The sequence below is a fragment of the Triticum aestivum genome, chromosome 5A (assembly GCF_018294505.1).
Source record: "Triticum aestivum cultivar Chinese Spring chromosome 5A, IWGSC CS RefSeq v2.1, whole genome shotgun sequence".
In the NCBI taxonomy this organism is placed as follows: domain Eukaryota; kingdom Viridiplantae; phylum Streptophyta; class Magnoliopsida; order Poales; family Poaceae; genus Triticum; species Triticum aestivum.
In genome coordinates, this window is record NC_057806.1 from 127,167,538 (window position 1) to 127,239,626 (window position 72,089).

Here is a 72,089-nt window from a genome sequence, read left to right on the forward strand (position 1 = left end):
ATCATGTAGTTCGTATGCTAAAGCTTTTCTAATGTCAAGTATCATTTCCTTAGACCATGAGATTGTGCAACTCCCGGATACCGTAGGAATGCTTTGGGTGTACTAAACGTCACAACATAACTGGGTGGCTATAAAGGTTCACTACAGGTATCTCCGAAAGTGTCTGTTGGGTTGGCACGAATCGAGACTGGGATTTGTCACTCCGTGTAAACGGAGAGGTATCTCTAGGCCCACTCGGTAGGACATCATCATAATATGCAAAATGTGATCAAGGAGTTGATCACGGGATGATGTGTTACAGAATGAGTAAAGAGACTTGCCGGTAACAAGATTGAACAAGGTATCGGGATACCGACGATCGAATATCGGGCAAGTATCGTACCAATGGACAAAGGGAATTGTATACGGGATTGATTGAATCCTTGACATTGTGGTTCATCCGATGAGATCATCGTGGAGCATGTGGGAGCCAATATGGGTATCCAGATCCCGCTGTTGGTTATTGACCGGAGAGTTGTCTCGGCCATGTCTACATGACTCCCGAACCCGTAGGGTCTACACACTTAAGGTTCGATGACTCTAGGGTTATAGGGAAAGTATGTACGTGGTCACCGAATGTTGTTCGGAGTCCCGAATGAGATCCCGGACGTCACGAGGAGTTCCGGAGTGGTCCGGAGGTAAAGATTTATATATGGGAAGTCATCATACGGTCACCGGAATAATTCAGGGGGTTACCGGTATTATACCGGGACCACTGGAGGGGTTCCAGGGGTCCACCGGGAGGGTCCACCTGCCCCGGAGGGCCCTATGGGTTGTGTGTGGAGAGGGACCAGCCCCTTAGTGGGCTGGGCGCCTCCCTCCCTAGGGCCCATGCGCCTAGGGTTTGGGGGAACCCTAAAGGGGGGCGCCCCCCTTGCCTTGGGGGGCAAGGCAACCCCCCTGGCTGCCGCCCCCTCCTCAGATTGGATCCGAGGGGGCCGGCCTCCCTCTTCCTTGCCCCTATATATATGTGGGGGGTGGGAGGGCAGCCGCACCAAAGTTCTGGCGCAGCCCTTCCCTTCTCCCAAGTCCTCCTCTTCTCCCGCGGTGCTTGGCGAAGCCCTGCAGGATTTCCACGCTCCTCCTTCACCACCATGCCGTCGTGCTACTGCTGGATGGAGTCTTCCCCAACCTCTCCTTCTCCCCTTGCTAGATCAAGGTGTAGGAGACGTCACCGGGCTGCACGTGTGTTGAACGCCGAGGCGCCGTGGTTCGGCGCTTAGATCGGAATCAACCGCGATCTGAATCGCTACGAGTACGACTCCTTCATCCGCGTTCTTGCAACGCTTTCGCTTAGCGATCTACAAGGGTATGTAGATGCACTCTCCTTCCCCTCGTTGCTAGATTACTCCATAGATTGATCTTGGTGATGCGTAGAAAATTTTAAATTTCTGCTAAGATCCCCAACACGCCGGCCATGGAGGGCCCCGCCGCCGCGCCCCCGCCCGCCGCGCCCGCCTCACCCGCCCCGCCCCCGCCCACCCGACCGTGGCCGACGTGGTGGCGGCAACCCACGTCGGGGCCAAGCGGCGACGGGCGGGCCTCGCACCTCCTCCTGCCGCCTCCCCGGCTCCCGCCCCGACCACCGTCACCGCCCCGGCGCCCGCCCTCGCCGCCTCCCCGGCTCCCGCCCCGACCACCAAGAAGAGCCGGCCGAAGGCGGCCTCTCATGGGCCGCGAGGGGCGGCCTCCAAGGTCACCGGCTCGTCCCCGGACATGAACAAGCCGCGGAAGAAGCCCGCGGTGCGGAAGAAGCCCGCGGCCCCGCCCGCCGCCGTCGCCAAACCTCCTCCCGCCCCGCACGAGGTGTTCGAGGAAATGGCAACCCCATCCTCGTTCATGGACCTCCTCCAAAACGCGGAGATGGACCTCGGAGCTCCGCCTCTAGACCCCTTTAGGGTTGGTGACGACTTGGAGGAAAAGGAGGAAGATGAGGAGGATGAAGGGGATGACGAGGAGGAGGTGGCCGAGATAGGGGAGGAGGCATTCACCGCCGCTTCCCGCCCACACGCGCGGTCGACAAACTACACCGAGGCGGAAGATATCCTCTTGGTTCGTGCTTGGGCAGCTGTGGGAATGGATGCAACCACCGGCACCGATCAAACCGATAAACGGTATTGGCAAAGGATCGAGGACACCTATTGTAGGATCAAGCCGAAGAATAGTGGGTTCATCTCTCGCACTTACCGGTCGCTTCAAGGCCGGTGGGAGTTGATCAAGCCTGCTTGTGCTCGTTGGAGTGCAGCCATGTACCAAGTGAGGGATGCACCACCTAGTGGAACCGTGGAGAGTGACTATGTGAGTGCACTATGCTATTGGTGGGTTCTTATGTGATTTATGTGTGGTTGATAGGAGACAATTGCCGGCATGAGGTACAAGGAGATGGCCGCTTCCAAGGGCAAGCCATTCCCATTTAAGCATGCTTGGACAATTCTTCAAACCTTTGACAAGTGAAAGTTGAGGGATCAAGAGACCGCACCCAAGAAGTCGGCAATGCTTAGGATGGATGATAGTGAAGACAAGGAGGAGAGGAACTTGGGCAAGCCCGAGGGAACCAAGAAGGGCAAGCTAAGGGTGAAGATGGAAGAAGAGGTGTCAAGCCTAAGGGAGAAGATGGACCACATGATGAAGGTAAGAGAGGAATTGACAATGAAGACATTGGAGACGAAGCTTCTTATCACCGAGAAGAAGAAAGAGGTCAAGCTTGCACAAGTTGAAGCAAAGCGTGAAGAAGCAAAGCGCAAGGCCGAGTTGGAGGAGAGGATGATCAAGTTCAAAAAGGCAAAGGTATGAAAAGAACTCATGGTGGAAGAGAAAGAGCACATGATGATGTCCAAGAAGGACATGGATCAAGACCAATTGCAATGGTGGAAGGACTACAAGGACGACATCGCGGAGAGGAAGAGGATGTTCCGTGTTGCGTCCTCTACTTTTTGAGGTGACACTCCGATGAGTAGTTGTGGTGATGGCGGTGTGCACGACTCCACCGGTGCCCATGGAGATGCTTGATGGAGTCCGCATGTGGTCTAGGAGATGGCGCCGAGGTGCAACTTTTTGATGATGATGCCGATGAGAGAAGGAAGATGATAATTTTATGATGTAAACTATTAAACCATGCATCAATGATTGTCATTTGATAATTTGTTTGGAAGTTGATTGTGTTTTTGTTGTCATAAATTGTGAAATGTCAAATGATAGATTTAAAGGTTGGGGTCGAGGCAAAGACTGGAACCTTCAAATCCAATCCTTAAATCAGTTTAAGGGTTGGGTTTGAGGATTCTAATATTTGCTTCTGTTTTTCAACTTTTAAAAGTGTCAAAAAGTGACACTTCTTAACCCTTAAAACTGCTTTAAGAATTTGAGGTTTGTGGGTTAAAGTTCGCCCACCGCGATGGCCTCTCCGCCCCGTTAAGCCACTTCGCACCCGTTTGAGCGCCTGCCGCCTTGTCGTCTCCACCAAACTCAACTAGCCCACCACTCCCCCTCCCGTCCGCATCTCGCCACTCCCCCGCCTCGTCCCTGTCTCCGGCGACCTCTCCGGCGGCGGAACGCTCGCCGCATGGAGCAGTAGGCCCAGCGCCGAAGCTATCTCCTTGCCCCTGCGCCGTCTGCGGCCATGGCCAACTATCTGGCGCAGTTCCAGACCATCAAGTCCTCCTCGGACCGCATCGTCATCGCCGGTATGCCACCTCCTCTCTTCACCCTACTCCTAACCCCTCGGATCCCATACCTACCATGAACCGCGCTCTCCCGTGCGCTGCCGCGACTCGCAGCATAGCGCGATCTGCGCAGCCGGCCCGCGTGATCTCGGGGCCACGCGGGAGGGTTGCGCCCGATCGGGCGGCAATTGGAGATGAAATGGTGATATTTCTAGATAATATAGCTGAAATGGTGGTTACGGGCTTGCTGTGACATCTTGTTGAGTGATATTCATGGTGGTGTGAGGGCTGGAGGGTTGTGTTTTGTTTCCTGCTGGTCGCATCTCAATTAGTGACAAGTAAGGTTCGCTGTGCTTAAGCTAATGGGGAATGAGTGTTGTCTCCAATTTCCAATGTGGCCAAACAATCTGCATGAAAACCACATAATGCACCAGCATATTGGCACAAACCTGGTTCATATGTAATTTATCTCAAACTGTTCGCACCTGTGTAGTGTTGGACAAGCAGATGCCCATTGGTATAGTCCGGAGGCATACAATGAAAGTTGACTAACACAACTAAGGGTGCGTTTGTTTACAAAGTATTTTTGCAGTTTTCAGGAAATACTGTGGTTTCTGAAAAAAACTTTGGTATTACATACTTTGAGGTGTTTGGATGAAACAAAAACAGAAGTTTCATAAACTGCAGTATGCCAAAAACTGTGGTTTTTTGCAGTATCTAAAAAAGTGGTCTAGACTCCTTTTTTCTAAACAGAAGTGAGAGAAGTTATTGAAGAGAGCGCACTTGACGTCCCTGTCTACGTTGAGATAAGATCAGATGCATGCGATCACTCTTTCCGTTATCTTGTTAGCGAATCTTATTCTATCTCCTAATTAATAGGCGAGTCGGTTAAGATTACCTTCTGTTAATTGGTGTCCCAAGCACTTCTTCTGGTGATTGCAAGTTGCAACGCTGCCGGGCGGCATATACATTTGAGATGGTACCGGTGGATGGGAATACAGCACTAATTATTTGTAGTTATCTTGCACACTTTTATCGACTCGTTGGTTGCCGATTACTTCGGAGCGAGTACCACATGTCTCAAGCAAAGATTGATCATGGAGTAGATTGATTCATCGGTACGCAGTAGGTTGGCTAGCTTGCCGATTGATTACAAGCTGTGCACATACACGCACGAAGAGTTTTGCCCCTGCTGGGTTGCACTCGTACAGTAGGTGACGTGCACATAGAAGTGATAAGTCAATCTGCTACAGAGATGCGGATGTGCTGACCTTCTGCATGGCGGCTGTTAGCAGACGCTAATTAGTCTGGTCATGTAGCTCCTTTAGTTAGCTGAGTTAGTTTCATCTGTCATCCTGTCTTATAATCCGGTCAAAACTGTAGTATAAGAACACCACCCAAACACCTGGTAGTTTTAGTAAAACTGAGAAAAACCATGGTTTAAAGAAACTGTAGTATTCTTTGCCCACACATCGAAATACTGTGGTTTTCAATTACCACGGTTTTCTAAAAACTTTGTTGCCAAACTAGCCTAGCTTCTCGCCGCACATGCTGACAAAATGCGAGATCAAATTTGTGTATTTGTTGTATAAATTCCTTCTCATACAGCAAATGATCTTTTGTGACAGTTGAGGATGTGAGTGACTTGTGGCTCAACGTCAAAGATAGTTTTGAGCAACGCTTGCCAGTCAAGAAAGCCTGTCTCAATAACAAGGCGAGGAACCCTGTTCTTGTGGAAAACCTACCAGCTGAGTTTATACAGACAACTGATTCAAGGCTGCGTAGTCGATTTCCGCAAGAACAATACTTGTTTTGGTTTCGCGAACCATATGCTACTGTTGTTCTTGTTACTTGCGAGGTACTTCTCTCCACATTTTTAAATATCATGCTGCATGCTGCTCTTCCTGATTCTAGCTTTAGATAACATCACTTGTCAAATGGACCATGACTTTTTGCCATTCTTCATATATATGAAATGTACAGGATCTTGATGAGTTCAAGACCATTCTTAAGCCTCGCCTCAAATTAATTGTGCAAAATGATGAGAGAGAATGGTTCATTGTATTTGTGTCGAAGGCCCATCCTAGCAATGATCAAGCAACTAAGATGGCAAAGAAAGTATACGCTAGGCTTGAGGCCGATTTCAACACTAAAAAGAGAGAAAGGTATTTCTTTTGCCACGTCTCCATAGTGGAGTTGGCAACACTCGTATCTGTGTGCTGAATATTTGTATGTATTTGTTGTTTGACTGCAACATGCGTCACCTGTCATCTTGCATTGAATTTTTTATGAGGATGCCTCCATTTATGAATTCTCAAGGAACTCCTTTTGGGGTTCTCGGTTCAGATGTTACTGCAAATAATACTTAATTACATGCAAATTTAAAATGCCCACCTATGATATAGGTGCTGCAAATTTGATCTTCATGGACCTGATGATGAATTCTGGGACGATTTTGACTCGAAAATGGTGGACTGCATAAGAAACACATTGGATAAAAGGGTTCAGTTCTATGAAGAAGAAAACCGCAGGTTAAGTGAGCAGCGATTCACACCAATATGGAACTTCTGCAACTTTTTTATTCTGAAGGTTAGCAATGGAACCATTTCTAGTGCTTATCAATTGTTGTTACTTATTTCATTCTCAGTGGCACTGTGTTCCTTTACGTTTGTGTGGCTTTCTTGAGCTTACACTCTTATTTGTTCAGGAAAGCTTGGCATTTATGTTTGAGGTGACTAACCTTCATGAAGATTCACTCCGTGAATATGATGAGCTTGAACTATGCTATTCAGAATCAGGTTTTTCTTCAACTTTGATCTGGGGCAGTTATGTTGCATTGAGTTTTGAGCTTCATCTCTAATTAAACTTGCATCATCAAAGGATTTTCTTTCTAATATATCAGGGTTCAGGGTAAGGTGATCAAGACTCAAAAGTCATGCGTTTTTTCATGAACTCAGAGTAACTCCATACATCTATTCATAAGGTGTATGCGATTGCTTTGTAGTTTGTAGGGGTAGGACAACGTTAGCCAAGGCTAATGGTTGTGGTTAGCCACTGCTGGTGGCAATACAGAAAAAAATAGCGCAAGGGAGTTATAGGGGTACCGAAGAGAATTTGGGGAAGATGGATTTTTATCATTGCTTGAGAATAAAATGTGCAATGCTAACTGACCTATATAGCATTGCAGAAGTTCGAGAACTAGGCAGACATCCTGGCAAGAAAAGTTAGGCCAGAGTCCAGGGGAGAGATTAGGAGCGAATCCAGTTTAGAAGAGTCCAAACAGTCCTTCCCAAACACGAGTTGTATTTTTCGAGTTGTAGTCTGTCATGGTAGTGGTAAAGCTGCTGCCTTGTGACCATGAGGTCATGGGTTCAATTCCTGGAAACAGCCTCTTACAGATATGTAGGGAAAGGCTGCGTACTATAGACCCAAAGTGGTCGGACCCTTCCCTGGACCCTGCGCAAGCGGGAGCTACATGCACCAGGTTGCCCTTAGTCTGTCATGGTAGAATCTGCCTGCAGTGCAGCAGTGCTCTCCCTTTTGCAGGTCTGATTCCGGTTGTGTCCAGCCAGTTGGTTCTTATGCGCCAGTGTCATCTTGTTGCTTTCTCCGATAATGTTGACCCCAATATGAATCTGGAACAGTCCTCATTTCCATACGCTAACAATAACTTGTGCTGACAGAAGTGCGACACAGGTTCCTCATTTATGGTACATGTAGTATGGACCGTAGATTAGAAGTAGTTTGCCTTGAGGTTTCTGAATTTGTATTACTATATAGAGACATTGAACTGAGCTTCTTATAGATGACCAGTGATGATCAGTTAGTTAGACATTGCTTATTAGGACACCGAGGAATAACGAGCCAATGTATGGATGAGCATATGACCAGTGGCTCCATGAGCCAATGCATGAAGCCTAAACAGCCCCTCTTAACTCCTCCTAGGTATGCGTAAATTATCTAATATGCAAAGTAAAATGAAACAGAGTAGCATGAAGACCAAATATGATTATAAATGATTGACATTATTTCCAACCATAAACTTATAGATCTGTTTGTGGAAGCTTGCTTGTTCTTTCTGGAGGTGACTGTGAGTAACTATTTATTTGTCGACTCTTTGGCACGCTTTTCTTTGCTTCAAATACTATAATGGTGATGTCATCAACTAATTCCTTGTCTTCTATGTTAAGAAAAGAAAGAGTGCTACGTTTTGACATAAAGCTTACCCATGCCGCCAGACTTTTTTGGAATATTAAGTTTCCTGTATATGTATTTTATAAGATAGTTTGCTCATTAGTGTCCATATCATTATGTTTGCATGGATGCAGTAAATCTCCCAGGGAAACCTCGAGAATTTGGAGGACTGGAAACTGGTGATGATCAGGCTGCGCTGCTAAATCCAGGGTTCAAAGCGTTGACCCAGATTGTTCAGGATGACGTGTTCAGGGAATTTGAGTTTAGGCAATACATATTTGCTTGCCAGGCTAAGGTATGTGCATAATGGATTATTCGTTTGTTGAAATAGTTTGTGCAATATTGTACAACTGCTTAGTATTTTATGTAAGTATGGAAGTACCTCGATTTATTGCTTTATTTTGTAGCAACTAGAGTTACACAATGTTTACGATTAGGAGAGGAGCATGAAACAATAATAATTACTTGTAATTTAGCACAAGCAGTCAAGCATGAAAGGACTGACACTTATTTAATTAATTAGGAGAGGGGCATGCTCTTGTTGTGCTCAAATGGATCCTGTCATATAGAACTACAACCCCTGGCGTTTTAATTTATGCTAAATTTGTTTCTCATACAATTCATTATTAATGGTTCTACGACAACTTACAATTAAATAGTATATTTATCATTTATTTGATTTCACCTTTTCAGTTACTATTTAAACTGTCTCGACCAGTTGAGGTTGCTGCAAGAGGATATGCTTTTGTTGTCAGCTTTTCCAAGACGCTAGCCTTGCATGAGGTATGTAACCATGGCTTCACTATTTTTCTCCTCGCCAAGAATTAAATATGTTCTAGGAAGACTATCACCCTTTGCAAAATACTACTTTTTTAGTAATCCTGAATGTGTTTTCCCTTTTCCTTCAGAATGCACTACCCTTTTGTTTCCGCGAAGTATGGGTGATAACTGCTTGTTTGGGTTTAATTAAATCCACAAGTACACAATATGATGGTGGAGTTGTTGCTATTGATTCAGAGAAGGAGTTCTATCGTCTTCAGGGTGACCTTTATTCTCTCTGTCGTGCTAAGGCAAGTTTTAATAATCATCTGTCTGCAGTTTGTAATGGTTTGAAGTTCAAATGGACACCAGAGAATGCAGTTCTTGTTTGGTGTTTTGTTGGTTTATTAGCTTCTTGCTGCAATCAGATTAAATGTGCCATCAACTCCTTTTTGCTTATCTTTTGGACTATATTTGCCTAATTCGCTGAAAAACATGCAAAACTCTTTGCTTACATATTACTCTTGATGGATATGGCAGTTTATGAGGCTTGCTTATTTGATTGGTTATGGGGTTGGAATAGAAAAAAGTCCAGTCAACAGGTATAAGATCAATGTCACTATTTTATATTCTGAATTCACCCTTCCATCCAGTTTTGCGTTCGAACTAACATGTTTAACGTACCTGCAGTGCCTCATTAAGCATGCTATCTTGGCCAAAGCCAGCTACCTGGCCTTCGATTCCACCTGATTCATCAGCAGAAGTAATGGCAAAGGAGAAGGCAAGCATTTTTCAGCTTTGTATCATGCCTTCTTATTAGGTTTCATCTGCATTTTTTTGGTTCTTTTGCATCAAAAGTCTATTTCGCTCTTATGTGGTCTAATTGGGCCATACCCATGCGAAGTGACAACATCAACATGTTAGAAATCAGTCACTAAATCTAGTCGCCCCTTCCTCTAATATTGTATGCTCAAAAGGCAAATCTTTCTGTACGAAATGGCATGAAATGAAGCATGGGATATGGAAATAGAAAATGCTATTCCATGCATCCATGTTAGGGATCAATACCATTTTCAGTTTTTTGTTCCTGTGAACATGCAATTTTTCATACACGGAAACTTCAGGTTCATCACTAGTATAATTATGCATTTGGGTGTAGAATAATAGTAAAAGAAACTGGAGATGCCAAATCCTGGAGTCGGAATATGGGAATTCTTTTAAGGCTCTCCCTCAGTCTTGGACAAAGGAAAATGCTTCTAGTGTTTAGCTGCTTATATTGCATATTTCATGCAAACTCTGGCTTAAAGTTGTGAAATATTCTCCTTATGCAGACAATTCTTCAAGCAAAAGCAAGAGAAAAGCTCTTTGACATTCAGAGGAAACCACTGCCATTGGAACCTTCTTCTCTTCTACGTGAAGCTAATAGGCGTAGAGCTTTTCTTTCAGTTGGAAATTTGTCTGAATTATATGATCCAGTTGATGGGTACGGGCAGCCATTTCTCCCATTTATGATGCATTTATATCTGGAGTGGGGAATTCAGCATAAACTGTTGGGTTGTCTTATTCATATATGTGTATATTTTTGTCTGGACAGTTCAGGTTTAGGTCCACATTCAAAACTTTCTCCCAACAAATCTTCTTCCAACTTGATGACAAGAACTATGTCTGGGCCAGCAACCTCTGAGACTTCTCTACCAGTTGATCGGCCCATGAGGTTGTCAGAAATTCATGTTGCTGCTGAGCATGCATTGAAACAGACGATATCTGATCCTGATTTTATGACGTCACTTTCATCACCAGAAGAATTTGAGGTGTTATATTTATTCAGCCACAGCTCGTCATGATAGATTCTTTTCTTACTATCCTGTTATATATATTTTGGAATACTTCAATTGTACTTTGCCATTCTGCTCATTTCCCCCCTTAATCTATTTTAAAATTAGTTTGTTGAACTAATTAATTTTGGAGACACTAATTGAATATCATGTTATTTATATAAATTTTCCCCAAAACTGCAACAGTGTTTGTTTCTGTGTTAACAGAGTAGATATATGGAGCTTACTAAAGGCGCAGCTGACAATTATCACCGCTCTTGGTGGAAAAGACATGGAGTTGTGCTTGATGGAGAGATTGCAGCTATATTTTTTAAGCATGGGAATTATGACCTGGCTGCAAAATCCTATGAGAAAGTGTGTGCTCTCTATTCTACAGAAGGCTGGGAAGAACTGTTGGCAGATGTTCTTCCTGATCTTGCAGAATGCCAGAAGATTCTTAATGACGAAGCTGGTTATCTGGCTTCCTGTGTGAAGTTACTTTCTCTTGAGAGTAGCTTGTTTTCATCTAAAGAGCGGCAGGCTTTCCAGTCAGAGGTTGTTCGGCTTGCTCACAGTGAAATGAGGCATCATGTACCCCTTGATGTTTCATCATTAATTACATTCGCTGGAAATCCTGCTCCGCCACTAGAATTATGTGATGGTGATCCTGGTACACTATCTGTAGCAGTCTGGAGTGGCTTCCCAGATGACATAACACTTGAGTCTCTCAGTTTAAGATTGTCAGCTTTCTCTAGTGCAGATGAAGGTCTTAAGGTACAGTTAATTTGCTGTTACATTATCAATTACTTTCTGTTTTTTCCTTGTGGGATGTAGACTTCTTGTTTAGTCTGATACACTAGTATGTTTCCAATTCAAATCCAGTTTCATCATTGTAGGACAACTTTCAGAAGTAATTGCACATATGTATTTTGCAGTCACCTAATCAATGAATGATGCCATGTCGTGCAGGCAATAAGGAGTACAGATGCACGTATTCTTGTACCAGGTAGAAATATTATCACCTTCGACATTCCTCCTCAAAAGCCAGGTTCCTATGTGTTGGGCGCTCTCACTGGACAGATTGGCAAGCTGTCATTCAGATCACATGGATTTTCTCAAGATGGTCCAGTGGACACTGATGAATTCATGAGCTTTGAGAAGCCAACAAGACCTGTTTTGAAGGTAATGCATTAAAGTTAGCTGGAGTATTATGACAAATCAGCCCTGGTGAATCATGTCAACTTGCCATAAGTCAGCCAGCATTATTTTCAAAATTATAAATAGGCACACTTAAAATAACAGGATAAACCTTTCTTATATTTAGTGTGTGCGCGTTCTATCGGGTCTGTCTCACTTTTTGTGTGTGTGCGTTCACTCTAGGTGAGAAAACCGAGGGCTTTGGTTGATATTACTCCTGCTGTATCATCTGCGTTGCTTATGAATGAACTCCAGTGGATCGGGTTGATTGTCAAGCCTATAGACTATTCTTTGAAAGGTGGCATACTGCATATAGATGCCGGTGCTGAACTAAAAATTGAGGAGTCTCAGATGATTGAGATAGAAAGGTACAGAAGCGATGGGGAGCATTCTGGTCCTATTGATGCTTCCAAGGCATTATCAAGGCCCACTGATACTGGAAGGGTTGAGAAGGTTCCTATAGAAAATGGGAAGATAAAGGTTGAGAAGGTTCCTATCGAAAATGGGAAGATAAAACTGCCAGATTGGGCTAGTGACGTGACAACGCTTGTTTGGTTCCCTGTTCGTGCTATCGACGATACAATTCCAAAGGGAACATCCCCAGGTTCGTATGAAACAGATAACATCAGGTATAGTAGTGTGTTTCAGGCAGTCAGTTGACATTTTTGTTGTCTTTATTTGTTCAGCATCCCCTCAGAAACATAGCATAGTAGATGGGATGAGAATGATTGCTCTCAAGCTTGAATTTGGAGCTTTCCATAATCAAATATTTGAAAGGTACCCTCAAGTATCTGTGCTCTCACTTCGTTATTTAGATATGCCAAGTAAAGAAATACCATTGTGATTGCTTTCCAGGACCATTGCCGTACATTTCACTAATCCATTCCATGTGAGCACACGTGTTGTTGACAAGTGCAATGATGGAACTCTACTTCTGCAGGTACAGTTCTCATGTTTGCACAATTGTTAGCTGATACATTGTCAAAAAAAGCACATAAAATATGCTCCTTCATCTTGTATTAGGTGTCAGCAACAATGCTGGCAGCTCTAATAACATATTTGAACAAATGCATGTATCAATTGGTATTAATTTCTCTTGGATTATTGGATCCCAATTTATGTTTTATTTCGTGTCCAGGTAATATTGCATTCTGAAGTGAAGGCTACTCTGCATGTAAAGGATGTATCATTGGACCTACAAGCTGGATTTGAGCACCTAGGCAAGGGAGATGGACGTCCTTCTTCGAGTTTGTTCCCTCTGGTTATTGCTCCTTCTTCCAAAGCTGGAATCTTGTTTGTGATACGTTTAAGTGGCACAAAAGGTATGTCTTCTCTAGGAAGTCCACTTCTCATCTTAAGCTGACTTGCAATGGATGATTGCTCACGTCCTGTTACTCCTTGCTACGACTATGAGTCGTATACTTCATTATGGCAAAGCTAACCACGAAAACTATAGTTTGGTGGCCACAATGAACATCTAAAAATGTCCAACGTAAACTCCATTTTCCAACTTAAACTTGAATCACCCATTTGAACTTTCACATTTTCAGACCTAGATGAGCTGGAACAGGCTGACAGCATGTTGCATATTAAATACGGGATATCCGGTGACCGAGCAACCGGAGCACACTCTCCAGTTCCTGTTAAACCTGATGATTCTGAAGAGCTTCTATTCAAGATTTCACTCAAACTGAAGCGCCCTGTTCTAGATCCATGCCTGGCAGTTGGATTCCTTCCGTTTTCTACCGATTGCCTGAGGGTTGGTCAATTAGTTAACATGAAATGGCGGGTTGAAAGGCTGAAGGACCTGGAGGAAGCATCTCTGTCTGACGTAAGTCTGCAGAACATTCCTTTCTTGCGTCCCAGTAGGCATCACTTTTATGTATGCAGATGCCACTGGAAACTTTCTTCCTAACGCTTGAATTCTATTTCGCAGGATGAAATACTTTATCAGGTGGACGCTAATCCACAGAACTGGATGGTTGCTGGGAGGAAAAGCGGTCACATTTCATTCTCAGAAGCACAAGGTCAGGATCTAGACACATCTGCGGTTCAGTCCATCTTTATTTAGCACCAATTCACAATTATCGTGTGCACCAATATAACAGTAGGCATCCATTTCACCCACAGGATCAAGGATCGAGATCGCCGTGACATGTGTCCCGCTGGTGTCAGGGTACGTACACCCGCCACAGCTAGGCCTGCCCGACGTAGGCGATGCGAATATCAGCTGCAATCCAGCAGGCCCCCACCTGGTGTGCGTGCTTCCTCCCACTCTCAGCACCTCCTACTGCATACCGGCTTGATTCATGAGCCATCTCCGTGCCATTACGTTAGCTACTTATAGAGGCCACCATTTGAGATTCAAGATGTTCTGTTTTTGCCTGGAGGCTATTCTTTTCTTTCTACAGGTTTACGTGCACGGTGTATATTAATTGACTGGGTGCGAATCCGAATTCTCGTGATGAGCTGGGGGTTTAACACTCAACATTTGCATTGCCCTGAGTAATGAGTTGGGAGTAAGGCATTTGCGTTTGCGCTGTCTCCCTTTGAGAATGCTAGCGTTACTGCTGCTTGCTTTGTTCTTAGTCACTGCTACTCACTAGACGGTTTGTTTTCGAGGAAAGTCGAATGAAGCAAGTGCAAGGAGCTCTCGTTTCAGCAAGCAGAAGAAGCTCCTTCGTTAAGCTTTTGATGTAAGTTTTGTGGCTGACAATTTGTTTCAGCAATCAGAAAAAGTTTGCTCGCCAATCCCAAAGTAGGCGCTTCCTCCAGTTCTTTTTTTCTATATTGCGCTTCCTCTTGTTCTTGCAACAACAATCGTTTTTTTAAACAGAGGCAAAAGATTTGCCTCATATATTAAATAAGAGAGAGAGTTTGTTACAACACACACCCAAGTTACGGCATGACAATTATTCTCGCAATAAAAATGACCCTAGTTTCTTTGCCCCCGCTTTGATCCAAAGGTTTGCCTCGTCTTCAATGATGCTGAGCAAGATTTGCGGAAGTGTGCTCTTTTGCCTGAACACTCTTGCTTGTGCTCATTCCAGATTGACACTAGTAATCGATGCATTTGCTTTTCTGTCGGTGATGCCCATGGTGCATGTGCACCAGGCATGAACGGAGTCAAACAACAACAACCGTTGAGTAAGACATGCAATTTGTTTTGCGCGAAACAACAACAATCTATTAAATTTCAGCAGTACAAGAACCCGTGTGAAAAATGGACATTACAGAAAGGTCTCCAGCTCAACGGCACCACCTGCACAACACCCCCAGGAGCTTCGCAACAACGAGCCTCGCTGCAGAGTCAAGAGACAAAACTTCACTGCACCAGTGCCTTCCCCGGCTTCTGCACCACCCAGCAGGACGATTTCCACGCCGTAAACTTCACTGCACCCGTGCTTCGGACCTGCGTGGTAACATTTTAAAACCTTGTCATTCTCCTTAACGACCACGTTTCCCTGGTTCCAAGCATGACCATTGAGGCTTGAGCTTTCTTCATTGACCTTTGCGCTCGGGCTTAGCCCAAATGATCGTCTGAATGTTGAGGCCTAGCGCCTGCAAGACCAATGTCAAAAATTATCAAGGCGCAATTAGCACCTACTGCCAAGCATGGCCATCTTAAGACATCTCCCAAACCACCCACAACTGTTCATCAGGTCCACGAAGCGGTTTGGGCATTTGTTTTCGCATAACCCAGACACAAAATGGACGCGTTGTGACAAGGTGTTCAACAACGAAAAATGGCAAAGGCCAGCCACGCATAACAAGGTCACCATCAACAAAAAATTGGAGATGTCATTTCAATATTTCATCCATTTTTAAATTATGTTTGCATGAAATTCATTTATTGTGTTCAATTTGCTTATTTCGAAATGTAACATGGCCAGCTTCCTTGCACATTTCCCTAAGGCTGATGAAGTAAAGGCTTTCTTGGATCACAGGATTTGCAAAACAAAGGAATAGGAAAAATGAAGGATTTGATTGCATGACACAGCCAATTCTATGAGCATGCTTGGATACGTTTTAGTCCCATGACTAAAAGTAGTGGGATTAAAACTTGCTAGTCTCACCCATACTTGGATCCAAGTACTAAAGAGACTAAAATCTAATTATTGAGCATTTATTATCCTTCAAACCCTCCAATCCAGAACTAAGGAGAGGAATTAAATGAGGAGAGAGAGAGCTAATACATATTTTAGTAGGTTTCCCATGACTAAAAGATTTTAGCCTCAAGACTAGTCCTAGCCTCTCTTTAGTCAGGGGTGCTTGGAACTTTAGCCTCTAAAAGAGACTATTTTTAGTCAAACTAAAAATAGTCCCTTGTATCCAAGCACCCTCTAGAATTTTTTTCAGAGGTCGGTCCTCATGCGATAAATTCCCGTAGAATCAGCACCTTGGCGACAAATATTATACTCCAATTATTTTCACACTGTGAGTAGTAGTCAAGATTTTAGAACATTTTGTTAGTAAAATTAATTGTTCAGTGATAAATTATTTACAGAACCATAAGAGGGGCATATTTTGCCTGGGTTTAATGTTGATTGCTCAGAGGTGATATCGCTCTACATACAGAGTAAACTGCTAACAAGCCATTAACATTTATGAAGCAAATTTGATAAAAACTCAATTCATACAGCCCTTCCTCAGTTCAGGTCTCCAAATCACTTCATCACCGGACAAAACTAACTTTGATTGCTCACACAAAGTAAAGTAACCACAGAATGAACCGAATTACAGATCAAGCAGCAATTTGATAACGCTGATTCGCATGAACTGTCAAGCAAGCTTTATTCCACCATGAGTTGGATCCAGATGAGACAGCTGGGAGACAGAGGTTGTTGGCCGTGGCCTAAAATCGAGAAGGGAGGGATGACAGGCGCAGAGGGAGATGTGAGCGGCAGCGGACAGGACAGAAATCACAGAATTTAGAGAGCCTATATTCTAGATTTCTATCACATCCAGCACCGCCACCCACCCCTCCATCTGCACCGCCACCCCTCTCCCTCCTCGATTTCATTTCACCCACCAGCCAACCACCGCCCACCTCCAAGCTGTATGCAGGGGCATCTCCTCGACACAAGCGGCTGGATGCAGAGCAATTGGGGTATTGCAGGCGAGCAGGCGACGAGGAGGTCGGCAAAGGAAGGGAAAACAGGAGCGCACATATAAGAAACAAAAACAGGATCGGGCGACGCGGATGTTAAAAATGTGCCAGAAGACAATTGCTCAAACAGCTGTTTAATGTTGGCTGGAGTTACGGTTACTCTACAGGGTACCAAAATGTTAACAAGCCATTCATTCAGAGAAGCAAATTTTATAAAAACTCAAATCTTTCAGCGTTTCAGTTTCGATCTCCAAATCGCTTCCACACCTGCTATGACAGCGCATCAGAAAAACGGAAGTATTTAGTTTGATCATCACCTGACAAAACTGACATGATTGCTCGAACAACCAGCCAACCACCTCCCACCTCCGAGCCGCATGCAGGGGCAACACCTCTAATCCAGCTGCTGGATGCAGAGAAGACAACAGGTCGCATGGGCGACAAGGAGATCGGGGAAGAAAGGGAAAACGGAAGATGGAGGCACACGAATCTCACGAAACAAAAACATGCAAATTTGTGTTGAGATGTGCCAGAAGACAGGTAACACGACACGGTTTGATTTTGCGTCGTGCTGTTTAATGCTGGCCGGTGTTTCCGTCCGTCTATGCTTCCCTCTACGGGATGACCAAACTGATATCAACAGGCCATCCTTCCAGGTGTGAAGCAACAAACACAAAACAGTTTTTCAAACGCAAAATGCAAGCGGAAAAAAATTGAAATGCACCGATATAATAAGCTTTTCCTCAGTTCAGGTCTCCAAATTGCTTCCACACCGCGCCATGAAATAGCGCATCAGAAGAACGAAAGTATTTAGTTTCATCATCATCGGACAGCTTTAGGCATTAGATCTAGCACAAGATAAAACAAAAACAGAATCTCGAAAAGAGATGGTCCCTCAGAAACATTTGCATAGATGTATCAACAGATTGGTATTTTTCAGACAAGGCTGAAACTTAAATTTTGTCCAGTCATCGGGAGGGCGAAAAGTAGTCCAAAACTTCTCAAGCAAATAGCAAAAACGAGAACCCCAGACGAGCAACAATGTCGGGTTGCTTCTTGGCTCAGATCCCTCTGGGTGATAATATGGATCTCATCACCGTATGAATCAGGCCACTACTTTAACATCACAGGTCATCACCGGGATCCGCGAACAACCAACCCCGATCCATGGGAAGGAAAAGAAAACAAAATACGTACAGAAAAATCAAACGGCAACCAGATGCAGTCTCCTCAGTTCAGGTCTCCAGTTCTTCCACATTGTGAATTTCAGAAGAACGAAAGTATTATTTAGGTCATCATCGGAGAACGAGCAGGGCGAGAGAAAATAAAAGCAAATCGAAGCGAAGCTCGTGCCGAATCGAGAAGGAGAGGCGGAGATGCATAGGAGGGAAAGATGGGGGGAAGAGAGATAGTGGGTCTGGCGGCTGGGTTTGCTGGGTGGTTAGGAAGGAGGATTTCTTTTGTATTTATAGGCTCCCGGTTAGGGTTGGGCAGGTTGCCTGCGCCTCCTACGTAATCTGCACCGTCCGATCTCGATCTCGGCGGGGCCGGTGTTTCCCGTTGCAAAACCTGGGCACACCGTCTCGTCCTCCACCGTGCCTCTGAGCTGCCGTCAGATGCTAATGGGACATTTCCATCCCCTATTTTTCGCTGGGCCTCATCTTTACCCTTAGGCCTTTTTTGGTTCATAATATAGGATTATTGTAGGAATAGGAATTTTATAGGAAATAAGATGACGTGTATCTCAAATCCTATGAGTAGGAATAGAAAACAAGATGTCATTTGGTTGACACCAAAGGAATTTTTCCATTAAGTCTAGGCTCTTTTTTATTTTCCTATGAAATGTGGAGGATAGGAATCAATCCTATGTAGGAATAGGAATCCATTCCTATAAACCAAAGGGCTCTAAAGGAAAAAATCCCATAAGAATCCTATCCTCTAGAATTCCTATGAAATTCCTCTAAACCAAAGGAGGCCTTATTTCATTTGGTGCCTTTATAAAAATATCTCTCCGTGCCGTTTTCCTCCGGTCAAAGATGTTTGACCATCAGATGGACGTTTTCTCGACATAGTTGCCCTCCTGTGCATGTGCCACTAACATGTGGGACCTAACTTTTCAGTAAAAAAAGAAAATAACTCTCTCACTCACAAGTGGACCCTAACTAAAAAACTCTCTCACACACAATCTCTCTCTTTCTCTCTCTGACTACTGGGTCCACCGGGATTAAACTTAACCCTAAATAGACTCTATTATAGATGGCAAATTAAACAAGGGGGTCCCACGTCTCATGGAGTAAGGATTTAGTTAATTGGTTAATTATAACCCTAAAGTAAACACGCCACGTCGACTCACTGGCGGGAACCAAAATCGACGGCGGAGGTGCATCGTTTGCTCGCTGCAGGGCACAAAATTGCACGTATGCTGGTGGTGGTTTTGGTAGCAGCGGTCACCCGCAGAAGGGTCGGCGACAAGGTTTGGCGGCGACCATGGCATGGGTTTGACAGACACGATGCTACATGGTGAACCAAGGCGAGCTAAGGGCGGGTTTGCTTCCTGGCGATGTTAGGAGCACACCGACCTGCTCAGATGCGACAAGTTCGAGCTCTAGCAATGGTGGCGATGAGTCATGGCAACGACGACTATCTAAGCTTGCGGGGACTGTTCCTACGGCTCAAAATTGAGCATGGGGAGATTGGAAATGAGCATAAGCTCATGCTGATGCGTCAGAACAGGTTAGCGAGCCCGGAGAGGGCTTGACGGCTACAAATCAAACGAGGCGACAACCATCAGTTACGAGGAAAATGAGCACGGATGGCAGCAATTTCGGGCAGCTCGGCTTGAATCCGCGGGCAGGGAGGGCTAAAGCATCACGAACCGGTGCACGCCTCCATCATTTTACGTTTTAGAGTGTTGGTCATGTATTAATTGTAGTTAATTAGTTCCGCTAAAAATGGTTAATCTCTTTTCTTAGTTGAAAACAAAATAGTTAATCAGTTTAGGCATGTGATACATCTAATGGTTGGGTTGGGGAGTTGGTTTTGGTAATTTTGTGGCCCATGTCAGTCCATCCGCGGCGTCGGAAGGAGGCACAACAACCGTGTCATGCTTAGAGGCACGGTAGAGGAGTCGATTCCCTCGTCTTTGGCCATGCCGAATAGATGATGATCTCGGAAAATTTAGCAAAACGGATTGGAGAGGTCCATGAAGTTCTGATTAAGTTGCCAAGTGGATATGTTGGGGAGTTCATCTGAGTAAGAGTGAAGCTTTGTAAGGGCATATTTATCCCTAAGTGTTTTGGTGATTGATGACAACGCATTTGCGGACTAATCGTGTGCCTTGAGTATTCCAGACACTTCATTGCTAGGCACAAGACGGTTGGGTGCCCCTCGAAGACTGATGAAGACGGCGTCTTTTATACGTTTCTTTTTGGTGGATTTGAGTCGTAGAAAAGTCGTACTATTAAGAGGGGTCCGTATTGGAAAGGTTTGGGTGGAATCATCATGTACACGTCTCCTTCTTGTCCCCTCCTTTTTCCTTGGAGCTTTCTCCGTTTTCTTGCCTCCCTTGTCTGGCTGCTGTGGTTGGTCGCGGTAGTACTGCTCCAGGAAAGCGGTAGTACCGCGCGGTGGCGCGGTAGTACCGCAGATGCCCGCGGTAGTACCGCTCCCCTGGAGCCGCACTACCACTGCCCACCAGGCTAGTGCCGCCCCTTCGCGGTAGTAGGGGCGGATATAATTTTTTACATCCGCACCTACCGCGGTAGTACCGTTTTCGCCACGCGGTAGTACCGCGCTATGCAGTCAGGCAGTAGTACCGCCCCTCGGTGGTACTACTGTGACGGGTTTTTGCTACTTCCGTTTCTTTGCAGAAGTAGGCACGAAAGTTTTCCTTTCCCCTGGCTGGGGCTTTTTGCCTTGCGGTAATACCGCATGGGGGGCGCGGTAGTACCGTGCTTGCGGAAGTACCGCCCCTAGTTCCTGCGCGTCTGTTTATCTTTACTATCGCTGGGGTTGCAGCAGTACCGTGGGTCGGTACGGTAGTACCGCACAGTCGTGCGGTAGTACCGCTTGGTTGCAAGCAATAGTACCGCGCGGCCTTGTGGTAGTACTGCTGGCCAGGCGCGGTAGTACCTCCATTAGTGCTCCAAGCTCCATTTTCGCCTGATCTCACTCCCTAGCCGACCAAACTTGTTGATTTGCTCGGGAGTGGTTGAGAAGCCCTCGATCTACACTTCCACCAAGAGATATTTGATTCCCCCACTAATCCCTTGCGGATCTTGTTACTCTTGGGTGTTTGAGCATCCTAGACGGTTGAGGTCACCGCGAAGCCATAGTCGATTGTGGTGAAGCTTCGTGGTGTCGTTGGGAGCCTCCAATTGAGTTGTGGAGATTGCCCCAATCTAGTTTGTAAAGGTTCGGTCACCGCCTCCAAGGGCACCAATAGTGGAATCACGGCATCTCGCATTGTGTGAGGGCGTGAGGAGAATACGGTGGCCCTAGTGGCTTCTTGGGGAGCATTGTGCCTCCACACCGCTCCAACAGAGACATACTTCCTCTCAAAGGGAAGGAACTTCGGCAACACGTCCTCGTCTCCGCTCTTGGTTATCTCATGCCTTTACTTGTGCAAGCTTATTTGTTTCATATATCTTGCTTGCTTGTGTTCCTATCCTTGTTGCATCATATAGGTTGCTCACCTAGTTGCATATCTAGACAACCTACCTTGATGCAAAGTTTAAATTGTTAAAGAAAAGCTAAAAATTGTTAGTTGCCTATTCACCCCCTCTAGTCAACCATACCGATCCTTTCAATTGGTATCAGAGCCTCGTCTCTTTATTAAGGACTTTACCGTCCGAAGAGTATGGTTGATACCGTAGACGGTGTGGAGGAACACTCCGGTGCGAATCTGACCTCGTCTACGAGTGATGGGGGAACCTCGGTCTCTCATGAGGAGTTCAATGTGGCCTTGGAGACATTGAAAACCTCCATGACAACCGAGGTCGAAAGCATGTTTACTAAATTCCTTGAGGGGCTTAAACTATCCACCGCACCGTTGAAAGTGGGTGATCCCACCGACAAGGTGACTGATGCTATCTCCGATAAGGGGGAAGCTAGTAGTGAAAAGGCTCCTTCTTCTAGTGGTAAAAATGGCATCGGCATCTTTGCTCATGTGGAACCACCGCTTGTTTATGGTGGACCGGTTCCTTCCACTCATTTGAATCATGCCGGTCCTCCCCCTAAGATTGTGAAAAATGAGGACTTTGATTCTTGGGTTTACTGCTTTAAACATCATTTAAATCATGTGAACACTAACCTTTGGAGAATCATTGAAGAAGGTTTCTATCCGCATGATCCAAGCAACTTCACTCCTTGAGAAGCCGCGAATAATCAATTCAATGAGAATGCCCTCTTCATCATTCAAGATGCAATTCCACCCGAAGACCTACCCCATCTTCGTCCCTTCGCCTTGGCCAAAGATGCATGGCATTGTGTTGTCTCTCTCTACCGGGGAAGCGCAAGCATTCAACGCTCCAACTATGAAGTGGTGCAAGATGAGGCCGATGAGTTTGCAATGAAAGAAGATGAAGAACATCGTGAGCTTTATCAGAGAGTAACCAAACTCGCGGTCTCACTACGAGATCACGGGAGCAAGGACACGGATGACAATTGGATCAAGCGCAAATTCCTAAAGGCAATGATGCCCTACCACAAGGCCATGTCCTCCGTCATTCGTCAAAGACCGGACTTCCACACTTTGACCTCAAGCGAAGTGTTGGTTGAGTTTGTGGCCATGAACATTTTGGACAAGACCGCCGACAATGCGGTGCTTCATTCTCAAAGGGCAAAGAAGCCTAACCTTGCATTGAAGGCCAAGCTCACCGTTGAAGAAGAACAAGAGGAAGAAGAGGAGAGCAACCCCGAAGATACGAAGTATGCGTATCATGAACACATGGCACTTGCTTCAAGGCAATTTTGGAGCAAGAAAAACTCGAGGCCAAACTTTAGCAAAAACAACTCAAGTGGCACGAAGAGCAAGCAACGTGTAAGGACTTGTTACAATTGTGGCAACATGAGTCATTTTGTTGCGGAGTGCCCATATGAGAAGAGGGAAGACAATGGTGGCAAGCTCATCCGAAAGGACAAGGCCAAGTCGTTCCCCAACAAGAGCAACTTCACCAAGAAGACTCCTCCCAAGGCATTGGTGGTACAAGAAGAGTACAATGAGGATGATGACGATGATGAAGATGACGAGTCGGTTGCCATGGCCTCCGTTGCCATTGCGACGACTCCACGGGTGTCTCTCTTCGACTCACCCAATGAGAGCGTCACCGCCAAGTGCCTCATGGCTAAAGCCACCAACAAGGTAACCCCCAACATCAAAACTACCATCATTAATCATCCTTCTCCGACGGATAGCATTAATGAACTTGAGGAAGCTAATGGGGAGGCAAATGAGTTTGAGGCCTTTATGGGCAAACTCAAGGGAAAATCCAAGAAGCACTTTGTTGCTCTCTTGGAACAACTTGGTGAAGCCAATGACATGATCGAGGCTCACGAAGACACCATCACTAAGATGGAAGGGCATAGTCGTGACTATGCCGATGAGATTTCGGATCTTTCCAATGCTCTTGAGGAAGAGCGTGGTCTTCATTTGGCTCTTAAGGAGTCACACAACGTTGATCATGCTAAGTTAAAGAAAGATTATGATCATGTCCTCATTGTTTCTCATGGGCTAAACTCCGAGAAGGCCGAACTTGAGGTTGATCTTGCTAAACTCAAAGAGGAGTTTGATCTACTTGACAAGGCTCACAAGGTCTTGAAGGGTGCTCATGCTAGCCTCAAAGAGTCTCATGATCAACTTCAAGTAAAGCTAACCAAGGAAAAAGCCACTTTTCCTCATATGATGTTAATTGATAATGCAAATGCTACTAACCCGTGTTGTGAGCATGTGCATCTCATTGAGGAGAACGCTAAGCTAAAGGGGCAACTTGAGAGAGGTCTTGCGACTTGCATACAAGGCAAGAAGAACCTCAACGATCTTTTGATCAACCAAAAGGGAGTTGTAGCCAAGGAAGGGGTTGGGTACGTGCCCGACTCCAAGAACAAGAAGAAGAATGACAAGACCAAACGACCTCCTCCTCTCATGCAAATCTTTGTGAAGGAGGGAGAAAGTGCCTCCGAGGAGAAGAAGAAGAACAACGCGAAGGGTGGCGTTGTCAAAAGGGACAATGTCACTCCTCGCATCAAAGCCGGCGACTTTAATCCTTCTTATGTGTTATGCCGTGCTAGTGATGGGCATGTCTATGCCAAATTCGTTGCTTCTCTTCATGAATATATTGAATAGTCTATTTGGGTTCCAAAGACCCTTGTTACTAACATCAAAGGACCCATTACAAAATGGGTACCTAAAACCAAGCATTAATCTCGTGTAGGTGTTTGCTTCCGGTGGGGGATCATGGTTGCTCGATAGCGGAGCTACGAATCATATGACCGGAAGCAAGGACTTGGTGGTGGACGTGCACAAGATTCCATCTATGCCCACCAATGTCGAGTGGGGTGACGCCTCATCCTCCAAGGTATTGGGACTTGGCAAGGTGGTCATCTCTCATGATCTCACAATCGAGAAGGTCATGCTTGTTGAGTCCCTTGCATACAATTTACTTTCCGTTCGTCAACTTGCAATCATGGGCTTTGCCACTTTCTTTGATATCGATACCGTGGCCCTCTTGTGGAGTAAGACTCTTAAAGTAGCCTTTATTGGGCATGTCAAGAACGGTCTATATGTGATTAACTTTTTGGAGCGACCAACTAAGACCGCGACATGCCTAATGGCTAAAGTTGATGTGGGATGGCTTTGGCATCGCCGTTTAGCCCATGTCAATATGAGATCTTTGCAAAGTCTCCTCAAGGGGGACCATGTCCGTGGACTAACGAATGTTAGTTTTGCTAAAGATCGTGCTTGCAGTGCTTGTATCGAAGGAAAGCTACATGAGAAGGCTCACCCTCCCACGACTATCATTTACTCAAAGAGGCCTTTGGAGATCCTTCACATGGATCTCTTTGGGCCTCCATCCTTCGATAGTCTTGGGGGTAGGAAGTATTGCTTGGTGATTGTGGATGACTACTCAAGATACACTTGGGTGTATTTCTTCAAGAGGAAGAGCGAGACCCAACAAACCGTCATTGACTTTGCAAATGAAGCACAACGTCAACACAATGCAAAGATCTGGACAATAAGAAGTGACAACGACACCGAGTTCAAGAACTACACCTTGGATGAGTTTCTTAGTGATGAGGGGATCAAGCATCAATACTCCGCACCTTACAAACCTCAACAAAACGGTGTTGCGGAGAGGAAGAACCGGACGTTGATGGATGCGGCAAGGACCATGATGGCGCAATTCAAGTCTCCGTACAACTTTTGGGCCGAAGCCATCAACACCGCGTGTCATGCATCCAATCGGCTCTACCTCCGCAAGGGCTTGAACAAGACTCCATATGAGATACTCACCGGCAACAAGCCCAACCTCAAGTACTTCCGGGTGTTCGGTTGTAAGTGTTTCATTCTCAAGAAAGGTGTTCGGTTGTCTAAATTTGAGGCTAGAGCTTATGAGGGCATATTTGTTGGTTATGCTACAAACTCTCATGCTTACCGTGTCCTTAATAAATCCACGAGACTTATTGAGGAGACGTGTAACGTGGAGTTTGATGAGAATAACGGCTCCCAAGTGGAGCAAAGTGGCACTTGTGATGTAGGTGATGAAATTCCTCCCCAAGCCATAAGAAGAATGGGTGTTGGCTTTATCCTACCCATTGATGAACCCCTTGTGGCCGAAGGAGAAGGACAAAGCTCCACTCAAGCGGAGCCATCACCAACCCAAGACCCACACGCTTCCGAAGAATAACATGAAGGCCCTCATCCTCAAGAACATGACCAAGGGCAAGATCACGCTCAAGACGGTGTTGACACATCAAGTGATGCCCAAGGTCAAGTTCTCTCCTCCGAGCAAGTTCAAGAACAAGAACAAGCTCAAGACGACGCTCAAGATGATCAAGTGACCACTCCTCGTCTCTCCCCCGAGGAGGAATTAGAGCGTCATGCCACCAAGGTTGCTTCCAAGCTCTCCACCAAGGATCATCTCATGACGAATGTGCTTGGAAGCTTAAGAAATGGGGTAAGCACTCGTAGAAAATTAGCAAACTATTGTGAGCATCATGTGTTTGTCTCTTGTGTGGAACCCCACAAGGTCTATGAGGCGCTAGAAGATCTGGATTGGCTCAATGCCATGCATGAAGAACTCAACAACTTTGAGCGCAACAAAGTGTGGAGATTGGTGCCAAGACCGACGGGGAACCACAATGTCATTGGAACCAAGTGGATATTTAAGAACAAGCAAGATGCCCATGGGATTATCATCCGCAACAAGGCTCGTTTGGTAGCACGAGGCTACTCCCAAGTCGAGGGTATCGACTGCGGTGAAACGTTTGCTCCCGTTGCTCGTCTTGAATCTATTAGCATGTTGATTGCTTATGCTTCTCATCATAACTTTAAGTTACAACAAATGGATGTGAAGAGTGCTTTTCTTAATGGTCCCATTAATGAATTGGTTTATGTCAAGAAACCCCCCGGGTTCGAGGATCCCTACTTTCCCGATCATGTGTATCAACTCGATAAGGCACTCTATGACCTTAAACAAGCCCCACGTGCGTGGTATGACCACCTTACCGAGTTGTTACAAGACCATGGTTTTGAAGTTGGGCTAATTGACCCCACTCTTTTTACTAAGAAGGTCAAAGGGGAGTTGTTTGTGTGCCAATTATATATTGATGATATTATCTTTGGTTCCCCTAAAAAAGCTTTCAATGAGGAATTTGCCGCTCTCATGACCTCAAAGTTCGAGATGTCTTCCATGGGAGAGTTGAAGTTCTTTCTAGGGTTCGAAGTGAAGCAAAGAAGAGAAGGAACCTTCATCAATCAAGCCAAATATACTCAAGACATGCTCAAAAGATTCAAGCTAAGTGATGTCAAGCCGGCTTCCACTCCCATGCCCACCAAGTGCCAACTTGACATAGATCCCAATGGTAAAGCGGTGGATCAAAAGGTATATCGCTCCATGATAGGTTCCTTGCTTTACCTTTGTGCATCTAGACCGGATAATATTGTTGATTGTGGGAATTTGTGCACGGTTTCAAGCCGCACCTAAGGAAAGTCACTATGTGGAGGTCAAATGAATCTTTGGATATTTGGCTCATACCCCAAACTTTGGCCTATGGTACCCAAGAGGAGCAAACTTTAAGCTTGTAGGGTATTCGGATTCCGATTGGGCGGGAGACAAAGTGGATAGGAAGTCCACTTCCAGAGGGTGCCAATTCCTTGGTTGCTCTTTGGTAAGTTGGTCTTCCAAAAAGCAAAGTTGTGTGTCTCTCTCGTCCACCGAAGCGGAGTATGTGGCGGCCGGTAGTTGTTGTGCACAACTCTTATGGATGAGGCAAACTTTAAAGGATTATAGTGTCATTTGTGACAAAGTGCCTCTTTGGTGTGACAATGAAAGTGCCATCAAGATCTCTCTCAACCCGGTGCAACACTTCAAGACGAAGCATATTGAGATCCGATATCACTTCATCCGGGATCACATTAGGCGAGGAGAGATCGAGCTCAACTATGTCAACACTCATGATAACCTTGCAAATATCTTCATGAAGCCCTTGGATGAAGCAAGATTTTGCGAGTTAAGGCATGAGCTAAATATCATTGATTCGAGCAATGTTGCTTGAACCCTTGCACACCCCACCATACTCAACGTGTTGTCCTGTTTAGATGTAGGCATGGACATAGGGGGAGTGATGTTCTCTCAATGAACTCTCCCTCCCCCCATTATGCATAAATCGATCAAGTCTTTCACATTAGCCATGTTTGATGGTACTTGTGCTTCAAAGACGAGTTTTGGTCATGGACCCAAGGATAATTCTTCGTGGTGCCATACCAATTGACTCAAATATAGGTGGCTACAACCACCGCCCTCTCTTTGGAGAGGTGGTGTCTTGTGGTTGTTTCGTTTGTCGTGTGCCTTTCTGGCTTTGTGTATTGCATGGTCTTGTGGTGTCGTGTTGGCTCGGAGTGTTTGTGCAAAGACCCAGTTTTTCGTGTGCTCGAAACGTGCATCTTCTTGAGCCCATGGTACTACCGCGGCTGGCCGCGGTACTACCGTTTTGGGAGGCACGGTACTACCGCGCCACAGCACGGTACTACCGCTCAGGTGCGGTACTTCGGAAGTACCGCGCCGGGCGGTACTACCGCGTTGGGACACGGTACTACCGCGCCGTCGAGGGAGCGTGGGGGTTATGACTCGGGCAGGGGAGTTCCAACTCCCCATACCCATTCATTTGTCTCTCTCCCCACGTCTCTCTCTCTCTCTCTCTCTCTCTCTCTCTCTCGCTCAAGAACGGTGCCGGAGGCCCTCGCCGGATCTCCTTCTCCGGCCACTCTCCTCGGATTCCGACCGGTGGGATCGTTCCCCACCACTTCCTCTTGCCATGGACCAATGTTTTCCCCAAATCCCTCTTTTTCTTGGTTGTTCTCTTGCTTCTAGGTTTTTGGGCAGAAACTTGTTGTTCTTGAGATTTTAGGCCAAATCTATGCAAGAATAGGATGTAGGAGAGTCGTGATGCGTAGGAATCATACTTGATATGCTGTCTTGTGGTAGCTTTGTCCAACCGTAGTACCGCCGCGGTTTTGCGGACTTTTCTAAGATTTGAACTTGTTCAGATTTGACACGGTGCGGTACTACCGTGTCTGATGTGCGGTACTACCGCCTGTCAGGTGCGGTACTACCGTGCTAGCTTGTGCGGTACTACCGCTCAGCAGACGTGGTACTACCGCGCTAGCTGAGGCGCTAAGGTCGTACTACCGCTCCTAGACCCGGTATTACCATGACCTTGCACGGTACTACCGCGTCTAAGAGTAGTACTACTATCTTAGCTTCGCAGCACTTGGCAGTACTACCGTAGGGATCAAATCTCTCTCTAGGCATTTATCATGTGTGCTTTCTGCTTGTTTCTCTTGCTTTGTTGTGGTCTTTGCATTAATCCCTCTTGGTTGTTGTGGGTGTTTTGCGTTTTTGTGTCTCAGGTGGTGGCTCTCGCCGTTCCAATCCCAGTCGTGACACTTGCTCCAAGCGTCTGCGCAACCCCCAAGATGAAGCCCCCGAGGGCTCCAATGCCCCCAAGCGCAATGTTAAGACCACTGCCAGCAAGCAAAAGGAACCTGCTAAGGGCATGGACGAGATTTCTGTCTCTGAGTATGTCGAACGCCGGAGGATCAATCCCTATGTGACTCCTCGGGCTGTGCTCAGAGGCACCGAGATGTTCTGGAACAAGCAACAGGTTCTCATCTATCTGGATGTGATCAAGAGCAAGCAGAATACCTTCGTGGATGTCAAGTGGATAGACATGCATCACATGCGGAAGGACAAGTTTCATGACTATTTTGGAGAGGCTCTGGACTTGGTGGAGCAGTTTGCTATTGAGCCGGTGATCTCCTTTCACCTTGACTATGACCCTGAGCTCATCTGTCAGTTCTTTGCCTCAGTGTACTTTCATCCCGGAGAGGAGCGGAGGATGACCTGGATGACCAACGGCCGTCAGCTATCCGCTACATGGAAAGAGTTCATGGATCTACTGCACATTCCTGATGACGGGCTTCACACCCCCGTTGGTGTTCGCCCCCATGCCAACTCTGAGTCCGCCAACAAGAACCTGCTTCAGCCTTTCCTTGTTGAGAAGGTGCTCCCCAATGGCAAGTCAACTTGGGTGTTAAACTCCTTTCTGGATATCATGCATCGCATCTTCCGCAACACTCCGTTCCCACGCATTGGCGACAAGGACAAGGTCCATGCATATCTAGTGGACATGTTGCTCCTGTGTGCAGAGGCACGTTCTTCTCAGACTCAGCCACTTGATGTCTCACACATCATGTGGTGTGAGCTTCGGTTTGCAGTGTTCACTCGCAAGGTACCTATCTATGGACCGTACCTGTTTCGGCTGCTCTCCACCACTTGGGAGAAGATGTACCCTGGTGATGAGTTCCTTACTCCAGACTGGATTCGCCATGAGTCCATCAGCCTCCGCGTCAAGCCCAACTAGGCCAACACCACTACCCGTGCTGAGGCCTCTTCTGCTAGGAGGGCTGCTGGTGAGGAGGAGGCTGCTGCTGAGAATGTTGCTGAGGACCGTGCTGCTAGGTCCACCACTCCTTCCTCTGAGCCGTCATGGGCCAAGAAGCTAAAGGACAAGATGAAGACCCTCTTCTGCATGCAGGCAAAGGGACAGTACATGGCTCACGTGGCAGACAAGGAGAGTCGCCGCCGTGACAAGAAGGTTATGAGGCTCTTTGGAGAGGATGTGTCTGGCGGGTCTGAGGACGTCATCACACCTGAGGCTGCCTGGATGCCAAAGCAGGGATACAAGTGGACCAGTTCAGAGGATGACTTCGAGGAGCCTATCCCCGCCGCTGAGTCTGACGAGGAGCACGAGGAGCAGTGGGACGACTTCTCTGCCTGAGCCACCCCGTGTGTGTAGGTGTCCTCTCTGCCTTTTTGGCGTCTCGATGCCAAAGGGGGAGAGAGTGTAGGGATTTGCGTTGTGTCGTGCTTGGTGCGTTTATTTGCTTTGTCTTTTGGACCTCGTTTGTGCTTGTTTGCTCTTGTTTGGTTTGTGCTTTCGAGACCTTTCCTCATATGGTGCAAGACATATGCACTTTATCTATCGTAGTTAACTTAGGTTTGTGCTATCTTGTCTAATGATAGATATGCCTTGTCTCTATAATATAGGGGGAGCTTTGTTCCTAATATTCGTGTGCCGTGCAGTCCAAAGCACTCATCCAGGTGGCACACATCTAGGGGGAGCCCGTCTATATTCTAGAGAGGAGGGGTTTGCATTTACTTAATATTATTTTCCTTGTGCAAATCCCGTATTGTCATCAATCCACCAAAAAGGGGGAGATTGTAAGGGCATATTTATCCCTAAGTGTTTTGATGATTGATGACAATGCATTTGCAGACTAATCGTGTGCCTTGAGTATTCCAGACACTTCATTGCTAGGCACAAGATGGTTGGGTGCCCCTCGAAGACTGATGAAGACGACGCCTTTTCTATGTTTCTTTTTGGTGGATTTGAGTCGTAGGAAAGCCGTACTATTAAGAGGGGGTCCGCGTTGGAAAGGTTTGGGTGGAATCATCACGTACACGTCTCCTTCTTGTCCCCTTCTTTTTCCTTGGAGCTTCCTCCGTTTTCTTGCCTCCCTTGTCTGGCTGCTGTGGTTGGTCGTGGTAGTACAACTCTAGGAAAGTGGTAGTACCATAGGCATCCGCAGTAGTACCGCGCGGTGGCGCGGTAGTACCGCAGATGCCCGCGGTAGTACCGCTCCCCTGGAGACGCACTACCGCTGCCCACCAGGCTAGTGCCGCCCCTTCGCGGTAGTAGGGGCGGATGTAATTTTTTACATTCGCACCTACCGCGGCAGTACCGTTTTCGCCGCGCGGTAGTACCGCGCTATGCAGTCAGGCAGTAGTACCGCCCCTCGGCGGTACTATTGTGACGGGTTTTTGCTACTTCCGTTTCTTTGTGGAAGTAGGCACGGAAGTTTCCTTTCCCCTGGCTGGGGTTTTTTGCCTTGCGGTAGTACCGCATGGGGGGCGCGGTAGTACCGCTCTTGCGGAAGTACCGCCCCTAGTTCCTGCGCGTCTGTTTATCTTTACTATCGTTGGGGTTGCAGCAGTACCATGGGTCGGTACGGTAGTACCGCATAGCCGTGCGGTAGTACCGCTTGGTTGCAAGCAGTAGTACTGCGCGGCCTTGCGGTAGTACCGCTGGCCAGGTGCGGTAGTACCGCTGGCCGCGGGCTGCTTGGTGGGTAACGGTTGGATCTTTGTCACACACTATATAAGGGGTCCCCTTCTTCCCTGTTGACTTACCTCTTCCACCCCAAGCTCCATTATTGCTCTAAGCTCCATTTTCGCCCGATCTCACTCCCTAGCCGACCAAACTTGTTGATTTGCTCGGGAGTGGTTGAGAAGGCCTCGATCTACACTTCCACCAAGAGATATTTGATTCCCCCCACTAATCCCTTGTGGATCTTGTTACTCTTGGGTGTTTGAGCATCCTAGACAGTTGAGGTCACCGTGAAGCCATAGTCCATTGTGGTGAAGCTTTGTGGTGTCGTTGGGAGCCTCCAATTGAGTTGTGGAGATTGCCCCAACCTAGTTTGTAAAGGTTCGGTCACCACCTCCAAGGGCACCAATAGTGGAATCACGGCATCTCGCATTGTGTGAGGGCGTGAGGAGAATACGGTGGCCCTAGTGGCTTCTTGGGGAGCATTGTGCCTCCACACCGCTCCAACGGAGACGTACTTCCTCTCAAAGGGAAGGAACTTCGGCAACACATCCTCGTCTCCACCATCTCCACTCTTGGTTATCTCGTGCCTTTACTTGTGCAAGCTTATTTGTTTCATATATCTTGCTTGCTTGTGTTCCTACCCTTGTTGCATCATATAGGTTGCTCACCTAGTTGCATATCTAGACAACCTACCTTGATGCAAAGTTTAAATTGTTAAAGAAAAGCTAAAAATTGTTAGTTGCCTATTCACCCTCCTCTAGTCAACCATATCGATCCTTTCAAGCTTGACGTGAAAAAACTTCTTACTCGGTGGGTTAGTTTCACAAAAGGTGGAGAAACTGAATTCTACTAGTGAAATACCAGAAATTGCCGATTTTCTATCGAGTGTTTGGGAAGATGGGGCATTGGCATGAAGAGTGTGGTACTAGCAAGTATGAAGAGTCGCAATTGGAATGGGGACCTTTTATTTTACTAAGAGAGGAGGTCGAGGAAGGGGTCACCCTATGGGCGGGTCGTGGGTCTTATCAATGGAATGACCCTGCACCTAGACGTGGTCATTGTCAGGGAAGGACCGATGGTAATCAAGCAAATAAGGGTGATGAATGGTGCAACAATATGAGCCAGAATCTGAGAGAACGTGATGACATGGACCATGATGCGCTGGGAAAAAATGACACGATTCTGAGTGTTGATGGACTTAGGAAACAACAATCGCAAGTTGACCCAGAGTCCTTGCCCCCACCTCCGAAGAGCTTCCACACATTCATACGTTTCGTGATTGCAAAAGATGCATGGGGGCATATCAACTCCATGTACAAAGGGAAGCTCGAGCATTCAACGCTCCAAGTTTGAAGTCATTCTTGATGAAGCAGATGAGTTTGTCATGAATGAAGAAGAAGGTCCCCGTGATTTATATTGGAGGTTGACGACTCTTGCGGTTTCTCTTTGAAACCATGGGAGCAAGGACATAGATGACAATTGTGTCAAGTGCAAGTTTCTTAAGGCGATTATGGCTTACAATAAAAGCATGTCTTCTGTGATCCGCCAAAGACCAGACTTTCACTCCTTATCCTCCAATGATGTGTTGCATGAATTAATTGATATGAACATCTTGAACAAGACCGCCGACAACGCTCTTGCTCGCGTTCGATTGAAGAAACCCAACCTTGCTTTGAAGGCCAGGGTGATCCAAGAAGAGGAAGAAGATGAAGAGGAGGAGGATTACCCTGAGGACACAAAATATGCTTACCATGAGCACATGGCTCTTGCATCAAGGTAATCTTGGGGAAACAAGAGGGACTTCAAGTCCAACAACTCAAGTGGCTACAAGCCAAAAGGTCAATGAGTGAGGACTTGTCGCAATTGTGAGAACTTGAGTTACTTCCTCGTGGAGTGTCCTTATGATAAGAAGGAAGACAATTTGGGCAATCTTATTCGCGACGACAATACCAAGTATTACCCAAGCAAGAACAACAACTTCGCGAAGGAGAATCCCTACAAGGTGTTGGTGGCACAATAAGAGTGCTACTCTGATGATGATGATGATGATGATGATGATGATGACCCAATGGTGAAGCGGTTGCTTGGCCTCCGTAGACATTGCCATTACTTCCACTCCATTAATGTCTCTCTTCGACTCCCCCAACAAGAACCATCACCACCCACAAGTGCCTCATGGACAAGGCATCAAATGCAAGCCCTCCCACCAAGCTTATCATTACTACTAACCCATCCTTGATGGATTGTGTTGAAGATGGTGTGGAGGTGCCCGAAGAGGAAGAAAATGAGTTTGACAAGTTTATGGCTAGACTCAAAGGTAAAACCAAGAAGCATTATGTTGCTCTCATGGGAACAACGAGTTGCACCTTGTTGATCTCTTTGGCAACAACTAGGTGAAGCCCATGTTGTTGTGATGCATTACAGGTAGGCGAGGACTTCTGAGACTGTTCCTGGCTTCACTAGGAAAGTTCTGGGGGCGATTCGGTTCCCGTGGTATGGCTTCGTGGGAGATGCGTTGTTTGTCTTGAGCTCTCATTGTACCTTTTGTTGTGCTTCATCTCTATAGACTATAGGTATTGTGATGCCCTTTGCTTGCTTCCGTTGCGGTGAGTTTTGGACCGCTATTTTTCAAGGTGTCTGCATTTCTTTGGTCATTTTTGTGTGCTTTATTTCATGAAGTGGGTGTTGCTAATCCTTGTTTCTTTGACAGGTTCCGATGTCGTTGTTGTTTGGTTTTTAAAAATTTGTTCATGTTTTAATATTTTTATTAACAACTAAAAAAAGGATTCAATTTCTTTTCAGTTTCAAGAAAATGTTCATAGTGTATAGAAATTTTGTTGAGTTTGCATATGAAAAATGTGTAGCGTATATTAAAAACATGTTCATTGTGTATTTAAAAAATGTTCAACGTATACTAAAAAAAGTTTAGTGTTCTTTTTAAAATTCACCTTTTTCCAAAATTGATCACATCAAAAAATGTCATGAACTTTTGAATTTGTTTGTTTTTGTTGCTAGTTTTTATAGTCCTGCGCTGCCATTTAGTCACCAGCACCATCAGCTTGAGTATCTTTCCACACGTGCTCGAAACCATGTACGATCCTCCCTCACTTGCAGGATTTTTTTTCAAATTTCCACATGTGCCTAGATCTTTCCCAACCACATGATGCTTGCCAACTAGAGAATAACAGAGGTTGAATGAGGATGTATACTATTTACTCTTTGCATAAAAGTAAATACAAAAAAGTAAAAGATATGCCCTTCGCAGAGGGAAGCAGAGGTTGTCATGCACTTTTTATTTGGATGCCCAAGCTCTTAGTGCAAAGGAACATCACGTTATATTGCCCCTTATGATAGCAACCTTTCTTATGCAGTCCGTCAATTTTATTACTTTGCCATCACAAGTTTGTACAACGCTCAATTTTCCCTTACAATAAAAGATCAAACATATTTAGGAGCAATTTTTATTGCTTTTATGCACCGATGGCAACTTACTTGAACGATCTTATTCAATCCATAGGTAGGTATGGTGGACACTCATGGCAAGAAACTGGGTTTAAGGGTTTTGGATGCACAAGTAGTATCTCTACTTAGTACAAATTTTTGGCTAGCAAAAGATCCTAGGCAAACACCACATGTTGGAGGATCCATGACAATATAACTTCTATGCAAATATACCCAAACATAACTCATTAAGTTGTTTTCCTTGTCCAACTTCAACTAATTTGCTCAAGTTTGAAAATAATTAATGGGTGCCACAATCATAGAAGATGTCCAAGATAATATATCTGTATGTGAAAGTTCTCTTCCTTATACTAATCATTCATGAATTACTTGTATGACCAATTGTCACGCCCTCGATGCGGCTATATCTCCCACGTGTCGAAGCACGACTTAGAGGCATAACCGCTTTGAAAGCAATGTCGCAAGTGAGGTAATCTTCACACAACCCATGTAATACATAAGGGAAAGAGATACATAGTTGGCTTACAATCGCCACTTCGCACAAATTACAAGAATAAAGCATTACATCATCCAGATACAACCAAGGTCCGACTACGGAACCAAAATAAAAGAAGACTACCCCAAATGCTACACAGATCCCCAATCGACCCCAACTGGGCTCCACTACTGATCAACTAGAACGAAACAACACAACAGACAAGATCTTCATCGAGCTCCTCCTTGAGCTTGGTTGCGTCAACCTGCTTGGTTCAACGGCACCTGCAAGCTGGTTTTGGAAGTATCTGTGAGTCACGGGGACTCAGCAATCTCACACCCTCGCGATCAAGACTATTTAAGCTTATAGGTAGGGTAAAAGGTATGAGGTGGAGCTGCGGCAAACGACTAGCATATATGGTGGCTAACATACGCAAATGAGAGCGAGGAGAGAGAGCAAAAGCACGGTCGAACAACTATGATTAAGAAGTGATCCTAGAACAACCTACGTCAAGCATTACTCCAACGCCGTGTTCACTTCCCGGACTCCGCCGGAAAAGGACGATCACAGTTACACACGCGGTTGATGTATTTTAATTATGATAAACTTCAGGTTTTCTACAACCGGACATTAACAAATTCCCATCTGCCCATAACCACGGGCATGACTTTCGAAAGTTCAAATCCCTGCAGGGGTGTCCCAACTTAGCCCATCACAAGATCTCACGGTCAACGAAGGATGTTCTCCCAAGACAATCCGATCAGACTCGGCATCCCGGTTACAAGACATCCTCGACATGGTAAAACAAGTCCAGCAACACCGCCCGAATGTGCCGACAAATCCCGATAGGAGCTGCACATATCTCGTTCTCAGGGCACACTCAGATTGTCCAAACTTCCGGTAGGCCAACCCAGAGTTGCCCCTGGTGGCCACCGGCGGCTGACAGGTTGGACCAACACTCGGAGGAGCACTGGCCTGGGGGTTTAAATAAAGATGACCCTTGAGTCTGCAGAACCCAAGGGAAAGAAAAGGCTAGGTGGTGAATGGTAAAATCAATGTTGGGCATTGCTGGAAGAGTTTTATTCAAGGCGAACTGTCAAGGGGTTCCCATTATAACCCAACCGTGTAAGGAACGCAAAATCCGGGAACATAACACCGATATGACGGAAACTAGGGCGGCAAGAATGGAACAAAACACTAGGCATAAGGCCGAGCCTTCCACCCTTTGCCAAGTATATAGATGCATTAATTAAATAAGAGATATTGTGATATCCCAACAAAATATCCATGTTCCAACAAGGAACAAAACTCCAATCTTCACCTGCAACTAGCAACACTATAAGAGGGGCTGAGCAAAGCGGTAACATAGCCAAACAACGGTTTGCTAGGATAAGGTGGGTTAGAGGCTTGGCTTAACAATATGGGAGGCATGAAAGCAAGTGGTAGGTATCGCAGCATAGGCATAGCAAAAGAGTGAGCAACTAGCAAGCAAAGATAGAAGTGATTTCGAGGGTATGGTCATCTTGCCTGAAATCCCGCAAGGAAGAAAAACGAGTCCATGAAGAAGACAAACGGACGTAGTCGAGCGGGTCCTCACAAATGCGACGTAATCGGAACCAACCCGAAGAAGCAACACCGGAAAGAAGCACACAACATAGTAAACAACCAACACATGAACATGGCATGATATGCGGGATGCGGTATGCAATGCATATGCATGATTTGGAAAGGAATGATTTAACCTGGCCTCAACTTGGAAATCCAAGAGTGCCACTGGAAAGAGGAGTTGATTTCGGTTGAAATCGATATAAAGATCACCGGAATCGGATGCACGGTTTGGAAATGGCAAGCAAAACAAATATGGCACCGGTCTGCGATAATCAGCAAGTAACCATCTAAATGCATCATGATAAATATGCTACAACACTCAGACATGGAAACAAAATACATGGCAGGGATCTACTCATGAATCTTGACAAAAGATGAACACTGAGCTACGACTAATTCACTCATTAACAGGTTCAAACAAGCATGGCAAAAGTGCAAATGATAACAGGTTTCAGACTTAGTGAAATTAACAGGATGTCAGGAATTTATCATCAGGAAGCAATCTTTAGAGCATGAAAACTACATGCTACAGGAACATAACATGGCAAAGCAAGGCATGGCATGAAGCTACTCAAAACATATAACAAAAGTCCCTTAGTGACCATGAGCCAAAAGGGATCAGAAAATACAATTGCAAGCATGTGAACATAGCAAAAACATAAACAGATTCAGACTTAGTGAAAAACTGGAACATGCAAAACAGATAACAAGTAGGCATGTTTACGAGCTCAATGAACTCACTACAGAGCATGGCGTGACAAACTAAGCATACATCCATCAAGAAGACATGTCATAGAAGCTAGACATGGCAAGAACAACATCATAGCATGCACGGATCAATAGCAACATCCTCGGCAAAATCGCTAAACATGTCAACAATCTGCCAGGATCATTTTATAGCAAAAGCAGAGCTTGATTGGCTCAAGCTAGGGTGCTCCATAAATGCAAACAAAGACATGGATGGATAGAGCACTACAATATTAACAAAACATCCTTACTGATCATCCTCAAAAGAGGCACAGATCACTAGGAAACAACATGAACATATGGCATAACAACAAAATCAGGACAAGGACTTAGTGAAATTCTAAGTCCCTGAAATCAGCATCAACGATTACGCTACTTTGCATGCTTGTGCTAGTCACCACAAAGATCACAAAAATACATGGCATACACCCCTATAAAGATGGCATGGCATTCAACAAAACACATGTAGAGCTCAGGATCATAGCATGCACACATAAATCATGGCAAAATGACAAAAGGCCATTTGCTAAAATAGATCTAACATAATCATCACATAGCCCTCTTCCAACAGCATTTCGGGCATCAAGATGAGCTCAAATGAAAATGATGCAATGAGTTTAAATGATGTACTCGTCCAGACGAACATTTTGATATGCTACACGCGCGAATCGGAGCAACGGTTGCAGAGTTATGATGCTATGAAGAATGCCAAAAATTACGGAGAATAGGGCAAAAAGTCAACCCTAATCCAAATCTGGATCTGGATCTGAGGTGGCGCGCTTCCCGAGGATCGACGGAGTTGGGCCGCACGGTGGCCGGAGCTGCGGGATCCGGCCGGGGTCGAAGGAGAGGATGACGACGCGGCGGGCTCGGGCGCCGGCGAGGCCCTGCGATGGCCGGAGCGAGGAGAGGTGGCGGGGTGCGCCGACGAGGTCCGGTGGGTGAGGCGGCGCGGCGGCCGGTGGCGTGCAGGCGCGGTTGCGGGGCGGCGGAGCGCGGCCTCCGCCGGGGAGCGGGGTGGCGCATGGCGGCGAAGGGCGGCGCAAGCGAGAGGAGCGCGCGGGCGGCTCGGGCCCGGAGCGGCTCGGGCGAGGGCCGGAGATGGGCCGGCGGGCCAGACGCGACGAAGTGGGGCGCGTCGCCAGACAGGTGGCGGCCCCTGAGTGGAAGCAGGCGGCCGTGATACTGAGGTGTCTTGCTCCCATTGGTCGGGTGAGGTGGCCGGGCGAGCGGACACGTCCGGCGGCGGGACGGACATGTCCGGCGGCGTGCGGGGAGATTCTTAGGGTTTTAACTGCGTGAGATTTTTGGAGGGGATCACATATATATAGGTAGAGGGAGTTAGGAGAGTCCAAATGAGGTGCGGTTTTCGGCCACGCGGTCGTGATCGAACGATCGAGATGATAGAGGGGGTTTAGGTGGGTTTTGGGCCACTTTGGAGGGGTGTTGGGCTGCAACACACACGAGGCCTTTTTGGTCCCTCGGTTAACCGTTGGAGTATCAAACGAAGTTCAAATGGCACGAAACTTGACAAGCGGTCTACCGGTAGTAAACCAAGGCCGCATGACAAGTCTCGGTCCAATCCGAAAATGTTTAACACCCGCACACGAAAAGAGGTAGAAAGGGACACCTGGTGACATAGGAGCGCCGGATTGCAAAACGGACAACGGGGAAAAAGCTCGGATGCATGAGACAAACATGTATGCAAATGAAATGCACATGATGACATGATATGCAAAGCATGACATGCAAGCAATGACAAGGCAACAACAGCGAATAACTGGAGGACACCTGGCACATCGGTCTCGGGGAGTTACACCAATATTGTGATTGTCAAGCTTCAAAAGATTTCACTTTCTAAACCCAATGTGAAGCTACTACTAGGCATGATATGAACATATAATTTAAAATTCATGATATTCAATTCATTCAACAATGTACTCATAGGATATAAGTGAAGCACGAGAGGAAATGACAAGCTACTCCAAAAAAATATAAGTGAAGATCAAGCGAGTAGTTATGTAAATGGGTAGCTATTTGAGGACTCTCTCTTATTTAAAAGTTTCAGATCTAAGTATTTTATTAAAACATCAAGCAAAAAAATGAAATCCTAATAATGGAACACATCATGTGAAGAAGCAAAAACTTAGGCTCAACCGAGGCTAACCGATAATTGTTGATGAAGAAAAGTGAGATGCCTACCGGGGCATCCCCGAGCTTTGATGTTTGAGACTTCTTGGAATATTAATTTGGGATGCCTTGGGCATCCCAAGCTTGAGCTCTTGTGTCTTTTTCATTATTATCATAACACGGTTTCCCTAATTCTTAAAAACTTCATCCACACAAAACTCAACAAGAACTCGTAAGATACGTTAGTATAAATCAATGCAACACCTTATCATTACCTACTGTAGCAAATCACTAAAATTATAATTTACATTGCATACTAAATGCCTCTTCATATTTAATAGTCCTATCATTATATAGAATCATTAAACAAGCAAACATATGCAAACAATGCAACCATAACAACAATTTGTCAAAACAACACATCTGTAAAGAATGCAAGAACATTCATACTTCTGTAACTCCAAAAATTCTAAAAATTTACCACACTTTAGAAAATTTATCATAGCTTATTGTGCAAAAAGTTTTAAAATTTTATGACATTCTTACTTTTCTAGAGAACTTTTGCAACAGCGATAAACTTTCTATTTTCAAACAGCAACATGTAGACTTGCAAAATAAGCGTAGTAAAGGCTATCATTGCCACTTTTATCGAAATAGAAGATGCAAAATGTCGTGGATATGGGACACATGTATCCTCATGGAGGTAGCCCGCGGCCCATAATGGGAGGTGGACCAGCAAGCCGACTTAAATAGTTTGAATAAGACCTGGATTGCTATCCGTCTTGTAATAGAAAAGAGACTAGTCCTAATCCTACTAGGACTCTACATGTAAGCCAGCCCCTTCAACTTATATAAGGAGGGGCAAGGATCCCCAAGGTGAGACAAGTTTGACAAGTTAGGGTTAGACAGACAAGTCTTTAACTCTCGAGATAGAGCACCCTTGTAATCATGTTCATCATCATCAATATCAAAGAAGCGGGATGTAGGCTTTTACCTCCACCGCGAGGGGCCGAACCCAGGTAAAAACATCGCGTCTCTTATCCTACTCAACCCCTCTCAAGCTACCACATAGATGTGTTGGCCTCATGACTAAGTCCTTTCAACGAGGACATCTGTCGTGACAAATCCACGACAGTTGGCACCCACCGTGGGGCTTGGTGCACGGTGGTGATGAGTTATTGGAGGGATCTTTTCTCAGGGATCGAGAAGTTTGTAATTTTTCCGGATGAAGAAAGATCGGTATGGAAGGATCTGCATCAGCTTTAAGTTTTTCAGTCCAAAATTGCAGTTTGTGAAATTTGAGTTTCAGAGAAATTAGGGTTGGGCGTGAACGTGAGCCGTCATATCCACAAATATCGATATATGTTTTAACGGTCGCCCTGCAAACTAAGGCAAAGGTCTGCTTTGACGAAGTCGCCAATATTCGTATATCCACTGGATGAACAAAACAACATACAAGAGCGACTCTAGAGAAAATTGGATTTGATCATTGTTTTAGATACACGGGAACACCCGAGGTATTGAAAGGAGCTTATTTTTTGGTATGCAATGCCTCAACAAACCGGATTATCCACGGGTTCAGGTTTCTTCGTCTACCAGTTGGGGAACGTAGCAGAATTTTAAAATTTTCTACACATCACCAAGATCAATCTATGGAGTCATCTAGCAATGAGGGAGAGGGGAGTGCATCTACATACCCTTGTAGATCACGAGCGGAAGCGTTCAAGAGAACGGGGTTGATGGAGTCGTACTCGTCGTGATCCAAATCACCGATGACCGAGCGCCGAACGGACGGCACCTCCGCGTTCAACATACGTACGGTTAGGGAAGACATCTCCTCCTTCTTGATCCAGCAAGGGGAAGGAGAGGTTGATGGAGATCCAGCAGCACGACGGTGTGGTGGTGGAAGCAGCAGTGATCTCGGCAGGGCTTCGCCAAGCTCCAGCGAGAGAGAGAGAGAGGTGTTACGTGGGGAGAGGGAGGCGCCAGAGACTTGGTGCGGCTGCCATCCCTCCCCCCCCACTATATATAGGCCCCCTAGGGGGCGCCAGCCCTAGGAGATCCAATCTCCAAGGGGGGCGGCGGCCAAAGGGGGGACTTGCCCCCCAAGTCAAGTGGGGCGCCCCCCACCCCTAGGGTTTCCAACCCTAGGCGCAGGGGGAGGCCCATGGGGGGCGCACCAGCCCACTAGGGGCTGGTTCCCCTCCCACTTCAGCTCATGGGGCCCTCCGGGATAGGTGGCCCCACCCGGTGGACCCCCGGGACCCTTCCAGTGGTCCTGGTACAATACCGATTACCCCCATAACTTTCCCGATGGCCGAAACTGAACTTCCTATATATAATTCTTCACCTCCGGATCATTCCGGAACTCCTCGTGATGTGCGGGATCTCATCCGGGACTTCGAACAACTTTCGGGTTACCGCATACTAATATCTCTACAACCCTAGCGTCACCGAACCTTAAGTGTGTAGACCCTACGGGTTCGGGAGACACGCAAACATGACCGAGACGACTCTCCGGTCAATAACCAACAGCGGGATCTGGATACCCATGTTGGCTCCCACATGTTCCACGATGATCTCATCGGATGAACCATGATGTCGAGGATTCAATCAATCCCGTATTCAATTCCCTTTGTCAATCGGTACATTACTTGCCCGAGATTCGATCGTCGGTATCCCAATACCTCGTTCAATCTCGTTACCGGCAAGTCACTTCACTCGTACCGTAATGCATGATCCCGTGACCAAACACTTGTCACATTGAGCTCATTATGACGATGCATTACCGAGTGGGCCCAAAGATACCTCTCCGTCATACGGAGTGACAAATCTCAGTCTCGATCCGTGTCAACCCAACAGATACTTTCGGGGATACCTGTAGTATACCTTTATAGTCACCCAGTTACGTTGTGACATTTGGTACACCAAAGCACTCCTACGGCATCCGGGAGTTACACGATCTCATGGTCTAAGGAAATGATACTTGACATTGGAAAAGCTCTAGCAAACGAACTACACGATCTTGTGCTATGCTTAGGATTGGGTCTTGTCCATTACATCATTCTCCTAATGATGTGATCCCGTTATCAATGACATCCAATGTCCATAGTCAGGAAACCGTGACTATCTATTGATCAACGACCTAGTTAACTAGAGGCTCACTAGGGACATGTTATGGTCTATGTATTCACACATGTATTATGATTTCCGGATAACACAATTATAGCATGAACAATAGACAATTATCATGAACAAGGAAATATAATAATAATCATTTTATTATTGCCTCTAGAGCATATTCCCAACAGTCTCCCACTTGCACTAGAGTCAATAATCTAGTTACATTGTGATGAATCGAACACCCATAGAGTTCTGGTGTTGATCATGTTTTGCTTGCGGAAGAGGTTTAGTCAACGGATCTGTGACATTCAGATCCGTATGTACTTTTCAAATATCTAAGTCTCCATCTTAAACATTTTCACGAATGGAGTTGAAGCGACGCTTGATGTGCCTGGTCTTCTTGTGAAATCTGGGCTCCTTGGCAAGGGCAATAGCTCCAGTGTTGTCACAGAAGAGAGTGATCGGCCCCGACACATTGGGTATGACTCCTAGGTCGGTGATGAACTCCTTCATCCAGATTGCTTCATGCGCTGCCTCCGAGGCTGCCATGTACTCCGCTTCACATGTAGATCCCGCCACGACGCTTTGCTTGCAACTGCACCAGCTTACTGCCCCACCATTCAAAATATACACGTATCCGGTTTGTGACTTTGAGTCATCTAGATCTGTGTCGAAGCTAGCGTCGACGTAACCCTTTACGACGAGCTCCTCGTCACCTCCATATACGAGAAACATAAATCATTTGACACGTATGAACCATGCCTCATGGGTAAAATGACCAAGATTCCGTTCTCCGGAACAATGGAGCGAGCAACCAACTTATTGGAAATTATACATACTGATGTGTGTGGCCCAATGAGCGTTGAGGCTCGCCGTGGCTATCGTTATGTTCTCACTCTCACTGATGACTTAAGTAGATATGGGTATGTCTATTTGATGAAACACAAGTCTGAGACCTTTGAAAAGTTCAACGAATTTCAGAATGAGCTAGAGAATCAACATGACCGAAAGATAAAATTCTTACGATCAGATCGTGGGGGAGAATATTTAAGTCACGAATTTGGTACGCATTTAAGGAAATGTGGAATCGTTTCACAACTCACGCCGCCTGGAACACCTCAGCGTAACGGTGTGTCCGAACGTCGTAATCGCACTCTATTGGATATGGTGCGATCTATGATGTCACTCACTGATTTACCGCTATCATTTTGGGGATACGCTCTAGAGATAGCTATATTCACTTTAAATAGGGCACCGTCTAAATCCGTTGAGACAACACCGTATGAAATATGGTTTGGGAAGAAACCTCGGTTGAAGTTTCTTGACATAAGCATGACATCCCCAAACTTTTAGAAACGACAGCTTAGGTTTCTTCCCAAACCATATTTCATACGGTGTTGTCTCAGTGGATTTAGACGGTGCCCTATTTAAAGTGAATATAGCTGTCTCTAGAGCGTATCCCCAAAATGATAGCGGTAAATCAGTGAGTGACATCATAGATCGCACCATATCCAATAGAGTGCGATTACGACGTTCGGACACACCGTTACGCTGAGGTGTTCCAGGCGGCGTGAGTTGTGAAACGATTCCACATTTCCTTAGATGCGTACCAAATTCGTGACTTAAATATTCTCCCCCACGATCTGATCGTAAGAATTTTATCTTTCGGTCACGTTGATTCTCTACCTCATTCTGAAATTCGTTGAACTTTTCAAAGGTCTCAGACTTGTGTTTCATCAAATAGACATACCCATATCTACTTAAGTCATCAGTGAGAGTGAGAACATAACGATAGCCACCGCGAGCCTCAACGCTCATTGGGCCGCACACATCAGTATGTATAATTTCCAATAAGTTGGTTGCTCACTCCATTGTTCCGGAGAACGGAGTCTTGGTCATTTTACCCATGAGGCATGGTTCATACGTGTCAAATGATTTGAAATCAAGAGACTCCAAAAGTCCATTTGTATGGAGCTTCTTCATGCGTTTGACACCGAAATGACCAAGGCGGCAGTGCCACAGATATGTGGGACTATCATTATCAACCTTACGTCTTTTGGTATTCACACTATGAATATGTGTAACATCACATTCGAGATTCATTAAGAATAAACCATTGACCAGCGGGGCATGACCATAAAACATATCTCTCATATAAATAGAACAACCATTATTCTCGGATTTAAATGAGTAGCCATCTCGTATTAAACGAGATCCAGATACAATGTTCATGCTCAAAGCTGGCACTAAATAACAATTATTGAGGTTTAAAACTAATCCCGTAGGTAAATGTAGAGGTAGCGTGCCGACGGCAATCACATCGACCTTGGAACCATTCCCGACGCGCATCGTCACCTCGTCCTTCGCCAGTCTCCGCTTATTCCGCAGCTCTTGTTTTGAGTTACAAATATGAGCAACTGCACCGGTATCAAATACCCAGGAGCTACTACGAGTACTGGTAAGGTACACATCAATTACATGTATATCGCATATACCTTTAGTGTTGCCGGCCTTCTTGTCCGCTAAGTATTTGGGGCAGTTCCGCTTCCAGTGTCCCTTTCCCTTGCAATAAAAGCACTCAGTCTCAGGTTTGGGTCCATTCTTTGGCTTCTTCCCGGCAGCTTGCTTACCGGGCGCGGCAATCCCCTTGTCGTCCTTCTTGAAGTTCTTCTTACCCTTGCTTTTCTTGAAACTAGTGGCTTTATTGACCATCAACACTTGATGTTCCTTTTTGATTTCCACCTCCGCTGATTTCAGCATTGAAAATACTTCAGGAATAGTTTTCACCATCCCCTGCATATTGTAGTTCATCACAAAGCTCTTGTAGCTAGGTGGGAGCGACTGAAGGATTCTGTCAATGACCGCCTTGTCCGGGAGGTTAATGTCCAGCTAGGACAAGCGGTTATGCAACCCAGACATTTTGAGTATGTGCTCATTGACAGAACTATTTTCCTCCATCTTACAACTGTAGAACTTGTCGGAGACTTCATATCTCTCGACCCGGGCATGAGCTTGGAAAACCATTTTTAGCTCTTCGAACATCTCATATGCTCCGTGTCGCTCAAAACGCTTTTGGAGCCCTGGTTCTAAGCTGTAAAGCATGCTGCACTGAACGAGGGAGTAATCATCTGCACGTGACTGCCAAGCGTTCATAACGTCTTGGTTCTCTGGGATGGGTGCGTCACCTAGCGGTGCTTCCAGGACATATGCTTTCTTGGCAGCTATGAGGATGATCCTCAGGTTCCAGACCCAGTCCGTATAGTTGCTGCCATCATCTTTCAGCTTGGTTTCTCTAGGAACGCGTTGAAGTTGAGGTTGACATGAGCGTTGGCCATTTGATCTACAAGACATTTTGCAAAGGTTTTTAGACTAAGTTCATGATAATTAAGTTCATCTAATCAAATTATTTAATGAACTCCCACTCAAACAGACATCCCTCTAGTCATCTAAGCGATACATGATCCGAGTCAACTAGGCCGTGTCCGATCATCACGTGAGATGGACTAGTCATCATCGGTGAACATCTTCATGTTGATCGTATCTTCTATACGACTCATGTTCGACCTTTCGGTCTTCCGTGTTCCGAGGCCATGTCTGTACATGCTAGGCTCGTCAAGTCAACCTAAGTGTATTGCGTGTGTAAATCTGGCTTACATCCGTTGTATTCGAACGTTAGAATCTATCACACCCGATCATCACGTGGTGCTTCGAAACAACGAACCTTCGCAACGGTGCACAGTTAGGGGGAACACTTTCTTGAAATTATTGTGAGGGATCATCTTATTTAAGCTACTGTCGTTCTAAGCAAATAAGATGTAAAACATGATAAACATCACATGCAATCAAATAGTGACATGATATGGCCAATATCATTTTGCTCCTTTTTGATCTCCATCTTCGGGACGCCATGATCATCATCGTCACCGGCATGACACCATGATCTCCATCATCATGATCTCTATCATCGTGTCTTCATGAAGTTGTCTCGTCATCTATTACTTCTACTACTATGGCTAACGGTTTAGCAATAAAGTAAAGTAATTACATGACGTTTATGTTGACACGCAGGTCATAAATAAATTAAGACAACTCCTATGGCTCCTGCCAGTTGTCATACTCATCGACATGCAAGTCGTGATTCCTATTACAAGAACATGATCAATCTCATACATCACATATATCATTCATCACATCCTTTTGGCCATATCACATCACATGGCACATGCTGAAAAAACAAGTTAGACGTCTTCTAATTGTTGTTGCAAATTTTTACGTGGCTGCTATAGGTTTCTAGCAAGAACGTTTCTTACCTACGCCAAAACCACAACGTGATATGCCAATTTCTATTTACCCTTCATAAGGACCCTTTGTTGGGGAACGTAGCAGAAATTCAAAATTTTCCTACGTGTCACCAAGATCTATCTATGGAGAGACTAGCAACGAGGGGAAGGAGAGTGCATCTACATACCCTTGTAGATCGCTAAGCGGAAGCGTTCAAGAGAACGGGGTTGATGGAGTCGTACTCGTCGTGATTCCAAATCACCGATGATCCTAGCGCCGAACGGACGGCACCTCCGCGTTCAACACACGTACGGAGCAGCGACGTCTCCTCCTTCTTGATCCAGCAAGGGGGAGGAGAGGTTGATGGAGATCCAGCAGCACGACGGCGTGGTGGTGGAAGTAGCGGGATTCCAACAGGGCTTCGCTAAGCGCTGCGGGAGGAGGGAGATGTGTCATGGGAGGGAGAGGGAGGCGCCAGGCCTTAGGTTGGTTGCCCTCCCTTCCCCCCACTATATATAGGGCCAAGGGAGAGGGGGAGGGCGCAGCCTTGCCCCTTCCTCCAAGGAAGGGTGCGGCCAAGGGGGGGAGGAGTCCATCCTCCCCAAGGCACCTCGGAGGTGCCTTCCCCCTTTAGGACTCTCCCTCCTCTTGTCCTTTGGCGCATGGGCCTCTAGGGGCTGGTGCCCTTGGCCCATGTAGGCCAAGGCGCACCCCCTACAGCCCATGTGGCCCCCCGGGCAGGTGGCCCCACCCGGTGGACCCCCGGGACCCTTCCGGTGGTCCCGGTACAATACCGGTGACCCCGAAACTTGTCCCGATGGCCGAAATAGCACTTCCTATATATAATTCTTTACCTCCGGACCATTCCGGAACTCCTCGTGACGTCCGGGATCTCATCCGGGACTCCGAACAACTTTCGGGTTACCGCATACTAATATCTCTATAACCCTAGCGTCACCGAACCTTAAGTGTGTAGACCCTACGGGTTCGGGAGACATGCAGACATGACCGAGATGACTCTCCGGTCAATAACCAACAGCGGGATCTGGATACCCATGTTGGCTCCCACATGTTCCACGATGATCTCATCGGATGAACCACGATGTCAAGGACTTAATCAATCCCGTATACAATTCCCTTTGTCTAGCGGTACGATACTTGCCCGAGATTCGATCGTCGGTATCCCGATACCTTGTTCAATCTCGTTACCGCAGTCTTTACTCGTTCCGTAACACATCATCCCGTGATAAACTCCTTGATCACATTGTGCACATTATGATGATGTCCTACCGAGTGGGCCAGAGATACCTCTCCGTTTACACGGAGTGACAAATCCCAGTCTCGATTCGTGCCAACCCAACAGACACTTTCGGAGATACCTGTAGTGCACCTTTATAGTCACCCAGTTACGTTGTGACGTTTGGTACACCCAAAGCATTCCTACGGTATCCGGGAGTTGCACAATCTCATGGTCTAAGGAAATGATACTTGACATTAGAAAAGCTTTAGCATACGAACTACACGATCTTTGTGCTAGGCTTAGGATTGGGTCTTGTCCATCACATCATTCTCCTAATGATGTGATCCCGTTATCAATGACATCCAATGTCCATGGTCAGGAAACCGTAACCATCTATTGATCAACGAGCCAGTCAACTAGAGGCTTACTAGGGACATTGTGTTGTCTATGTATCCACACATGTATCTGAGTTTCCTATCAATACAATTCTAGCATGGATAATAAACGATTATCATGAACAAGGAAATATAATAATAATCAATTTATTATTGCCTCTAGGGCATATTTCCAACAGTCTCCCACTTGCACTAGAGTCAATAATCTAGTTCACATCACTATGTGATTAACACTCAATGAGTTCTGGGTTTGATCATGTTGCTTGTGAGAGAGGTTTTAGTCAACGGGTCTGAACCTTTCAGATCCGTGTGTGCTTTACAAATCTTTATGTCATCTCCTAGATGCAGCTACCACGCTCTATTTGGAGCCATTTCAAATAACTGTTCTACTTGGAGTTATTCTAAATTGTTGCTCCATTATACGTATCCGGTATCTCTACTCAGAGCTATCCGGATAGGTGTTAAGCTTGCATCGTCGTAACTCTTTACGTCGAACTCTTTATCACCTCCATAACCGAGAAAATTCCTTAGTCCACTAGTTACTAAGGATAACTTTGACCGATGTACTGTGATCCATTCTTGGATCACTCTTGTACCCCTTGACTGACTCATGGCAAGGCACACTTCAGGTGCGGTACACAGCATAGCATACTGTAGAGCCTATGTCTTAAGCATAGGGGACGACCTTCGTCCTTTCTCTCTATTCTGCCGTGGTCGAGCTTTAAGTCTTAACTTCATACCTTACAACTCAGGCAAGAACTCCTTCTTTGACTGATCCATCTTGAACACCTTCAAGATCATGTCAAGGAATGTGCTCATTTGAAAGTACCATTAAGCGTTTTGATCTATCCTTATAGATCTTGATGCTCAATGTTCAAGTAGCTTAATCCAGGCTTTCCATTGAAAAACACTTTCCAAATAACCCTATATGCTTTCCAGAAATTCTACGTCATTTCTGATCAACAATATGTCAACAACATATATTCATCAGAAATTCTATAGTGCTCCCACTCACTTCTTTGGAAATACAAGTTTCTCATAAACTTTGTATACACCCAAAATCTTTGATCATCTCATCAAAGCATACATTCCAACTCCGAGATGCTTACTCCAGTCCTTAGAAGGATTGCTGGAGCTTTGCATACTTATTAGCATCTTTCAGGATTGACAAAACCTTCCGTTTGTATCACATACAACCTTTCCTCAAGAAAATCGTCGAGGAAACAATGTTTTGACATCCTATCTGCAAGATTTCATAAATAATGCAGTAATCGCTAATATAATTCCAACAGACTCTTAGCATCGCTACGAGTGAGAAAGTCTCACCGTAGTCAACTCCTTGAACTTGTCGGGAAACACCTTAACGACAAGTCGAGCTTTCTCAATGGTGACACTTACCATCATTGTCTGTCTTCCTTTTAAAATCCATCTGTACTCAACAGCCTTACGACCATCAAGTAGTTCTTCCAAAGTCTACACTTTGTTTCCATACATGGATCCTCTCTCGGATTTTATGGCCTCGAGCCATTTATCGGAATCCAGGCCCACCATCGCTTCTCCATAGCTCGTAGGTTCATTGTTGTCTAGCAACATGACTTCCAAGACAGGATTACGTACCACTCTGAAGTAGTACGCATCCTTGTCATCCTACGAGGTTTGGGAGTGACTTGATCTGAAGTTTCATGATCACTATCATAAGCTTCCACTTCAATTGGTGTAGGTGCCACAGGAACAACTCCTGTGCCCTGCACACACTAGTTGAAGAGACGGTTCAATAACCTCATCAAGTCTCCACCATCCTCCCACTCAATTCTTTCGAGAGAAACTTTTCCTCGAGAAAGGACCCGATTCTAGAAACAATCCCTTATTGCTTTCGGATCTGAGACAGGAGGTATACCCAACTGTTTTGGGTGTCCTATGAAGATGCATTTATCCGCTTTGGGTTCGAGCTTATCAGCCTGAAACTTTTTCACATAAGCGTCGCAGCCCCAAACTTTTAAGAAATGACAGCTTAGGTTTCTCTAAACCATAGTTCATACGGTGTCATCTCATCGGAATTACGTGGTGCCCTATTTAAAGTGAATGTGGTTGTCTCTAATGCCTAACCCATAAACTATTGTGGTAATTCGATAAGAGACATCATGGTATGCATCATATCCAATAGGGTGCAGTTATGATGTTCGGACACACCATCACACTATGGTGTTCCAGGCTGTATTAGTTGTGAAACAATTTCCACAATGTCTTAATTCTGTGCCAAACTCGTAATTCAGATATTCATCTCTATGATCATATCATAGATCTTTTATCCTCTTGTCACGACGATCTTTCAACTTCACCCTGAAATTACTTGAACCTTTCAATAATTCAGACTCGTGATTCATCAAGTAAATATACTCAACATCTACTCAAATCATCTGTGAAGTAAGAACATAACGATATCCACTACACGCCTCAGCACTCATTGGACTGCACACATCAAAATGTATTACTTCCAGCAAGTTGCTTTCTGGTTCCATTTTACTGAAACCGAGGCTTTCAGTCATCTTGCCCATGTGGTATGATTTGCATGTCTCAAGTGATTCAAAATCAAGTGAGTTCAAACGGTCCATCTGCATGGAGTTTCTTCATGCATATACACCAATAGACATGGTTCGCATGTCTCAAACTTTTCAAAAACGAGTGAGCCCAAAGATCCATCAACATGGAGCTTCTTCATGCGTTTTATACCGATATGACTTACGTGGCAGTGCCACAAGTAGGTGGTACTATCATTACTATCTTTTGGCATGAACATGTGTATCACTACGATCGAGATTCAATAAACCATTCATTTTAGGTGTAAGACCATTGAAGGTATTATTCAAATAAACAGAGTAACCATTATTCTCCTTAAATGAATAACCGTATTGCGATAGACATAATCCAATCATGTCTATGCTCAACGCAAACACCAATCTCGATGGTAGAGGGAGCGTACGATATTTGATCAACCTTGGAAATACTTCCAACACATATCGTCAGCTCACCTTTAGCTAGTCTCCATTTATTCCGTAGCTTTTATTTCGAGTTACTAACACTTAGCAACCGAACCGGTATCTAATACCCTGGTGCTACTAGGAGTACTAGTAAAGTACACATTAGCATAATGTATATCCAATATACTTCTATCGATAGCCTTCTCATCTACCAAGTATCTAGGGTAATTCTGCTCCAGTGGCTGTTCCCCTTATTACAGAAGCACTCAGTCTCGGGTTTGGGTTCAACCTTGGGTTTCTCCACTAGAGCAGCAACTGATTTGTTGTTCCATGAAGTATCCCTTTTGCCTTGCCCTTCTTGAAACTAGTGGTTTTACTAACCATCAACGATTGATGCTCCCTTTTGATTTCTACTTTTCGCGGTGTCAAACATCGCGAATATCTCAAGGATCATCATATATGTCCCTGATATATTATAGTTCATCACGAAGCTCTAGCAGCTTGGTGGTAATGACTTCGGAGAAACATCACTATCTTATCTGGAAGATCAACTCCCACTTGATTCAAATGATTGTTGTACTCAGACAATCTGAGCACAAGCTCAACAATTGAGCTTTTCTCCCTTAGTATGTAGGCTAAGAAAATCGTCGGAGGTCTTATACCTCTTGACGTGGGCACGAGCCTGAAATCCCAATTTCAGCCCTCGAAACATCTCATATGTTTCGCGACGTTTCAAAACGTCTTCGGTGCCTCAACTCTAAACCGTTTAACTGAACTATCACGTAGTTATCAAAATGTGTATGTCAGATGTTCGCAACACCCACAGACGACGTTCGAGGTTCAGCACACTGAGCGGTGCATTAAGGACATAAGCCTTCTATGAAGCAATGAGGACAATCCTCAGTTTATGGACCTAGTCCGCATAAAGGCTACTATCAACTTTCAACTAAATTTTCTCTAGGAACATATCTAAACAGTAGAACTGAAGCGTGAGCTACGACATAATTTGCGAAGACCTTTTGACTATGTTCAGGATAATTAAGTTCATCTTATGAACTCCCACTCAGATAGACATCCCTCTAGTCATCTAAGTGATTACATGATCCGAGTCAACTAGGCCGTGTCCGATCATCACGTGAGACGGACTAGTCATCATCGGTGAACATCTTCATGTTGATCGTATCTACCATACGACTCATGCTCGACCTTTCGGTCTCTTGTGTTCCGAGGCCATGTCTGTACATGCTAGGCTCGTCAAGTTAACCCTAAGTGTTTTGCATGTGTAAAACTGTCTTACACCCGTTGTATGTGAACGTAAGGATCTATCACACCCGATCATCACGTGGTGCTTCGAAACGACGAACTTTAGCAACGGTGCACAGTTAGGGGAGAACACATTCTTGAAATTGTAATGAGGGATCATCTTATTTACTACCGTCGTTCTAAGCAAATAAGATGTATAAACATGATAAACATCACATGCAATCAAATAATAGTGACATGATATGGCCAATATCATATAGCTCCTTTGATCTCCATCTTGGGGCTCCATGATCATCTTGTCACCGGCATGACACCATGATCTCCATCATCATGATCTCCATCATCGTGTCTTCTTGAAGTTGTCTCGTCATCTATTACTTCTACTACTATGGCTAACGCTTTAGCAATAAAGTAAAGTAATTACATGACGTTTAAGTTGACACGCAGGTCATAAATAAATAAAGACAACTCCTATGGCTCCTGCCGGTTGTCATACTCATCGACATGCAAGTCGTGATTCCTATTACAAGAACATGATCAATCTCATACATCACATATATCATTCATCACATCCTTTTGGCCATATCACATCACATTAGCATACCCTGCAAAAACAAGTTAGACGTCCTCTAATTGTTGTTTGCATGTTTTACGTGGCTGCTATGGGTTTCTAGCAAGAACATTTCTTACCTACGCAAAACCACACCGTGATATGCCAATTGCTATTTACCCTTCATAAGGACCCTTTTCATCGAATCCGACCCGACTAAAGCGGGAGAGACAGACACCCGCCAGCCACCTTATGCAACTAGTGCATGTTTGTCGGTGGAACCGGTCTCACGTAAGCATACGTGTAAGGTTGGTCCGGGCCGCTTCATCCCACAATACCGTCGAATCAAGATAAGACTAGTAACGGCAAGCATATTGAACAAAATCAACGCCCGCAACTTCTTTGTGTTCTACTCGTGCATAGAATCTACGCATAGACCTAGCTCTGATACCACTGTTGGGGAACGTAGCAGAAATTCAAAATTTTCCTACGTGTCACCAAGATCTATCTATGGAGAGACTAGCAACGAGGGGAAGGAGAGTGCATCTACATACCCTTGTAGATCGCTAAGCGAAAGCGTTCAAGAGAACGGGGTTGATGGAGTCGTACTCGTCGTGATTCAAATCACCGATGATCCTAGCGCCGAACGGACGGCACCTCTGCGTTCAACACACGTATGGAGCAGCGACGTCTCCTCCTTCTTGATCCAGCAAGGGGGGAGGAGAGGTTAATGGAGATCCAGCAGCACGGCGGCGTGGTGGTGGAAGTAGCGGGATTCCAACAGGGCTTTGCTAAGCGCTGCGGGAGGAGGGAGATGTGTCACGGGAGGGAGAGGGAGGCGCCAGGCCTTAGGTGTTGTTGCCCTCCCTTCCCCCCACTATATATAGGGCCAAGGGAGAGGGGGAGGGCGCAGCCTTGCCCCTTCCTCCAAGGAAGGGTGCGGCCAAGGGGGGAGGAGTCCATCCTCCCCAAGGCACCTCGGAGGTGCCTTCCCCCTTTAGGACTCTCCTCTCCTCTTGTCCCTTTGGCGCATGGGCCTCTAGGGGCTGGTGCCCTTGGCCCATGTAGGCCAAGGCGCACCCCCTACAGCCCATGTGCCCCCCGGTGCAGGTGGCCCCACCCGGTGGACCCCCGGGACCCTTCCGGTGGTCCCGGTACAATACCGGTGACCCCGAAACTTGTCCCGATGGCCGAAATAGCACTTCCTATATATAATTCTTTACCTCCGGACCATTCCGGAACTCCTCGTGACGTCCGGGATCTCATCCGGGACTCCGAACAACTTTCGGGTTACCGCATACTAATATCTCTATAACCCTAGCGTCACCGAACCTTAAGTGTGTAGACCCTACGGGTTCGGGAGACATGCAGACATGACCGAGATGACTCTCCGGTCAATAACCAACAGCAGGATCTGGATACCCATGTTGGCTCCCACATGTTCCACGATGATCTCATCGGATGAACCACGATGTCAAGGACTTAATCAATCCCGTATACAATTCCCTTTGTCTAGCGGTACGATACTTGCCCGAGATTCGATCGTCGGTATCCCGATACCTTGTTCAATCTCTTTACTCGTTCCGTAACACATCATCCCGTGATAAACTCCTTGATCACATTGTGCACATTATGATGATGTCCTACCGAGTGGGCCCAGAGATACCTCTCCGTTTACACGGAGTGACAAATCCCAGTCTCGATTCGTGCCAACCCAACAGACACTTTCAGAGATACCTGTAGTGCACCTTTATAGTCACCCAGTTACGTTGTGACGTTTGGTACACCCAAAGCATTCCTACGGTATCCGGGAGTTGCACAATCTCATGGTCTAAGGAAATGATACTTGACATTAGAAAAGCTTTAGCATACGAACTACACGATCTTTGTGCTAGGCTTAGGATTGGGTCTTGTCCATCACATCATTCTCCTAATGATGTGATCCCATTATCAATGACATCCAATGTCCATGGTCAGGAAACCGTAACCATCTATTGATCAACGAGCCAGTCAACTAGAGGCTTACTAGGGACATTGTGTTGTCTATGTATCCACACATGTATCTGAGTTTCCTACCAATACAATTCTAGCATGGATAATAAATGATTATCATGAACAAGGAAATATAATAATAATCAATTTATTATTGCCTCTAGGGCATATTTCCAACACCCTTTTCATCGAATCTGATCCGACTAAAGTGGGAGGGACAGACACCCGCTAGCCACCTTATGCAACTAGTGCATGTCAGTCGGTGGAACCAGTCTCACGTAAGCGTACGTGTAAGGTCGGTCTGGGCCGCTTCATCCCACGATGCCGCCGAATCAAGATAAGACTAGTAACGGCAAGTAAATTGACAAAATCAATGCGCACAACATCTTGTGTTCTACTCATGCATAGAAACTACGCATAGACCTAGCTCATGATGCCACTATTGGGAAACGTAGCAGAATTTTAAAATTTTCTACGCATCACCAAGATCAATCTATGGATTCATCTAGCAACGAGGGAGAGGGGAGTGCATCTACATACCCTTGTAGATCGCGAGCGGAAGCGTTCAAGAGAACGGGGTTGATGGAGTCGTTCTCGTCGTGATACAAATTACCGATGACCGATCGCCGAACGGACGGCACCTCCGCGTTCAACACACGTATGGTTAAGGAAGACGTCTCCTCCTTCTTAATCCAGCAAGGGGAAGGACAGGTTGATGGAGATCCAGCAGCACGACGGCGTGGTGGTGGAAGCAGCGGTGATCTCGGCAGGGCTTCGCCAAGCTCCAACGAGAGAGAGAGAGAGGTGTTACGTGGGGAGAGGGAGGCGCCAGAGACTTGGTGCGGCTGCCCTCCCTCCCCCACTATATATAGGGCCCCTAGGGGGGGCGCCGGCCCTAGGAGATCCAATCTCCAAGGGGGGCGGCGGCCAAAGGGGGGACTTGCCCCCCAAGTCAAGTGGGGCGCCCCCCACCCCTAGGGTTTCCAACCCTAGGCGCAGGGGGAGGCCCATGGGGGGCGCACCAGCCCACTAGGGGCTGGTTCCCCTCCCACTTCAGCCCATGGGGCCCTCTGGGATAGGTGGCCCCACCCGGTGGACCCCCGGGACCCTTCCGGTGGTCCCGGTACAATACCGATTACCCCCGTAACTTTCCCGATGGCCGAAACTGAACTTCCTATATATAATTCTTCACCTCCGGACCATTCCGGAACTCCTCGTGATGTCCGAGATCTCATCCGGGACTCCGAACAACTTTCGGGTTACCGCATACTAATATCTCTACAACCCTAGCGTCACAGAACCTTAAGTGTGTAGACCCTACGGGTTCGGGAGACACGCAGACATGACCGAGACGACTCTCCGGTCAATAACCAACAGCGGGATCTGGATACCCATGTTGGCTCCCACATGTTCCACGATGATCTCATCGGATGAACCATGATGTCGAGGATTCAATCAATCCCGTATTCAATTCCCTTTGTCAATCGGTACATTACTTGCCCGAGATTCGATCGTCGGTATCCCAATACCTCGTTCAATCTCGTTACCGGCAAGTCACTTCACTCGTACCGTAATGCATGATCCCGTGACCAAACACTTGTCACATTGAGCTCATTATGACGATGCATTACCGAGTGGGCCCAAAGATACCTCTCCGTCATACGGAGTGACAAATCTCAGTCTCGATCCGTGTCAACCCAACAGATACTTTCGGGGATACCTGTAGTATACCTTTATAGTCACCTAGTTACGTTGTGACATTTGGTACACCAAAGCACTCCTACGGCATCCGGGAGTTACACGATCTCATGGTCTAAGGAAATGATACTTGACATTGGAAAAGCTCTAGCAAACGAACTACACGATCTTGTGCTATGCTTAGGATTGGGTCTTGTCCATCACATCATTCTCCTAATGATGTGATCCCGTTATCAATGACATCCAATGTCCATAGTCAGGAAACCGTGACTATCTATTGATCAATGAGCTAGTTAACTAAAGGCTCACTAGGGACATGTTATGGTCTATGTATTCACACATGTATTATGATTTCCGGATAACACAATTATAACATGAACAATAGACAATTATCATGAACAAGGAAATATAATAATGATCATTTTATTATTGCCTCTAGAGCATATTCCCAACACTCCGAGTTCGACTCCGAGTCGCCAACAGAGGACCGGGCGAGGGCAAGGCCAAGCGATGACTCACGGTGGAGCGTGGCCGGCTCTACATGGCCCTAGAGGAGGCGCGACTAGAGGCGGGGCCGAATCTGCACCCTGTTACGTTGACGGCGCGCCCAGCCGCTGCCGTGGTCGGCACTGTGCTGCTACGCTGCGTCGCGCGCCTCAGGGCCCTTTCAACTTGCCGCTCGATTGTGGTTGCCTTCAACTGCATCGTGGTCTCGCCGCAACCACCCGCCCACGACAGCCTTCGATCGATTTTGGTTGGATTGTGGTTTCATCCCCCGCCTGCTAACGAAGTAACAGTCCGTTTTGCTGCAATTTGACAAAGTGAAGGGCTCTGCTGAACTTTCTTAAAGCGCTGCAAAGATATTGATATTTTGAACAAGGATGATTGTTCCTAAAAGAATAAGATGCCCGTACTGTTGACAAAAATTGAAGGCCGTGGTAATGGCATCAAGACCAATACTAAACCGCCGCAGTGGTCTCTACTTCCGCCGCGGCCTCGTGCCTCCGAGCCGCCCCCGCTCGGCCTCGCGCCGCTGCCGCCGGCCGCCTCCATCTCGCCTCCTCAGGCTGCCCAGTAACTGGCTCTGCTCCGCCGGTTCCATTTCCTTGAAGACCGCCGAGGGCGTGACCCGCCGGCGCTCCTGTTGAGCCGTCGTTGCTCTCCGCTTTTGCTGCGGCCCTGCATCGTTGAGCCGCCCCGCATAACCTCCACTGGAGAATCGCCACCACAGCGAGCCGCCGTGATCCGCCGGTGACCCCCGCGTCTCAACCACAACAGCAGAGCCGGTGCCTCATCAACCACGTGCCGCCGTCATTGCGAGTCGCCGGTGCGCCTCGTCTGCGGCCACGGCCAAGGGCTTCCATGGCGCTCGCTTCGCTTCTGTCGCAGATTGCTCCGCCTCGCCGGTTTACCTCCGCCGTCCAGCCTTGCCTGAAGTCGCTACCGTGGCTCGCCTCAAGCCGGCTCTGCCTTCGCTCCCGCTGATGCCACCAACATTGTCGTAGGTGGAACTGACGGCGTGATGCTCAATGGCGAGACTGCATCAGGGGCATATCCAGAGTCAGCAGTGCAGACAATGTTCAACATTTGTTTATTGGCAGAGACCTATGTGGATCACGAATTCACGATGCAGCTTTCAAACATTACGGTAGCAGCACAAGCCCCCAAATCAATTGATTTTTCAAGCATCCCATGCGAGAGATCAAAGTACTGAAAGTACTACTTCACAAAAGCGGACAATACAATGGATTAATATTAGTACTAGTATATGTACTCACTCCCCAAGATCCAACTACATGTCACCCGATGTGGAGCCCGTGCACTACTTCATCTGGAGGAAACCAAGAGCTACCGTCCGAGGGCCGCCACCGACTTGTTCACCGGTTTTTGAACCGCCTCTGTTACCGTGGGCCGTTTCCACGCGACCCGGCCACAGTTGCCGCCAGCGAGGCGCTGTGACTTCAAACCGTTGTGCTTACCCGTCTTCGCCTCGCATAGCCAGTGTAGTTCCGCTGCTGCTATGGCCGTGCCTGCCGCTTATTCTGACGAAACTGAAGAAAGAATGAACACCTAGCTAACTGAAGGAATGTGCAACAGGATTCAGTGTTCAATAATGGCCAAATTGCAGCTCCCAGCGCGCCTTGACAGCAGAGCTTAATCAACATCAACCAAGCTGGCTTGCACCGCGCCATCTATTCTCTTGTTCGGTGGTTTTTTCGGCTACATGTCTTCAAAAATTCCAGCTTTAGCCGCCGGCTCGAACCGTCAGCTGGGTTACCAATTTGTGACTCCTACGCGGGATCGTCTATTGCCTCGCTGCGGTCGACCCCAATGGTCCGATGGCTTATGCCACATCATAAAAACAAGCTAAGTCACTTTTATATTTAAATTTCATTTTTCCAGTCAATTAAATATATCGGGCACCTTTGAGTTAATCTCGGGGGCTATCGTTTCTTCTCATAAAGTTGAGTCGTAAGGTTACCAAAGAGGACTATTTGCCACAATGCACAGTTCAAACATGGGTGCCCTACATATCAGCGAAATAATTTTATGTTCATTCTTTACTAAGTCAGATGCAACTCGTAACCGACCAAGTAGTGGGTATGGTATTGCCAATCGACTCTGATGCCTATCATGGATTTGTCGACCGTGAACATATCATATTCCATGAAAAAAGTCCACGCGAAAGTCTACTTAGTCGAGTCAAACGATTAACAACTTGAACACAAGTTGACAAAGTCATCGAAATTATTATTTAATTTTATTTTATACATCATGAACGGTGTAATGCATTCATGTGTTTTATTTCAGGAACAAAGAGCTTGAAGATGACTCCTCGAGTCACCTCGAGCCTCGGGGGCTATCAAGCCAGAATTTGTGAAAAAACGGACTTTGTTCGTTACCAAAACACAAGTTCGCATACCCCCGGGTTGTTAAAGGTCTAAACAAACCCGGCGCTCGGGGGCTACAGATGACATACATGCTATTGGGGTTGGAAAAAATTCAGAAAGACCCGGCTTGGAGACAGAATCCAGCCTGGGAGGACAACCCGGCAACATCAACGTCGATGCTTCATGACCCGGCAATCTCTTCATCCACATTTTGGCATCCATTACGTCAACGGCCTGGAAAAAAGCTCCATGTTCAAGGAAGACAAAAGCATCAACAAAATCAAGACCTTCCACCCGACTCTTCGAGTCACCCGAAAACTCGGGCGCTACTGTCGTGGATATGGGACACGAGTATCCTCATGGAGGTAGGCGGCGTCCCATCATGGGAGGTGGCCTAGCAGGCCGACTTAAATAGTTTGAATAAGACCTGGATTGCTATCCGTCTTGTAATAAAAAAGAGACTAGTCCTAATCCTACTAGGACTCTACATGTAAGACAGCCCCTTCAACTTATATAAGGAGGGGAAAGGCTCCCCAAGGTGAGACAAGTTTGACAAGTTACGGTTAGACAGACAAGTCTGTAACTCTCGAGATAGAGTACCCTTGTAATCATGTTCATCATCATCAATATCAAAGAAGCAGGATGTAGGCTTTTACCTCCACCATGAGGGGCCGAACCTGCGTAAAACATCGCGTCTCTTGTCCTACTCAACCCCTCTCAAGCTACCACATAGATGCGTTGGCCTCACGACTAAGTCCTTTCAACGATGACATAAAACATTATTCTGAATAACAGCAAGGTGCCGTGACAAATCCACGACACAAAACATTATTCTGAATAACAGCAAGAAAATACTAGTAAAATAAAATGATGCATCAAGGAGAACATATAGCATGTGACGAATGAAAATAAAGCTCCAAGTGGGGTTACCGATAATGTTGGGGAAAAAAGAGGGGATGCCTTCCGGGGTATCGCCAAGCTTAGTTGCTTGGATCTTCCTTGGATATTAACTTGGGGTGCCTTGGGCATCCCCAGTCTTAGGGTCTTGTCTGTCCTTATTCTCCTCATATCGATGTCTCACCCAAAACTTGAAAACTTCAATCACACAAAACTTAACGGAACTTCGTGAGATAGGTTAGTATGATAAAGAGCAAACCGTTCACTTTGGTACTGTAAAAGACAAGATTCATAATTGTTCTCACACAATTCCTACTGTACCCTATCATTTCTACAGTTTATATTGAGCAATATAAGCCATAGAAACTAGAAAACAAGCAAACTATGCATTGAAAACATAATTTGTCAAAAATAGAACAGTCCGTAGCAATATGTACTCCAACCATACTTGCTTAGTCCAAAAATTCTAAAAAATTAGGACAACATATGGAATTTGTATAACTATCACCTATAAAGAATTCAGATCAAAAGCACATTCCAGTGAATTTTTAAAATTCCTGGTCTGAGCGCAAAAGTTTCTGTTTTTGCACAGAATCAAGTCAACTATCATCCACACTATCCCAAAGGCTTTACTTGGTAGTTTATTGAAACAAACGCTATAAAACATGATTAATAAAGTATACTAATCATGTGAACACACAAAAATAGTAGGAGTAAATGTTGGGTTGTCTCCCAACAAGCACATTTCTTTAATGCCTTTTTAGCCAGGCATGAAGATTTCAATGATGTTCACATAAAAGATAAGAATTGAAACATAATGGGAGCATTATGAAACACATGGCAAGAACATTTAAGTCTAACCCATTTCCTATGCATAGGGATTTGTGATCAAAAAATTTATGGGAGCAAGAATCAACTAGCATAGGAAGGCAAAGCAAACATAACTTCAAGATTTTCAACACATAGAGAGGAAACTTGATATTGTTGAAATATGTAGAAGCATATATTCCTCTCTCATAATAATTTTTAGTAGCATCATGAATGAATTCAGCAATATAACTATCACATAAAGCATTATTTTCATTATTCACATGCATAATTTTTTTACTACTCTCCACATAAGCAATTTTATTCTCACGAATAGCAGTGGGAGCAAACTCAACAAAATAACTATCATGAGATTGAAAATTAAAATCATGATGACAATTTTGATGGCTATCACTATTCTTTATAGCATACATGTCATCACCATAATCATCTTAGATAGGAGGCATGCTTTCATCATAATAGATTTTCTCATCGAAACTTGGGGGACTAAAAATATCATCTTCATCAAACATAGCATCCCCAAGTTTATGGCTTCGCATATCGTTAGCATCATGGGTATTCAAAGAGTTAATACCAACAACATTGCAATCATGCTCATCATTCAAAGATTTTTTGTATAACATTTTATAGAATTCTTCTTCTATCAATTGAGCACAATTTTCTTTTCCATCATTTTCAAAAGATATTATAAAGATGAATAATATGATGCAACCTCAATTCCATTTTTGTAGTTTTTTTATAAACCAAACTAGTGATAAAACAAGAAAATGAAAGATTCAATTGCAAGATCTAAAGATATACCTTCATGCACTCACCTCCCTAGCAACGGCGCCAGAAAAGAGCTTGATGTCTACTACACAACTTGTTCTTGTAGACTCGTGTTGGGCCTCGAAGCGCAGAGTTTTGTAGGACAGTAACAAATTTCCCTCAAGTGGATGACCTAAGGTTTATCAATCCGTGGGGGGTGTAGGATGAAGCTGGTCTCTCAAACAACCCTGCAACCAAATAACAAAGAATCCCTTGTGTCCCCAACACAACAAATACAATGGTAAATTGTATAGGTGCACTAGTTCAGCGAAGAGATGATGATACAAGTGTAGTAATGATAGTAGATATTGATTTTTGTAATAGGGACAATAAAAAAACAGCAAGGTAGCAAGTAACAAAAGTGAGCAAAAATGATATTGCGATGCTTGAAAATGAGGCCTAGGGCCCGTACTTTTGCTAGTGCAATCTCTCAACAATGCAATATAATTGGATCATATAACCATCCCTCAACGTGCGATGAAGAATCACTCCAAAGTTCCAATCTAGTGAAGAACATAATAAGAAAATTGTTTGTAGGGTACAAAGCCACCTCAAAGATATTCTTTCCGATCAATCTATCCTAGAGTTCGTACTAAAATAACACCAAGCTATTCTTTCCGATCGATCTAACCAAGAGTTCGTACTAAAATAACACCATATGATACACATCAACCAAGTCTAATGTCACGTAGATACTCCAATGTCACCACGAGTATCCGTGAGTTGATTATGAGATATGCATTAAACAATTCCAGACTCATAATACTCAATCCAACACAAAGAACCTCAAAGAGTGCCCCAAGATTTCTACCAGAAAAACAAAGACGAGAACATGCATCAACCCCTATGCATAGATTACCCCAATGTCACCTCAGGAATCCGCGAGTTGAGTGCCAAAACATATATCAAGTGAATCAATATGGTACCCCATTGTCACCATGGGTATTCATAGCAAGACATACATAAAGTGTTCTCAAATCCATAAAAGTATTCAATCTGATAAGAATGAAATCTCAAAGGGAAAACTCAATTCATCACAACAAGATAGAGAGGGGAAAACACCATACGATCCAACTATATTAACAAAGCCCGCGATACATCAAGATCATGACATCTCAAGAACATGAGAGAGAGAGAGAGATTAAACACATAGCTACTGGTACAAACCCTTAGCCCCGAGGGTGGACTACTCCCTCCTCATCATGGTGGCCATAGGGATGATGAAGATGGCCACCGGTGATGATTTCCCTCTTTGGCAGGGTGTCAAAACGGGTCTAGATCGGTTTTTCATGGCTACAGAGACTTGCGGCGGCAGACCTTCTGATCTAGGGTTATTACTGATGGTTTCTCTATTTATAGAATTTTTTGGTGTCGGTTTCTGCTACCTCTTGAGCACTGCGTTGGTTTTCCCTTGAAGAGGAAAGGGTGATGCAGCAAAGTAGCGTAAGTATTTCCCTCAGTTTTGAGAACCAAGGTATCAATCCAGTAGGAGGCCAGACGCAAGTCCCTCGTACCTACACAAACAAATAAGAACCTCGCAACCAACGCGATAAAGGGGTTGTCAATCCCTTCATGGTCACTTACGAGAGTGAGATCTGATAGAGATAATAATGATAAGATAAATATTTTTGGTATTTTTATGATATAGATTGAAAGTAAAGATTGCAAAGTAAAATGGATTGGAAACTTATATGATGGAAGATAGACCCGGGGGCCATATGTTTCACTAGTGGCTTCTCTCAAGATAGCATAAGTATTACGATGGGTGAAAGAATTACTGTCGAGCAATTGACAGAAAAGCGAATAATTATGAGAATATCTAGGCATGATCATGTATATAGGCATCACGACCGTGACAAGTAGACCGACTCCTGCCTGCATCTACTACTATTACTCCACACATCGACCGCTATCCAACATGCATCTAGAGTATTAAGTTCATAAGAACAGAGTAACGCATTAGGTAAGATGACATGATGTAGAGGGATAAACTCAAGCAATATGATATAAACCCCATCTTTTTATCCTCGATGGCAACAGTACAATACGTGTCGTTTCCCTTTCTATCACTAGGATCGAGCACCGCAAGATACAACCCAAAGCTAAGCACTTCTCCCATTGCAAGAAAGATCAATCTAGTAGGCCAAACCAAACTGATAATTCGAAGAGATTTGCAAAGATAACCAATCACACATAAAAGATTTCAGTGAAGAATCAAATATTGTTCATAGATAGACTTGATCATAAACCCACAATTCATTGGATCTCGACAAACACACCACAAAAAGAGTTACATCGAATAGATCTCCAAGAAGATCGATGAGAACCTTGTATTGAGATTCAAATAGAGAGAAGAAGCCATCTAGCTAATAACTATGGACCCGAAGGTCTAAAGTAAACTACTCACACATCATCAGAGGGGCCATGTAGTTGATGTAGAGGCCCTCCGTGATTGATGCCCCCTCCGGCGGAGCTCCCAAAAAGGCCCCAAGATGGGATCTCTTGGGTACAGAAGGTTGCGGCGGTGGAAATAGGGTTTCGTGGTGCTCCTGGATGTTTTCGGGGTATGTGAACATTTATAGGAGGAAGAAGTAGGTCGGTTGAACCACGAGGGGCCCATGAGGGGGAGGGCGCACCCAGGGGGATAGGCGCCCCCTGCCTCGTGGACTCCTCGTATGTTTCTTGACGTCCACTCCAAGTCCTCTGGATCACGTTTGTTCCAAAAATCACACTCCCGAAGGTTTCCGTTTGGACTCCGTTTGATATTCCTTTTCTGCGAAACACTGAAATAGGCAAAAAAAACAGCAATTTGCACTAGGCCTTGGCTTAATAGGTTAGTCCCAAAAATAATATAAAAGTGTAAAATAAAGCCCATTAACATCCAAAACAGATAATATAATAGCATGGAACAATCAAAAATTATAGATATGTTGGAGACGTATCAGCATCCCCAAGCTTAATTCCTGCTCGTCCTCGAGTAGGTAAATGATAAAAACAGAAATTTTGATGTGGAATGCTTTCTAACATGTTCTTCAATGTATTTTTCTCTAATGTGGCATGAATGTTCAGATTCCAAAGATTCAAGATAAAAGTTTATTGTTGACATAAAAATAGTAATACTCCAAGTATGCTAATCAAGCAATTATGTCTTATCAAAATACCATAGCCAAAGAAAACCTATCCCTACAAAATCATATAGTTTGGCCATGCTTCATTTACGTCACACAAAATGCTCCCATCATGCACAACCCCGATGACAAGCCAAGCAATTGTTTCATACTTAGCCTTTTCAAACTCTTTCAACTTTTACGTAATATATGAGCGCTAGGCATGGACATAGCACTATGGGTGGAATAGAATATGATGATTGAGGTTATGTGAGAAGACAAAAAGGGAGAAAGTCTCACATTGACGCGGCTAATCAATGGGCTATGGAGATGCCCATCGATTGATGTCAATGCAAGGAGTAGGGATTGCCATGCAACGGATGCACTAGAGCTATAAATATATGAAAGCTCATCAAAGAAACTAAGTGGGTGTGCATCCAACTTGATTGCTCAGGAAGACCTAGGGCATTTGGGGAAGCCCATAATTGGAATATACAAGCCAAGTTCTATAATGAAAACTTCCCACTAGTATATGGAAGTGACAAAATAAGAGACTCTCTATCATAAAGATCATGGTGCTACTTTGAAGCACAAGTGTGGAAAAAGGATAGTAACATTGTCCCTTCTCTCTTTTTCTCTCATTATTTTTTTGTTTGGGCATTCTTCTCTTTTTTATGGCCTCTTTTTATTTATTTATTTATTTATTTTTCATCCGGAGTCTCATCCCGACTTGTGGGGGAATCATAGTCTCCATCACCCTTTCCTCACATGGGACAATACTCTAATGATGATCATCACACTTTTATCTACTTACAACTCAAGAATTACAACTCGATACTTAGAACAAAGTATGACTCTATGTGAATGCCTCCGGCGGTGTACCAGGATTACGATGAATCAAGAGTGACATGTATGAAAAAATAAGCATGGTGGCTTTGCCACAAATATGATGTCAACTACATGATCATGCAAAGCAATATGACAATGATGATGCGTGTCATAATAAATGGAATGGTGGAAATTTGCATGGCAATATATCTTGGAATGGCTATGGAAATGCCATAATAGGTAGGTATGGTGGCTGTTTTGAGGAAGATATAAGGAGGCTTATGTGTGATAGAGTGTATCGTATCACGGGGTTTGGATGCACTGGCGAAGTTTGCACCAACTCTCATGGTGAGAAAGGGCAATGAACGGTACCGAAGAGGCTAGCAATGATGGAACGGTGAGAGTGCGTATAATCCATGGACTCAAAATTAGTCATAAAGAACTCACATACTTATTGCAAAAATCTACAAGTCATCAAAACCAAGCACTACACGCATGCTCCTAGGGGGATAGATTGGTAGGAAAAGACCATCGCTCGTCCCCAACCGCCACTCATAAGGAAAGCAATCAAAGAACACCCCATGCTTCAAATTTGTCACATAAAGTTTACCATACGTGCATGCTACATGACTTGCCAACTTCAACACAAGTATCATCAATTTCACAATTACTCAACTAGCACACCTCCAATATTACCACCTTTATATCTTAAAACAACTATCAAGCATCCAACTTCTCTTAGCATTTAAAATTTATAACCAAAGTGAATTACCATGTTGTTCTAAAGGACTCTCAAAATGATATAAGTGAAGCATGAGAGATCAATTATTTCTATAAAATAGAACCACTGTCGTGCTCTAAAAGATACAAGTGAAGCACTAGAGCAAAAATTATCCAACTCAAAAGATATAAGTGAAGCACATAGAGTATTCTAATAAATTTCAATTCATGTGTGTCTCTCCCAAAAGGTGTGTAGAGAAAGGATGATTGTGGTAAACTAAAAAACAAAGACTCAAATCATACACGACGCTCCAAGCAAAACACATATCATGTGGCGAATAAAAATATAGTTCCAAGTAAAGTTACCGATGGACGAAGACGAAAGAGGGGATGCCTTCCGGGGCATCCCCAAGCTTAGGATTTTGGTTGTCCTTGGATTTTACCTTGGGGTGTCTTGGGAATCCCCAAGATTAGGCTCTTGCCACTCCTTGTTCCATAATCCATCAAATCTTTACCCAAAACTTGAAAACTTCACAACACAAAACTTAAAGAAAAATCTCGTGAGCTCCGTTAGTAAAAGAAAACAAACCACCACTTCAAGGTACTGTAATGAACTCATTCTTTATTTATATTAGTGTTAAAACTACTGTATTCCAACTTTTCTATGGTTCATAAACTCTATTACTAGCCATAGATTCATCAACATAAGCAAACAACACACGAAAAACAGAATCTGTCAAAAACAGAACAGTCTGTAGTAACATGTAGGTTTCGAATACTTCTGGAACCCCAAAAATTCTAAAATAAATTTCTGGACGTGAGAAATTTATCTATTAATCATCTTAAAAAATAATTAACTAAATATCACTCTCCAGTAAAAAATGGCAGCAAATCTCGTCAGCGCTAAAGTTTCTGTTTTTTACAGCAAGATCGCAAAGACTTTCCCCAAGTCTTCCCAAAGGTTATACTTAGCACAAACTCTAATTAAAAGCATAAAACCACTTCTAAACAGAGGCTAGATGAATTATTTATTACTAAACAGAATCAAAAAGCAAGAATTAAAAATAAAATTGGGTTGCCTCCCAATAAACGCTATCGTTTAACGCCCCTAGCTAGGCATAAAAGCAAGGATAGATCTAGGTATTATCATCTTTGGTAGGCAATTCTTCAATAGATCACTTATAACCCTTAGGAGTTTCCTTATTTCTATTAATGATTAAGATCCTAGGCAATAAATCAAGAAAATCATTTGTAGCAAAAGGTTCCTTAATGATAGTGAGAAAGTTGGGGTGAACACTTATGGGTTTGAGATCCGCATTTTCCTTACTAGAAGTTTCACCCTTATTCTTTGGAAAACGCACATTAGTTTGGCAAATTTGGTAGGAGGATTTGAAGTATTCCTTACGACAGAAAAAGCGGACCCCAAGTTGGTAATAATACCCTCAAGTTTATCAATCCTAGTGGATCTTGGTCAATTCTTTCATTAACTACATGTTCTTTTTCTTTAAAACTTTTTAGAGGAACTCCTACCTTAGATCCATATTGGGTAATTTGGTTATGGATCTTTTTGTCCAAATTCTCAATCAATTCAACAGTGGCAATTTTATTTTCAATAATATCGAGCCTTTGCATAACATGTTCCAAAGTTAACATAGTTCCATTAACCAAGAGAGGTGGTGTGCCAAACAAATCTATCATAGCATTGTAAGAATCAAAATTGTGGCTACCCAAGAAATTTTCTCCGGTAATGGTATTAAGAATATATCTATTCCAAGGAATGATGCCTACATAAAAATTGCGAAGAAGAACGAAAGTAGATTGCTTCCTAGTAGATCTATTTTGTGCATTGCAAATTCTGAACCAAGCATCTTTTAGATTTTCTCCCTCCCTTTGTTTAAAATTAAGGACCTCATTCTCGGGAGATAAAGGAGTAGATAAAGGACTAGCCATAACGACGAAACAAGTGAAAGAAAAGGCGAAAGGAAAAGAGGGCGAATAAAAGGCAAGGGTGAAGTGGGGGAGAGGAAAACGAGAGGCAAATGACAAATAATGTAATGCGAGTGATAAGGGTTTGTGATGGGTACTTGGTATGTCTTGACTTGTGCGTAGACTCTTCGGCAAAGATGCCAGAAATCCTTCTTGCTACCTCTTGAGCACTGCGTTGGTTTTCCCTTGAAGAGGAAATGGTGATGTAGCAAAGTAGCCTAAGTATTTCCCTCAGTTTTTGAGAACCAAGGTATCAATCCAGTAGGAGGACACACACAAGTCCCTCATACCTACACAAACAAATAAGAACCTCGCAACCAACGTGATAAAGGGGTTGTCAATCCCTTCACGGTCACTTACGAGAGTGAGATCTGATAGAGATAATAATGATAAGATAAATATTTTTGGTATTTTTATGATATAGATTGAAAGTAAAGATTGCAAAGTAAAATAGATTGGAAACTTATATGATGGATGATTGACCCGGGGGCCATAGGTTTCACTAGTGGCTTCTATCAAGATAGCATAAGTATTATGATGGGTGAATGAATTACTGTCGAGCAATTGATAGAAAAGCGAATAATTATGAGAATATCTAGGCATGATCATGTATATAGGCATTACGTCCGTGACAAGTAGACCGACTCCTGCCTGCATCTACTACTATTACTCCACACATCAACCGCTATCCAGCATGCATCTAGAGTATTAAGTTCATAAGAACAGAGTAACGCATTAGGTAGGATGACATGATGTAGAGGGATAAACTCAACCAATATGATATAAACCCCATCTTTTATCCTCGATGGCAACAATACAATACGTGTCGTTTCCCTTTCTGTCACTGGGATCGAGCACCGCAAGATTGAACCCAAAGCTAAGCACTTCTCCCATTGCAAGAAAGATCAATCTAGTAGGCCAAACCAAACTGATAATTCGAAGAGACTTGCAAAGATAACCAATCATGCATAAAAGATTTCAGAGAAGAATCAAAAATTGTTCATAGATAGACTTGATCATAAACCCACAATTCATCGGATCTCGACAAACACACCAGAAAAAGAGTTACATCGAATAGATCTCCAAGAAGATCGAGGAGAACCCTGTATTGAGATTCAAAGAGAGATAAGAAGCCATCTAGCTAATAACTATGGACCCAAAGGTCTGAAGTAAACTACTCACACATCATCGGAGGGGCCATGGAGTTGATGTAGAGGCCCTCCGTGATTGATGCCCCCTCCGGCGGAGCTCCGGAGAAGGCCCCAAGTTGGGATCTCTTGGGTACAGAAGGTTGCGGCGGTGGAAATAGGGTTTTGTGGTGCTCCTGGATGTTTTCGGGGTATGTGAACATATATAGGAGGAAGAAGTAGGTCAGTTGAGCCACGAGGGGCCCACGAGGGCGGAGGGCGCGCATAGGGGGGTAGGCACGCCCCCTGCCTCGTGGACTCCTCGTATGTTTCTTGATGTCTACTCCAAGTCCTCTGGATCACGTTTGTTCCAAAAATCACGCTCTCGAAGGTTTCATTCCGTTTGGACTCTGTTTGATATTCCTTTTCTGCGGAACACTGAAATAGGCAAAAAAACAGCAATTTGCACTGGGCCTTGGGTTAATAGGTTAGTCCCCAAAATAATATAAATGTGTAAAATAAAGCCCATTAACATCCAAAACATATAGTATAATAGCATGGAGCAATCAAAATTATAGATACGTTGGAGACGTATCAGTTTCACGCGAAGATGGGCCTCGAGGTGAGCACAACCCACCAGGGCTTACCTGGGCCCCCTGGCGCACCCCGGTGTCTTATGCCCTACTCCTTCACCTTCTCGTCCTTCCACGAAGCTTCGGGGGTCTCTTTTGCTCCAAAAAAATTCATCAAAAAGTTTCAGCTCATCTGGAGAACTTTCATTTCTGCACAAAAAACAACACCACGGTAGTTCTGCTGAAAATAGCGTCAGTCCGGGTTAGTTCCATGCAAATCATACCAAAATGATATAAAATTATTGTAAACATGGCATGAATACTTCGTAAATTATAGATACATTGGAGACGTATCAAGCATGAGTCAAATAGGTTTGGTCCTTGAGACACACTACAAAGCAACATGTAGTTTAAGATGCGGGTAGAGGATAAGAATCATTTAGTGGAGCTGGAGAAGCAATGAAAATATGAAACGGCAAAAAGTTTTCTCAAGAGTGAAATCGGTAACGCCAATCCGTTTCCATCGGTGACACCGAGTTGGCAGTGTCATGGATGATGCATATCGGTCAGACCGGGTTAGTCCATGTTGGTTGTACCGATGAACTTTCCACAAGATTCTCTTGTAGTTCGGTCGAGCCTATAGGCTTGGATTGGTGAGTCCGAGTTCAATGTAGAGGAAAAGTTTTGTCAACTCATATCACTTGGCAAATTAAATTTCACAAG

At 45.0% G+C, this 72,089-nt stretch overlaps 1 protein-coding gene, 1 long non-coding RNA gene, 2 other non-coding genes and 2 pseudogenes across 4 annotated transcripts; 1 reads left to right on the forward strand and 5 right to left on the reverse strand.

Moving 5' to 3' along the window:
• The first annotated feature begins 3,454 nt into the window (after positions 1–3,454).
• LOC123102599 (trafficking protein particle complex II-specific subunit 130 homolog) lies at positions 3,455–14,218 on the forward strand. The gene is made up of 21 exons (XM_044524001.1): positions 3,455–3,719; positions 5,327–5,556; positions 5,682–5,863; positions 6,104–6,287; positions 6,406–6,496; positions 8,027–8,187; positions 8,586–8,675; positions 8,801–8,962; positions 9,192–9,253; positions 9,342–9,432; positions 9,983–10,134; positions 10,246–10,462; positions 10,694–11,239; positions 11,435–11,647; positions 11,846–12,266; positions 12,349–12,439; positions 12,518–12,602; positions 12,801–12,984; positions 13,213–13,493; positions 13,599–13,689; positions 13,793–14,218. Exons 1-21 carry the CDS (start codon positions 3,656–3,658, stop codon positions 13,966–13,968), a joined length of 3,774 nt encoding a protein of 1,257 aa, XP_044379936.1. The 5' UTR covers positions 3,455–3,655; the 3' UTR covers positions 13,969–14,218.
• A 2,042-nt stretch (positions 14,219–16,260) lies between these two features.
• On the reverse strand, positions 16,261–18,204 carry LOC123102600 (uncharacterized). The gene is made up of 2 exons (XR_006449076.1): positions 17,090–18,204; positions 16,261–16,752 (listed from the first exon to the last, which is right to left on the reverse strand). It is a non-coding gene; the product is annotated as an uncharacterized lncRNA (long non-coding RNA).
• On the reverse strand, positions 17,004–17,094 carry LOC123109206 (uncharacterized; annotated as a pseudogene).
• LOC123109406 (small nucleolar RNA snoR137) lies at positions 17,295–17,440 on the reverse strand. The gene has a single exon (XR_006452637.1). It is a non-coding gene; the product is annotated as a small nucleolar RNA snoR137 (small nucleolar RNA).
• On the reverse strand, positions 17,510–17,605 carry LOC123109201 (uncharacterized; annotated as a pseudogene).
• Positions 17,997–18,078, reverse strand: LOC123109199 (small nucleolar RNA Z159/U59). The gene has a single exon (XR_006452498.1). It is a non-coding gene; the product is annotated as a small nucleolar RNA Z159/U59 (small nucleolar RNA).
• Positions 18,205–72,089: the final 53,885 nt, after the last annotated feature.

Bases quoted from the DNA above. Each gene is read 5' to 3' on its own strand.
- LOC123102599 (XM_044524001.1), top strand. From the start codon at position 3,656: ATGGCCAACTATCTGGCGCAGTTCCAGACCATCAAGTCCTCCTCGGAC. The intron at 12,440-12,517 runs GTACCCTCAAGT...ATTGCTTTCCAG, and splicing joins CATAATCAAATATTTGAAAG to GACCATTGCCGTACATTTCA. The intron at 13,494-13,598 runs GTAAGTCTGCAG...TCTATTTCGCAG, and splicing joins AGGAAGCATCTCTGTCTGAC to GATGAAATACTTTATCAGGT.